The sequence below is a fragment of the Ammospiza caudacuta genome, chromosome 26, assembly GCF_027887145.1.
Source record: "Ammospiza caudacuta isolate bAmmCau1 chromosome 26, bAmmCau1.pri, whole genome shotgun sequence".
NCBI classification, from domain to species: Eukaryota; Metazoa; Chordata; class Aves; order Passeriformes; family Passerellidae; genus Ammospiza; species Ammospiza caudacuta.
In genome coordinates, this window is record NC_080618.1 from 7,150,774 (window position 1) to 7,214,860 (window position 64,087).

Below are 64,087 nucleotides of genomic sequence, written 5' to 3' on the forward strand. Positions count from 1 at the left end.
TTCTGGCTCAGGGAAAGGCCTGGCTCGGTGAAAGGGAGCGGGGCTGGGTCAGGATTGATATTCCAGCAGCATCTCCAGGGCTGGCAGGGATGGGAGGCCCTTTGTGGTGGGGAGAGGGGACAATGGGGCCGGCCCCAAACCCCAGGAATTGTCCCCAAACAGGGGGAGAGCTTCCCCTGGCCCTCAGCTCTGGGGGGGATGCAAAGAGAAAAACAGAAATGGAAACAGAAATATAGAAATGGAAATAGAAATGGAAATGGAAATGGAAATAGAGATGGAAACAGAGATGGAAATGGAAATAAGGGGTTTGGAGTGGGGACCTGTGCTGTGGAATTGGGGTTAAATCCTGATTTTTGCCATGTCCTGGAAGGAAGGAAGGAAGGAAGGAAGGAAGGAAGGAATCCCAGGAAGAACCCCAGGAATGGAGAGGGAATCCCAGGAAGGGGCAGGAATCAAAAGGAATGGGCAGGAAATCCCAGGAACAGGCAGAAAATCCGAAGAAAGGGAAGGCTCTGGGTTGGGTCTCGCCATCATCACCTGGATTCTGAAATTAATAATCCATTAATCAATTAATTAATCACCCATCAGGAAGAAATGGATCAATTAGGGAGGAATCCTTCCCTTCCAACCCGAACCCAGGATCCTGTAATTGCACAATTCACCACCAAAAGAACAACCACTGCATCTATGCCCGCGTTTATTTATACTGAACAGCTTTAAAAATACAGAATAAAATAGCTTTATCTACTATTATTCACAACATCTGGTCCAAATATTACATTTTTAAATATTTAATGTTTAATGAAGCAATGTTAGGAAAAAAAAAAAAAAAAAAAGGAATAATTAAAAAAAAAATCCGTAAAAGAATTACACATCTTGGAACGAGAACAACAAAAAATAATCGAACAAAAAACACCCCCCCCCCCCCCCCAAAAAAAAAAGTTTTACAGCCAAAGTCAGTCACGAAAAGTCATGGGAAAAATAAAAAAAAAAAAAAAGGAAATTTATCCCCACCGCCTAAGAACAGTCAATAGTTTGTTATGCCAGAGGTTGTTCTGAACAGACAGACACGGGAATTCTCGGGGCTGGCAGCACAGGGGGTTTCAGGAGGGCAGAGCCACCCTGGGGACGGCAGAGCCACCCCGGTGTCACCCAAATCCCAGCCAGGAGCACCCGGGGTGGCTCCAAACCCATCCCAAACCTCAGCCCCCGAAACCACAAACCGCGCCCAGCGGGCTCTGCTGCCGAAAATGAGTGACCAGCCCTGCTCGGAGCAGGAGAGAAAACGGGAGGAAAGGGAGAACAAAGCGGGTTTTGGTGGGAGAAGGCCGCGGGGAAGGAGGGGAAGCGGCGCTGGTCTCAGCCAGGCTGCTCGGCTGGGGGAGGCACCCAAGGCTCAGCCACACTCGGGCTCTGCCACCGCCAGTGCCCGCAGCGCTGCTCGTACCCAAAACGTCAGGATCTGCACAACTTTTGGGGTGTCAGTGACCCAGTAGTGAGGGGTTTTCTCCAATTCTGCCCCCGGAGGGCTCAGCGGGGAGGAAACAACAAAAGGCTCCAGTTTTGGGTAGGAACACAACGATGGGTAAATAAAGTATACACAACCACTATAGATTCGTCAATGAAGAAATTCTACCATCACATGACATTGTCATGACACTCATACCACTCCCTCCCAGGAAAACACCGCTGTTGTCCTGAGTGGAAATGTTATTTTCTTAATATATGGAAATAAAATACTGCAATATTCATGTACAAACCAAGTTGTCATATTTCAAGTCAGTATTAAAAGGCAATAAAAGCAAATTTGGGGTTGAAAAGGTTTGAGCTTTCTGAGCTAAGTCCCTCCAATATGACAACGCGAATCAGTCATAGCTGTCAGCTACGAAACCTAAATTTCTAGAGGCATAATTTGCAAGTATTTGCTTTAGAAAACGTGTTTCAACATGTCAGCAAGAACCCTTAATCGAACCTAAAAAAAATACAAGAGAATATCAATTACAAAAAATCCCAAGTTACTTTGTATACACTGATGCCACCTCTGATATGACAAAATGAGATTTCTACCATGAATATTTGCCCTTCCCTCTCCAAATCTGGTTGAAAATTCTCAATCACCTCTTCACTCACCTCTCAGCTGCCAACTCCCCTGGGTGCTTGGCGTTGGAAAAGGCAGGGAAGGACAGGGAGGAAAATCCAGCATTGGCAGTCAGGCTGCACCTGGACACACAATTTGCGTTTAGTTCTCCCCAAACCTGCAGCTTCATCCTCTCCAGCCCTGCCAGAGCTTGGTACAGGCACCTAAATCGTGGAATTTGGGATTTTGGTGCTCCCCAAACCTGCAGCTTCATCCTCTCCAGCCCTGCTCAGCATGGGCACCCAAATCCTGGAATTTGGGATTTTAATGCTCCCCAAACCTGCAGCTTCGTCCTCTTCCTCCACCCCTGCTGGGGGATCTGGAATCTGCCCACACCCAAACCCTGTGCAGGCAGGCAGGGGAACCCCAACGCCTCGCTCCCTGGGGAGGAAAACACTGAAAAATGAGCAAAAAATGACTTTTGTTTTTTTGTTTCACAGGCAAACCAACCTCATCTACCACACGACGACTTCCGAGCAGCTCTGGAGCCCGAGTGACACCAGGGCTGCAAACTAGTGAGAGTTCCCCGAGGGAAGCAGGAACAAAGGCATGCTTGGGCACGGGGAAAACGGGGGAAAACAGTTTCTGGCAACAGCCATGGCATGCTGAGAACGAGCTCCACGGAGCCATTCCCACTCTACACTACTCAGCTCCGTCCTCGCCCTCCCCACCCCAACCCGTCCATGCTTCAAAAACCCACAACAAATTCCCCTGGGAGCAGACTGAGAGAAAACAGAGCTCCTGTGCTCCTGTCCAGTAGTCACACGTGGATAAATAGATCAGGGGGTTACAGGACCTACTGGTATGGGTTTCCCAGGAATACAAAACGCAAGCACCGTAGAGCGTTACTGGCCTCGAAATTACATTACACGACATTTCCCTGATGATCTCCACAGCTGAAAATGCTTTTGGGGCCACACTGAAGTCTAAAACTAACTTGCAATAGTAAGAACATTAAACAGGAATAAAACTGGTAATCATGAATGCATGATGAGCGTGAACACCCACATAACAGCAGAGCTGAGACTACTCCAGGAAAAAGGAAAGGATTTCTGAGTGGTGCCCTGATTGGACCCAATACCCGTGAAGCCATGGGGGGGTGAGGCTGCAGGTGCAGTGTCTCTGCTCTCCCAAAGCCCTTCCAGCAGCCAGCAGCCTCTGGAGAAGCCCCACAAGAGAAGAGCCATCAGCAAAATAAAAAACCAAAACCCTGCTCAGAGCCCAGCGCGGCTTTCCCTGCAGGGAACAACTGTTAATTGCTTGGAGCTGCTCAGCTAATTAACATTTCTGGCCAGGGCACATCCTGCTGGTGACAGGAATCCTGTGTGAGCCCAGCTTTGCCATCCCTGTGTCCCCCAAGGAAACCCTGGTGGGGAAGGCAGAGGTGCAGAAATGAGAAATGCTGCCAGGGAAAGAAGGGGCTGCCGCAGACTGAGCCAGCCACGGCTTCCAGAGGCAGAGTTATTCCAGAAAGTTCCTGTCTGAGCTCTGCTGTGGCACTGAAAGCACAGAATGGAACTCTCCTGAGCTGCCAGCATCAGCTGAGCCGTTTCCAGGGCGCTGGGAATGTGCAGATCACTGAGCAGCATCCACGGCATCTGACGGGAGCTGAAGGAAATATTTCTCCTTTTCTCCCTTTTTCCCTCCCTCCTTCTCCAAGGTTCAGCTCTCCTGGTGTAACCAATGCTGAGAGCTCCAATAAAATCACAATAAAAACCAAATTTTGCAGCAGCACCTCCACAGCTCCACCTAAACCCATTAAAAACCAACAGAATAATTAGGTGCACAGCTCTCTCCAAGCTCCCAACAGAATCAGGGGCACAGCTCTCTCCAAGCTCCCCAAATCAGCAGGATTTGCCCCAGAGACACCAGACCTAGCTCCCAGCTCCCACAGCAGGAAAAGCTTTTTTTTTTTTTTCTTTTTTTTTTCTTTTTTTTTCTTTTCTTTAAATCCGTCTCAGCTCTGGTTCCAGAATTTAAATGCAGATATACAAAACATATATTTTAATGCTTCTTAATCAGCAAGAAACTGCAAATACATCTCTGACTACAACTAGATAATATAATTTCAGCTAAGGCTATACTGTAGCTTCTGAGTCTTCATCTGAACTCCTGCAGCTGCTGCTTTTCCTGAAGCCTTTCCACGTGTAGCCCACGAAGGTGGGGCTAATGGGCAGGAAGCTGAAACACCTGTACTTTTTAATGAAGTTCATGCCAAAAGGCAGATCGTAGGTTTCCATGCCATCCAGGGATTTGCTGCCTTTGCCAACCCCTTTCTTCCACTTCCGAATTCCCCTCTCCTCGGGGCTTCCTGGAAATCAGAATGAAAGGAGGAAAATGTGTTTATATTCATATGGATACCCTGACATGGACACAAAGCTCTGGGAAGATGTCCCAGGCTCCTCAAAAAGGGAAAAAAACCCACATTATCTGCTTTATTTTCTAACAGGAATTCAAGGCAAATTATTCCTCTGGAATGGAAGCAGGTTTGGATCTCCAGTTTTACTGTGTCTCCTGGAGACTGGTTTGGTTTTATCAGGGTTTTTGGGTGTTTTACATGGTGGGATTTTAACCTGAGGTGCTCTCAGGGAAGGGAGGGCAGGTAAGGACCCTGCTCCTGCTGTGGAAACAGCCACCCCAAAAGCAGGGATCTGCTGCTGGTGTTCTGCCCCAGGGAATGCTGCTTTTACCCAGGGAATTCTGCCTTTCTCCAAGGAATTCTGCTCTTACCCTGGGAATTCTACTCTTTTTCCAGGGAATTCTGCCTTTCTCCAGGGAACTCCTGTTTTTATCCAGGGAATTTTGCCATTTTCCAGGGAATTCTGCCTTTCTCCAGGGAACTCTTGTTTTTATCCAGGGAATTTTGCCACTTTCCAGGGATTTCTGCCTTTCTGCAAGGAATGCTGCCTTTTCTCAGGGAATTCTACCTTCCTCCCAGGGAATTCTAGTTTTTATCCAGGAAATTCTGCCTTTCCCCGGGGAATTCTGCTTTTCTCCGGGGAATTCTGCTTTTCTCTGGGGAATTCTATTTTTTTTTTTTTTCCAGGGAATGCTGCTTTTACCCAGGGATTTCTGCCTTCCTGCAGGGAATGCTGCCTTTACTCAGGGAATTCTGCCATTCTCCAGGGATTTCTGCCTTCCTGCAGGGAATGCTGCCTTTACTCAGGGAATTCTGCCATTTTCCAGGGATTTCTGCCTGTCTGCAGGGAATGCTGTTTACACCCAGGGATTCCTGCCATTCTCCAGGGATTTCTGCCTGTCTGCAGGGAATGCTGTTTACACCCAGGGATTCCTGCCATTTTCCAGGGATTTCTGCCTTCCTGCAGGGAATGCTGTTTACACCCAGGGATTCCTGCCATTCTCCAGGGATTTCTGCCTGTCTGCAGGGAATGCTGTTTACACCCAGGGATTCCTGCCATTCTCCAAGGCCTCCTGCCCCTCCCCAGGGATGCTGAGGGCTCCCTTGAGTCAGGCTCACCTGGGATGGTGTTGTCCAGCACGAAGGCCACGCAGCCCCCGACGAACATGGCCGTGGTGAGCAGCACGTTCAGCACCTGATCAATGCCTGCAATTCCTGCAGCCACAGGGGAAAACCTGCTGGGATTTCATCCCCCACACTCCCCGAGTCCCTTCCAGCTCCCATGCTGGGCTCAGCGAGGGTCTGCTCACAAAGGGAGGCACAGGGGGTTGATGCAGAACCTTCCCCGGGCCACCAGCACGGGACATTGTTCCCCCGAAAATGCAATTTTCAGGAAGTGTCAGCTGCTCACAGAAATGTCACAAAGCACCATTTCAGTTCCTACTGCAGGCACAGCTAAGCAGGAAACCGTGGAGTGCAAAAGGGAAGCGTTCAGACTGTAAAATTGTAATTTTTATATAATAATTACTTTATAAATCTTTTCTATAAATAACAATAATTACTTTAATAAATATTTTACGAACAATCCTTTTTACTTTTCAAAGGGGCAAGGATTCCCAGCCCCAGCTATGGAAGAACACTGCATTAACCACATAAAGCTTGAGGGATCTGCTTTTCTAACCACTTACAGCAGGACAGATATGCCCTTAAATCCTGGGCTGAAGGCATAGTGGAAAGAAAAGTCAGTTAATATTTGGTTTAAAAGCCCCCAGACAAGCCCAAAGCCGTGAAATATTTCCTTTGAGCCCATGTCTGGTGACACACACTGGCATGAGGGTCACATGAAAAAACAGAAAAGCTTCCCAGTGAACTCCTCAAAGCCACAATTCCCTTATCAGTCTGCAAGGGAATTCACTAAAATTAAAATTAACACCCAGAACACGTCTGAGGGACAGAAAGTTTCAAGCCCCAAACAATTCTCCACCTTCCAAACTCTGCCTTGGTGCTTCCCCTTTATCTTTTAGCGTCATTTTCAGCTCACATGCACCCTTTCAGTTTTTATTTCAGCCCAGCTGGTAACTGCACCAAGAGAAAGCAGGAAAGCTCCAGCTGTGTCCCACTGGAACATCCCCTGCAGGTCTCAGCCTCTGAAAGAATTCTCTCGTCTGCACCTACAGCCTTAACTGTGCATAATTTGGGGGGTTTTCCTCCATAATTTGGGTTTTCCCTCCACAATTTGGGGTTTTTCCCTCCACAATTTGGGGTCTTCCCTCCACAATTTGGGGTTTTCCTCCACAATTTGAGGGTTTTTCCTCCAAAATTTGGAGTTTTCCCACCACAATTTGGGGGTTTCTCCTCCACAATTTGGGGTTTTCCTCCACAATTTGGGGGTTTTCCTCCACAATTTGGGGGTTTTCATCCACAATTTGGGTTTTTCCTCCACAATTTGGGTTTTTCCTCCACAATTTAGGGTTTTTCCTCCACAATTTAGGTTTTCCCTCCACAATTTGGGGTTTTTCCTCCACAATTTGGGGTTTTTCCTCCACAATTTGGGGGTTTTTCCTCCACAATTTGGGGGTTTTTCCTCCACAATTTGGGGGTTTTTCCTCCACAATTTCGGGGGTTTTCCTCCACAATTTTGGGGTTTTTTCCTCCACAATTTTGGGGGTTTTTCCTCCACAATTTGGGGGTTTCCTGCACAATTTGGGGTTTTTTCCTCCACAATTTTGGGGTTTAACTCCACAATTTGGGGTTTTCCCCCCACAGTTTGGGTTTCTCTTCCCGCCCCCCTGTGCCTGATGGATTTTCCAGGAGAGCACGAGGCAGAAGGGCTGATGGAGGAGCAGGAACACGTACCTGTGACCAGGGGGTTCTGTTTCAGGTAGCTGGGGAGCACGAGCCCGAAGAAGATGGAAAATCCCAGCACGAAGAGGTTGCGAGAGGAATTGAGATCGATGAACTGCAGGTTGGACAGACCCACGGCCGTGATCATCCCTGAACACAGCAAAACAGCCCAAGAGCAGCTTTCGGGTAACTCCTTTTCTTCAAAAAAACCCCAAACCCAGCAAAATATCCCTGGAGATACGCCCCAGTACATTTGGGGTAATTTGTCAGAAAAGTGCATGGGGATTTCTTAACAGCACAGCAACTGCTTTTTTTTCTTTTTCCTTTTAATCTGTATTTTTAGAAATCAGCAAACCTGGGAATCAGTGCACCATGAAACCACACTGCAACCAGAAAGAGAGGATTTGGGTAGATTATTAGGAAAGGAAGATTTGGGTAGATTATTAGGAAAGCAATGTTACTCCTTCCTCTGAGGATTTCCTTCTGTTAAACAAGTCAGTAACATCGCTTTGTGTTTCATATATATTTTATGTTTGTGTTTTATATATATTTTTATATATATATAATTTTTGTGTTTCATATATATTTTTTATTTTTGTGATTTATATATATTTTTATACATATATATTTTATTATGTGTTTTATATATATTTATATATATAATTTTTGTAGTTTATATATGTTTTTTATTTTTGTGATTTATGTATATTTTTATACATATATATTATGTGTTTTATATATATTTATGTACATATAATTTTTGTGTTTTATATATATTTTATTTTTGTGATTTATATATATTTTTATACGAATACATTTTATGTTTGTGTTTTATATATATTTATGTATATATATAAAATTTTTGTGTTTTATGTATATATTTCATGTTAGTGTTTTATATATATTTTTATACATATATATTTTATGTTTGTGTTTTATAGATATTTATGTATATATAATTTTTGTGCTTGATATATTTTTATTTTTGTGATTTATATATATTTTTATACATATATTTTATGTTTGTGTTTTATATATATTTTTATATATATAAATTTTGTGATTTATATATATTTTTTTTATTTTTGTGATTTATATATTTATAAATATATATTTTACGTGTGTGTTTCATATATATTTATATATACATAATTTTTGTGGTTTTTATGTATTTCATGTTTGTGTTTTATATATTTTTTTATACACATATGTTTTATTATGTGTTTTTACACATATATTTGTATATTTTTATTTCTGTGGTTTGCGTATATTTATAAATTTTTTTGTGTTGTATATATATATGTATATCTTATGTTTTGTTTATATTTATATATATATATATTACATAAAAGGACCCATCCTTTCCATTCCAAACCACGCCTGCAGGAGCACAGAGGCTCCCACTATCAAACAGTCCCCAGGCCCTTACCAAAGAGGGTGCAGAAGAGAGCGCCCAGCACGGGGTCGGGCAGCGATGCGAAGAGCGCGCTGAACTTGCCCACCATGCCCAGCAGCAGCATGAAGGCAGCTCCGTACTGGATCACCCTGCGGCTGCCGACCTGCAGGGAACAGCACAGGACACGCGTCAGGGCTGCCCAGCCCGGCCTCACGCACCCGCTGCTGCCTTCTGCGCCGCAGGTTTCACCGCAGCTCACTCCCGGTGCCTGGGTCAGCGTACTCGCAGGTGTAAATACATATATTATATGTACTATAGTATATTTACTATCGTATATATTATATATACTATATATATTATACATATTGTACTATGCTATATATATATTATACACTCTACATATTATATATATATAGTATATATATATATAGTATATATATTATACTATATATACTATATATATTATACTATATATATGCTATATATATATGCTATATATATATTATACACTCTACATATTATATATATATACTATATATATTATACTATATATATTATACTATATATACTATATTTAAAAATACTATACTATTCTAAAGAATACAGAAAGGATACTTACAGAATGCTAAAAGAATAATAATGAAAACTCATAACTCTTTCCAAAGTCTAGACACAGCTTGGCTCTGTAGCCCAGGTCTCATTTCAGCTCATTCCTGGCTCCTGTGTTATTGTACTCACAGGTGTATATATACATTATATATACTATAGTAGATTTATTATCATATATATATATATACACACACACACTATATATATACTATATATATACACTATATACATATTATACTATACTATACATATTATACTATACTATATATATTACCCTGTATTATACTATATATTATACTATATTATGCTATACTATATATATTATATATACTATAATATATTTAAAAATACTATACTATTCTAAAGAATACAGAAAGGATACTTACAGAAAGAATGCTAAAAAGATAATAATGAAAACTCAAACTTGTGACTCTTTTCAGAGTCTCGACACAGCGTGGCCAATGAGACAAAACAACTCACAGCAGAAACAAATAAAACATTCACCTGTGGGTAAACAATCTCCAAACACAGGAGAAGCAAATGAGATAAAAATTGTTCTCCTTTTCTCTGAGGCTTCTCAGCCACCTAGGATAAAGGATTTTTCAGGGAATGTGAGTGCCACGCTGTGTGTGTTTTGTTTTGGTGCTGGAGGGCTCAGCTGAGGCACAGCTGCTCTGCAGCCAAGCTCAGCCTCCCCAGGCCAGCCCTAAAACCATCTGGAACTGCCTCAGTCACCAGGAAAGCTGGTGGAACCCAGCTAGGGGACAGAAAGCAAAATGGAAATGGAAATATATCAAATAAATCCTGTGTGCTGCTGCCCTGGGACACTGGAATAGATGAAACCGTTTGTGGGAAGGAGGAGCAGGATTTTTAGGCTTAGGTCAGCCCAAGCTCAGAGAGCAGGGCTGAATGCAAATCAGGGTCGTGCTAATACTGAAACCAAGGGCCTGCACTTCCTTCCCAGTTTTATTTTAAGCACCCAAGATTCAAGCAGGCTCTCTGTGGTGCAGGGGTAGTGGATAAACCTGAAGTTGGTACTTTAACATCTTCCACTGCCACAAAAGGTGCCCCAGGAACAACAGAAACTCCTTTACATTGAGGTGGTTTCTAGAAAAGCCCTTTGCAGGTCCCCTGGCGCAGAGCAGCAGGGTTCAAAAAGGAAATATTCATTTGTTCATCGTGTGTGACTGAGCTGAATGAGAGAAATGGGAAACTACAGATCCAGCAGGTCTGGGGAGGGGAAAAGCCTTCCTTGCTCCCATTCCTCACTGCTGAGCTCCAGGTGAGCTCCCTCCCCTGCAAACAGAGCTCTGCTGCACCGTAACTGGAATTACAACAGAATTTAGTTGGCACCTTTCTCTGCTCTTTATAGAAATATTCATTTCTGTTGAACCAATGAGATCCCGCCCTACAATTCTCTTCTTGCCAGAAACAGGCAAATCCTCTGAAAAGCTGCATGACAGTGACATTTATTTATGCAAACAAATTAAAGCTACTGAAAACATCCCAGGCAGCATTCAGCTCAGCTCTGTGTTTATTCCCAGCACACACACACTTATTTTGGAGTGATTATTTTGGAGTGCATGAAATGGTACCTGGAGCCTCCATTTCAGCATCATCCCCCTGGCAGGAGCTGCTTTAGCCCCAGCTAATCAGAGTTAATTATCTTGCTCTCATCAAGTAAAACACACAAAGCTCAAAGGCTCTGCAGCCCCTCCATCCAGCAGAATTTAAATTTAAGTGCAATTACACACCGATTTCAAGGCAGGGAAAAGCCCTGGTGATGCAGCACTGGAGGAGATCTCCTCTCCCAAATCAAGAGCAGAGCATCTCTGTGTCAAAATTCTGTGCCAAAATTCTACCTGGAGCTGAGGAACTGCCGGATTTTGGGGAATGAAAGCGCAGAGAGGGAACAAGAGCACAGCCTGGGCAGCTCCACTCCCTGCCACAGCTGCCACTTCAGCTTTCCACTGCCCCAGCACGAAATGCACGCTCGTTTCTGTGGGCTGCTCACAAAACAAAGTGCTGTTAATTCATCTCAACCCCCACGAAGCAACAATGGGAAGGGAGCAGAACAGAATAAACCTTTCTTTAAGGGTTTTTTGTGAGCACAACTTCTCTCCTAGGAGATTTCCATCAGCTGGGAGGTGGCTGGTACAGACAGCAGATGGTGCTGTAACTGCTGAACTGCACCCCAAGGCAGCAGAATCGCCCTTTGTGCAGCACAAGGCAGGGCTGAGGACAAATACATCATTTATACGTGATCAGATAATTTTCCATCCTTGCACGAAGGATTTATGGCTCCCACGTTCGACACCCAGCAAGGTGGAACTATGTACAACATAAATCACTCTTGGTGTTCCTTACCAAGGTTAAATTAACATTATCAGGCAGATTTCCGTGCAGCCAAGGCCTCCCAGCTCAGCCAGGCACAGACCCAGCCCCACACGAGAGCAGGGGAGCCCCTCAAGCACTCACACACTTTATTGAGCAGCATCACCAGAAATACATAAATCCCTGAGCCTTAAACCAAATACTGAGGGTCCTTTTAGCTCTGAAATGACCTTGGCCCAGTACAGACTCAGGTAAAGCCCAAGCACCTCCCGTTGCATTTTACTGTGTGTGAGGCATTAAAAAGTCTCTTCCTGCTGATGCATTCAGAGCAAGACACCCAAAAAGCAACAATTTCTGCACAGTTTACAGGGTTTATGCCTCAATTCAAACACCCCAGAGCCCGGGAATGCTGCCTGGGTTTTCCAAGAGAGTTTATGCAGCAGCATCTGCTTTATGGGGATTCTAACTGCATTTTAGTCTGGATAAAGGGATTTTTGAGGTCCTGATGTACAATAATGCATTTCCCTCGGACAAGAGCTGGTACAGACACTCAGAATGGTCTGGGAAGTTTGTGTGCACAGGGATGGAGCAGAATGGGCTCCTGGAAGAGGACTGTGAACACAAGGAACCCCTGAGGGCTCCCAGCAATGCACTTCTCACCTTTGTGATGCCCAGGACCCCAATGTTGGGGCTGGAGGAGGTGGATCCATTCCCTGTCCCAAACACTCCATCCAGAACACAGGAGAGCCCCTCGATGAAAATCCCCCTGGAAATCCCAAAGAGAACACAAGAGTTGGTACAGGCACCATTCACTGGGGTGCTCCTGAGGGCCACAGGGGCATCTGCCCCACGTGGAATCACTGAAATTCATGGTTCAGGCTCCAGCACACCTGGGAAACACTCGGGAGTTCTGCTTCCTGAGTCTTAGATCCCACATTCTTAAACTGAGGAAATTTGTATTAAAAATTCAGATAAAACTTCAGAGCTGCTCTGTTTCTAAACTGCATTCGCAGTGAGTCTTAGATCCCACATCCCTAAACTGAGGAAATTATATTAAAAATTCAGATAAAACTTCAGAGCTGCTGTTTCTAAACTGCATTCCAGCTGAGTCTTAGATCCCCACATTCTTAAACTGAGGAAATTTATATTAAAAACTCAGGTAAAACTTCAGAGCTGCTCTGTTTCTAAACCGCATTCGCGGTGAGTCTTAGATCCCACATCCCTAAACTGAGGAAATGATATTAAAAATTCAGATAAAACTCCAGAGCTGCTCTTTGTTTCTAAACTGCATTCTGGGTGATTTTGACAACCCCAATTCCAGAACCAGTTCAGAGCTCTTTCCCTGTGGAAATTGTGCTGGTAACTCCCACAGACTCCAGCAGGAATGGGACTGGGATTCAAACGTAACGAAACAACCCCAGGTGCCATTTCCACCCTGGATTTCAGATCCTTGGTCCTTGAGGACCAAAGTGACCAAAACGCAGCATGACCAAAACGCAACATTCCACCCCAGAGCACATCCCTGCTTATCCAGAAGGGGAAAAAAGCCAAAAAACCCCGACAGGCTGAGCCAGAGGAGGTGCTTGGGGCCGGGACAGACCTGTTGATGGCGTGGATGGGAGGAGGAGGAGCACAGGAGAGCCTGGCACAGGCGTAGTAGTCGCCGATGGACTCGATGATGCTGGCCACCACGGCGCTGAGCATGCCGATCACTCCCGCCGCTGAGATGGTGGGCAGCCCCCACTGGACTGTGGAGAGAGCAAAACTGAAACATTCCTGCCCCAGAAATGGGATTCAGGACACCCTCTGGCTGCCCTGTGTGGTGGTGATCGCAGGGGTCAGGATGAGGGAAGAGATGGGAATGCTGACTCCATGTTCTGAAGGCTGATTTATTATTTTATGATATATATTATATTAAAAGTATACTAAAAGAATAGAAGAAAGGATTTTACCAGAAGGCTAGCTAAGAGAACAGAAGAGCTCTGACTCCTTCTTTGAGCACCAGGCTGGGAAAAGAGACTTTCTAACACATCTTGGGGTCACTGGGAGCAGCTAAAGCCCTGAGACCCCAGCACACAGCCTGGCTACCAAACACACACAAACCTGGGGGAACTGTGCAGTGCTTTGGGCTGGGAAGGGCTTTTGGGATCCCCCAGCACTGCCCAGGTCACTGCTGGCCATGTCCCCAAGTGCCACATCCACACTGCTGCTCGATCCCCCCAGGGATGGGCTCCAGCACTGCAACAGGGCTGGGCAAGAAATATTCCCCAAAATCCACCCTGAGCACGGCCTGGGGCTGTTCCCTCTCCTCCCGTCCCTTAACCCTATTTGGGATAAGATCCAAAATTCCCCCTGGCTCTCCCCTCCTGTCAGGGAGTTGTGCAGAGCCAGAAGTTCCCCTGATCCCATTTTCTGCCCCTGATCCCATTTTCTGCCCCTGAGCCCCTTCCCAGCTCCATTCCCTGCCCTGGACAGGCTCCAGCCCCTCCATGTCCTTGTCCTGAGGGCCCAGAGGTGACCCTGGGATTGAGGGGGGCCCTCCCCAGTGCCCAGCACTGTTTATTTATCTTTGAAGGGAACAACAAACCCCCCTCACTCTAACACAGCCTTGGCAAGTTCAAGGAGATGAAAGGAGCAAAGGAACAATTGCCAAACCAACTGCTTTGATCACACTTGGAAAAATCCCAAGGAATCATAAAACCTCACTGAAAAAAAAAAAAAAAAAAAAAAAATTCCCCCTGTTCAGGAATCAGGAATCTGAGCTACAGCTTGTGAGAAAACAATCCTGGCCAGTGAGGCAAATGCCACGGAATTATTATGGCTCCAAAAAGTCCCTTTGGTCACAAGTTTAGTCGATCAGAGAGTGGCAACAACCAGCTCTGATCACTGCACAAACACCCCCCGGCTCCAAATTTTTGTAGTAGAGAAAATAAGATTAATTTAAGCCTGCAGAAAAGCCTGGCAGGTTTTCCACAGCAATTGCCTCGATGCTTTTATCTCTTTGAAAGAGATGAGCCTCCTGCAACAAAGGGATCTTCAGTCACACAGGAGTGAATGAACCTCACAAATACAAATGGGCTGATCAGGGTGGAGGAGTTTTCCTCCTCTTCTCTCCCAAAAGCCTCCATTCTTCATCTGCTGCTTTAGAAGTGGTTTCTTTTAAGAACCAAAGCATATGGGAAACCACAACGGAGCTGCCTCATCACAATATGGTGGCACATCTGATAAATCCTGTATTTCTATTCTAAAATAATATTATTCCCTAAATTACCCTGTTAATTTCTGAACGGTGAGCCAGTTGTGCAATCCCACACCATAAACCCAGCCTTTAACAGCTTTAAACTCAGAGCTGGCCAACATAAAATTACCTCCAAAACACTGCGTGAAGTGTTTGGTGCTCTCCTGTAAATGATGTCACTGCCCTCTGATAAGCAGGGCCTGGCACTCCCTGACTTGCCCGTGCCAGCAGTGCCTTGGCATGTCAGGGCATTGTCCTGCCCTGTGCTCACCCTGAATGGGTGTGTTTGGGGCAGGGAACGCAGCAGGCTGGCAGAAACTCCCCACAGGAGTGATTCTTCACACACTGAGAGCCAGGGAGGGCAGCAGAGCTGTGCAAACCTGTCCCTGGCACTGTGCAGCCTTATCTGCACTGCCAAGGGCTGATAAATCAGCCAGCCCTGATCTCCACGGTAGAGGGGCAGTCACTTTTATCAGGAGAGGCACCCAGACCAACCCTGCAAAGTGCAGCTCCAGAGCCTCAGCCCTCCTTGGGTGAGACCCCAAGGAATCAGCTGAAAACAAGGAAAACCCAAAAAATATACACCAGCAGGCAAGAGAGTGGTGTGTGCTGGAACTGTGGAGTGGTTTGGACTGGGAGGGACCCTCAGAGCCATCAGCAGGACTGCTCTGAGCCCTGTCCAGCCTGGGGCACTGCCAGGGATGGGTCATCCACCACCCAAAGGGTATGGATGGATCATCCACCACCCAAAGGTTATGGAATAAACCCCAGACAGAGAAAAGAGAACCCTGGAGCAGCAGCACTGGCCCTGCTGGGTTCTGGGGAGCCAGGGCTATGGAATAAAGCCCAGACAGAGCCAGCAGGACCCCGGACCAGCAACAATGACCCTGCTGACCCCAGGAGCAGCTCACTTACAGGGGTAGGGCACCCCAAACCAGCTCACTTACAGGGGTAGGGCACCTTGAACAGCACACTTACAGGGGTAGGGCACCCCAAACAGCACACTTACAGGGGTAGGGCACCCCAAACCAGCTCACTTACAGGGGTAGGGCACCTTGAACAGCACACTTACAGGGGTAGGGCACCCCAAACCAGCACACTTACAGGGGTAGGGCACCCCAAACCAGCACACTTACAGGGGTAGGGCACCCCAAACCAGCTCACTTACAGGGGTAGGGCACCCCAAACAGCACACTTACAGGGGTAGGACACCCCAAACCAGCTCACTTACAGGGGTAGGGCACCCCAAACCAGCTCACTTACAGGGGTAGGGCACCCCAAACCAGCACACTTACAGGGGTAGGGCACCCCAAACCAGCACACTTACAGGGGTAGGGCACCCCAAACCAGCTCACTTACAGGGGTAGGGCACCCCAAACAGCACACTTACAGGGGTAGGACACCCCAAACCAGCTCACTTACAGGGGTAGGGCACCCCAAACCAGCTCACTTACAGGGGTAGGGCACCCCAAACCAGCTCACTTACAGGGGTAGGGCACCTTGAACAGCTCACTTACAGGGGTAGGACACCTTGAACAGCTCACTTACAGGGGTAGGGCACCTTGAACAGCACACTTACAGGGGTAGGGCACCCCAAACCAGCTCACTTACAGGGGTAGGGCACCCCAAACCAGCTCACTTACAGGGGTAGGGCACCCCAAACCAGCTCACTTACAGGGGTAGGGCACCCCAAACCAGCTCACTTACAGGGGTAGGGCACCTTGAACCACGGCGCCACCAGCAGCACGCCGCGCCGCGCGTCCGTGCGCGCGTAGAAGCCGTACTTGGAGCTGTCCGGGGGGAACACGTCGGTCACCGTGAAGATGAAGCACAGCAGCCACGACACCAGGATGGCCAGGATGATCTGGGGACAGCACCACAGCGGGCAGTGAGACCACGGCTGCCTCTCAGGGGCGGCTGAACAGCCCAGAGCTGGGGGAGACGGATCTGTGGGGAGCTTTGGGGGCTGGATGGGAGGTTTGTATGGCAGAGATTTGTACAGAAATTACATCCTATATATAGATATTGTATGGATTTGTATGGAAAAGACACGCTATACAGGGATATGGTATGGATTTGTATGTAAAATACATATTATATATAGATATCGTATGTAAAATACATACTATATATAGACACTGTATGTATTCATATGTAAAATACATACTATATACAGATACTGTATGTATTCATATGTAAAATACATACTATATACAGATACTGTATGTATTCATATGTAAAATACATACTATATACAGATACTGTATGTATTCATATGTAAAATACATACTATATACAGATACTGTATGTATTCATATGTAAAATACATACTATATACAGATACTGTATGTATTCATATGTAAAATACATACTATATACAGATACTGTATGTATTCATATGTAAAATACATATTATATACAGATACTGTATGTATTCATATGTAAAATACATATTATATATAGATACTGTATGTATTCATATGTAAAATACATATTATATACAGATACTGTATGTATTCATATGTAAAATACATATTATATATAGATACTGTATGTATTCATATGTAAAATACATACTATATATAGATATTGTATATAAATAATATGTAAAAGACATTATATATATATACTACATGTAAATAGTATGTAAAATACATACCATATACAGGTATATATACTGTATGCAAATAGTATGTAAAATACTATATACAGATTATGTATTTGTGTGTAAAATACCTATTATGTATAGAGACTGCATGTATATATTATATAAAATACACACCATATATACTGTATGTAAATAGTGTGTAAAATGCATACTATATATTATACATACTATATATACTTTGAGATAAATGTTGATTTAGAAATGTTATGGAACAGGATAGCTGTTGTTGAGAAATGGAGTTGGAACGAAGTTTTAAAGCATGGGTTTGTAAATAATATTAGATATTTTTGAGAAATAGAATTATGAAAGATGTATTGCAGTAGGATTTATGAGGGGTAGTTTCAGATGATTGGTTTTGAGGTATTTATAGTGTAGTGTGGTAAAAAGTTGATAGGTTAAGAAATGTTTATAGTGTTTTGTCTAGTTTGTTGGACAATAACCTTTTCCTAACCCAAAAATAAAACAACTAAAAGGCATTTCCCCTGTGTGCACAAACATCCCTTCCCCTCCCCATCACTCCCACAGCTCCTCAGCACAGGCCACAAAATCTGAACATTTCCTGTGGCCAACAATCCATTACATTTCCAATAAATCCATTTAAGATTTATCTCACCCTTTGTGAGTATTCTATCTTGAAGAAAAATCAAAACCAACAACAACCTCCCCCCCAAAAAACCCCAGAAATTATTTATTTTTGCCTAAGGAAGAACAAGTTCAACGACTTACAGGGAACATCTTGAAAAGCTGCAGCCTGTATGCTGTCCATCCTTTCTTGGATTTATAAATGGGCAAGGGAAATTTGACATTTCTGGCATACTGGGAGAACAACAACACTAGGAAAATAGTCCTGAGGAAAAAAGGAGGATGAGGAGGGTGGGACAAGAGAGGAATGTCATTAGCACCAACATATCATGAATTCTTTTCAGCACAAACCTCTTCAGACCCTTTGCATGCAGAACTTCAATTTCAGCAGAATACAAGGCAGCAAAAGGATTAAAATTATTATTCCTCAAATGCCAGATTTGAATTCTGAAGTGCTGCAAAACTCGGCAGCTGCAAGGAGATAAATGGATCAGGGACAGGCCCAGACTGAAGGGGGATTTTCAGTTAAAATTCCTGTGCTGCCCCTTCTGTCCTCCCAAACTCCACCTGTGGTCCAGGGCTGTCTGTAAAACACAGAACTTAACTTGCTGCCAGCACCTGGCAGGAAACAGGGAAACTGGAGGGCTGTGGGCAGGAATTTTTACATTTCAAAATTTGCCATCAAACTCCAAAGCACTTGGGAAAATTTCTGTCAGGGAAATGTTTTCTTTTATTCAGATTTTTTTTTTTTAATGAATCTTTCACTAAATAGCTGCAAATGAAGCAGAATGGAGCCCAAGCCCCAAGATTTGCTGCCAGAGCAGTCCATCAGTATTAGATATCTCAATTATTATTCATTTCCCCCATCAATGAAACTGCCAAGCTCCTCTAGACATTAAAAATTATTTTTACAGATAATAAATCAGAATTCAGGGCACGCTGCTCAATCCTGAATGAGCAATTCTCAATTCTCCACCCAGCTCTGCTCTGCAAGGGCGTCCCAAAGGCTGGAGCTGTCTGAAGGAGCAAAGCTCTGCTGAAATCTGAGATTATGTTTTTATCAGCTGACTTGAAAAATAAAGAGAGGATTTTCAGCCTCTCCTCTGCCCCGGATCAGACACAAACCAGTTCTCCTCTCCCTCAGCCTCCAGGAAAAGGAGGGGCATTCACAGCCCTCAGCAGGGCAGGAGAAAAGCAGAATATCCATCTTTTCCATGCAGGAAACCCCAGAATCTCCCCAAAACCCACCATGGGCTCCCCTCCCTCCCACACCAGCCCTGAGGACAGGGAGCTTTGGATTTGATTTAGCACAGAGCTGTAAAAAAATACAATATTCAATTATTGCAATGAATTTTCCATTGGCTGCACGGGAGAGGGGCTGTGAAACAGCACCAAAGCCTTGAATGCCTCAGGAAAATCTGGATAAACAGGCAAATCAGGAATAATTATTTTTATAAATGTCAACGCAAATGTCTGATAAAGGGAATAAAGCAGCCATGGAACAAGCCAGGTCAGGAAATGGGGAAATTTGGAATCCTGCAGCTCCCAGAGGGCCCCCAGGTGATTCTTCAGGGCCAGGGACAAATTCAGGACCTTGATATCCCCAGAAAATCCACGATAATTCCAGGAGCCACATTCCCACAGAGCTGGAGTCACTCCTGAGTGGCTCCCACAGCTGTGGAGCTGATTTCATCAATCCCCTGCACATTTCTGCAGAAGCCAGAAATACTTTATTGACTGGCTAACATTTAAATCCTGCTCCTGAATTGATTTTTTTTTTTTTCAATCTGCAAAAATGTCAACTTTAATTACACATTTCCATGTCCAATTCAAAGATGTGCTTGATTCATTTTGTGTTAGCCCCAACTTGCAGAGAAATTTGTTTTACAGACAAATCAAACGTTCCTTTGGATCAGCTGCTTAATACAACAAAATCACAAAAATACTCCTGATGCCAACATGCAAGACAAAACAGAATTCAAGAGCCCTTTAAATCATAAGCTGCACTTACAGAATACTTTACATGTTCAAAGCACTGTGCAAACAGATTAGTGAGATCACAATCTGATCTCACCAAGGCATTCATTCCTCTGCTCCCAGAGCCAGCACAGCCGGGCGTGGAGCTTCAGGTCTGCTCCCCCAAAAATGGGGTTTCAATGGGACTGTTTCAGCCCCTTTTCTCCCTAAAATGGGGTTGCAATAGAGCTGTTTCTCTGCTCTCCCTAAAATGGGGTTTCAATGGAGCTGTTTCTCTTTTCTCCCCAAAATGGGGTTTCAATGGGATTGTTTCAGCCCCTTTTCTCCCTAAAATGGGGTTGCAATAGAGCTGTTTCTCTGTTCTCCCCAAAATGGGGTTTCACATGGAGCTGTTTCAGCCTCTGTTCTCCCCAAAATGGGGTTTCAATGGAGCTGTTTCTCTTTTCTCCCCAAAATGGGGTTTCAATAGAACTGTAGCAGAGGAATCAGCAATGCCAGCCCAGAAATACAAACTGCTCACTGCATTTCATCCCTCTGGGTGTTCTGTTAAATCACCTTTCCTACAGCACTGAACTCCACCCAGACAGTGGCTCCTCCTTTATAAAGTTCTGCTCTCCACACCTAATTTTTGGCCACTGTCCTCTCCTCTCTGCTCAAACCCGCATTACCATGGAATGGTTTGGGTTGGAAGAACCTTAAAGCCCACCCAGGCCCATGAAGGAGCCATGGGCAGGGACACTTTTCACTGCCCCAGGGTGCTCCAAGCCCTGCCCAGCCTGGCCTTGGGCACATCCAGGGGCAGCCACAGCTGCTCTGGGGCCTCCCCACCCTCCCAGGGAAGGATTTCCTTACAGGGAAGAGTTCCAGGCAACTGCCCTGAGCTGCTCTGTCCTGATTCCCACATTTCTGGATGAGCTGACCTCATTCAGGCTTCGGGTGTTTCTCATGGTGTTTGTTTCTTACGGTGTGTGTTTCTCATGGTGTTTGTGTCTCGTGGTGGGTGTTTCTCAGGGTGTTTGGGTCTCGTGGTGTTTGATTCTCATGGTGTTTGCTGCTCACGGTGTTTGTTTCTTATAGTGTGTATTTGTCATGGTGTTTGTGTCTCAGGGTGTGTGTTTCTCATGGTGTTTGTTTCTTGTGGTGTTTCTCATGTGTTTCTCCTCATGTGCGCTTCTCATGATGTTTGGTTCTCATGCTGTTTGGGTCTCGTGGTGTTTGTTTCTCATGATGTTTGTTTTTCATCGTGTTTCTCATGGTGTTTGGTTCCCATGGTGTTTGTTTCTCATGGTATTTCTTGTGGTGTTTTGTTCTCATGTGTTTCTCCTCATAGTGTACTTGGTTCTCATGGTGTTTGGTTCTCCTCATGGAGTTTCTCCTCATGGTGTTTGGCTCTCCTCATGCCGTTTGTTTCTCATGGTGTTTGTTATGTGTATTTCTCCTCATGGTGTTTGGTTCTCATGGTGTTTCTCAAGTTTCTCCTCATAGTGTATTTGGTTCCCATGGTGTTTTTGTTTCCCATAGTGTTTGTTTCTCATGGTGTTTGGTTCTCCTCCTGGTGTTTCTCATGTGTGCTTCTCATGGTATTTGGTTCTCATGGTGTTTCTCCTCATGGTGTTTGTTTCTCATGGTGTTTCTCACAGTGTGTGTTTCTCATGGTGTTTGGTTCCCATGGTGTTTCTCACGGTGTGTGTTTCTCATGGTGTTTGCTCATGGTGTTTCTCACAGTGTGTGTTTCTCATGGTGTTTCTCACAGTGTGTGTTTCTCATGGTGTTTCTCACAGTGTGTGTTTCTCATGGTGTTTCTCATGGTGTTTGGTTCTCCTCATGGCGTTCCTCATCATGGTGTTTGGCTCTCATGGTGTTTGTTATGTGTGTTTCTCCTCACAGTGTGTGTTTCTCATGGTGTTTGTTTCTCATGGTGTTTCTCACAGTGTGTGTTTCTCATGGTGTTTCTCACAGTGTGTGTTTCTCATGGTGTTTCTCATGGTGTTTGGTTCTCCTCACGGTGTTTCTCCACGCCTTCACAGCCCAGCCGCCCCCAGCTCTCCCCCAGCAGCCCAAACCCCGCGTGCCCAGCAGGCACCCCCGGGGGTATACTCACAGCATGGCGATGCCCCAGTGCTTGCCAGCTCTCTCCCCTGCAGCCTGGAAGCCCGAGAGGCCGATGAGGGCCACGGTGGGGGTGATGGTCAGCGGCCCGATGTAGCGCAGCAGGGCCCCGGGCAGCCCCAGCAGCCCGATCACCACCTCGATCAGCGAGGACATGATGATGGCACCTTGGATCTGAACACACAACAGGGCAGAGAGCCAGCTCAGTGCCATCTGACAGCCACAGCCAAACGCCTTTTGTTTTTCTGCTCTGGATTACAAACTGCAGTTAAAAGAATTCAGTGACACAGAAGAACTCAGCAATTTCTTTTTTTTTTTTTCCCGTCATAAAACAGCTCATTATGTTTAAGTGACTTATCGCTTTAAGCATAACACTTATGGTTTTCTCCACAAAACTATTACACAACAGACCAGTGGGCCAGTCTGGAAGCTGTGTGGAAAGCACATCACACTGTCAGACAGGAGACCTGGGGTCCAGGCTAACCTTTAAGCTCTCAGATCGAACGGCAAGGGTTGGTGCGCCACGAGGTGATGCTCCTAGCTCCTAGGGGCAGAGTGTGTGCTGCATTGGTCACAAGTGCTCCTTAGAAGCTGGATTAGAGCAGCGTTGTGGTCTCAGGAGACTGTCAGCCCTCTTGGCTGCAGGGCTCTTGGCAGGATGTAGCTATGGTTTGAACATGGGGAAGAGAGAGGGGTTGTTTTTAATTAAGAAAAAGTCGGCAGCCCAAAGCAACGGGATGGGAGATCAATTCCATGACACACGCCTTCATTTGGACTACTCTACCTGCCACCCTGGCGTGGCACAGCCCTCAGCCTGCCCTGCAGGGCACCACGACTTCACACTGCAGTGCTGAGGGTGGAGAAGGAGCTGCAGGTATCTCACAAGTCTTTGGGGGAGAATCGACCTCTTTTCACAAGAGTCTCCAACTTAAACACTTGGGAAGGAACCAGATTTCCTAAGTGCAGATTCAGCAGCCCCAGTGCACAGGGACAGCAGCAAGGGGCCTGGCAGCAGCTGAACTGCTGCACAAATCAAGGCTACAAGAAGAGTTTTCGTCTCTCTCGAGCATTTCACTGCACGGCTTTTGGGATGTGGTAACTAACTCCTGGTATTTGCTGTCCAGCAATGAACAGGTGGAAAAGATGAAGACTTCCATGAAATGAGCAAAGGGATATATTCACATGGAGATCGCAGTGAAACAAGAAATCACCAACTTAAAGACAAGAACACACAGATGATAAAGTGAGGAACTTAACTGGAGCTGGAGAGAGTGACAGCAAAAGGCAAGTCCCACATTACCTCTCGTATCCGGGGGTACCAGATGTGCTCCGTGTGCAGCAGCTCTGCTGTTCCGTTTGCAACTGTTACATCTTCCAAAGAGACAAAAAAAACAGGGGCTTCTTTTATTGCCCAGCCACTCTGCCCCGTCCCACACAAACCAAACCCCTCCCCAGGCTGCGGCTGATAAAGGAGCCCCAAATTCACGGAGAGAGCAAGTTCTGCTCAAATGAAGGCAAACAGCCAACCCCTCACTTCTCCCTGTGCTCCAAAATTCCCAGCAACCAGGGTTCCAACAGGAAAATGCCCTGATTTCCAGACAGGAAGGTCAGACAGGAGTTCCCTCCCCACTCCAGTGGGGAATTACTCAGCTGCACCCCAGCAATCCCAAACTCCTGCTGCTCCCCAGTGCAGGTCACTCACTGAAGGAGCTGAGCCCTGGGGACAGCCCCACTGGCAGCTCTGGGAGGGGAAAGGTTCAGGAGGAAGATGAGCAAAGCTCTTTGTGAGAATTTGGGGGGGGAAGGTTCAGGAGGAAGATGAGCAAAGCTCTTTGTGAGAATTTGGGGGGGGAAAGGGCTCAGGATGAAGATGAGCAAAGCTCTTTGTGAGAATTTGGGGGGGGAAGGTTCAGGAGGAAGATGAGCAAAGCTCTTTGTGAGAATTTGGGAGGGGAAAGGGCTCAGGAGGAAGATGAGCAAAGCTCTTTGTGAGAATCTGCAGTCCTGGGGAAATGGCTTTGCCACCCAGGGATGTCAGAGTTTATTTCACCAAGCTGGGTGTTAATCACATTTTGAATATGCGATAACAGAGATGTATAAACACCCAAATAATAGAAATTAAATTATCAGAGTCCAAAGGAGCCCTGGTAAGGGCTCCAGTCAGGAGTGAGCAGCCTGATTATTGCCTGTGCTGCTGCTTCCCACTGCCCACAGCCTTGGTACTGAATAACCACCCCTCACTGAACACACAAAACTGCCAGAATCATTCCCAGTCCAAGCTGAAGCCAAAGCTCCCATCCCAACCAGAATCTCTTCCCTCTGAAGCTCAAACCTCCCAGGATGACAACAGCAGCAGAGAAGAGAGTGAAAAAGAACATCCCAATCTTGTCAAAACCTGTCAGGTATGACTCCAGCAGGGGAAAACCCTGGTCTGGAGGTGATGCTGCTCATTGCTCAAACTCCCTCCCACTCACCACTTCAAAGGGCTCGCTTGGACTCGCTGCTTCCCAACATTTGGAACATTCCGGGAAGGAACATTTGCAGAATGCAAATGGAGCACAAGAACTACTTCATGCCACAGTTACAGCTCCTTTGTCAACGTTTTTATATTAAAAAATTCCCAGAAACTGAACTCCACAAGGACAATTTCAGGAATCTTCTGTGGCAGATATTTGAACACTGTAAAAAGAGAGGCTTTCCATATTCCCTGCTCTTCACTCCCAGTTTTTACATCAGAGGCTCTGGCAGCTGCACTCCAGGTGAGCTGGGCCATTTGTCACCTAAACAACACCTAAACATAAAGGATAAACAACAATTACCTGTGTTATTGCACTTCCACTTCTCCAGGGAGAGAATTGCTCTGGCAGGTGCTAAGAACGCAAAAGCGCTGGCTTGGAACAGGGGTAACCTGGGGAGGAGAGGAGAGATGGTGACGTCCTGTGGGGTGGCCACTCAAACAACCCTGTGCTGAGCTATTAAACTGGGAAATCACAGGATTTCTCACCAAAAACAACCAGACAGAGAAACACAAAGACTTCGCAAGGCAAAGAGCTGACAGCACCTGCCTGGAGTGACTCCAGGGGCCAGGCAGGTGTGACAGCAGCACAGGGACACAGGGGGACACTGAGGTAAAGGTGCAGCTTTCACCCTCCCAGCTCTCTGGAGCTGCAGTTTTTCCCTCCCAGCTCTCTGGAGATGCAGTTTTCACCCTCTCAGCTCTCTGGAGCTGCAGTTTTTCCCTCCCAGCTCTCTGGAGATGCAGTTTTCACCCTCCCAGCTCTCTGGAGATGCAGTTTTCACCCTCCCAGCTCTCTGGAGATGCAGTTCTTCCCCTCCCAGCTCTCTGGAGCTGCAGTTCTTCCCCTCCCAGCTCTCTGGAGCTGCAGCCTGCAGGCTCCATCCCTCCCCTGTGCATGACTCTGAGCTCACTCATTTTGGAGTGCATGTCTCAATAACTGCTGGGCTGATGGGAGCAGATTAGATGTTCCCAGTGCCTGCCACCAATAAATACAAACACCACAAGAATTTCAAGATGACATTCTTAGCATTGATGTTTATACTTCCCGAAAGATTTGAGAGATCTGAAGAGGATCTACCTGCACCACGTATGAATTTGCTGACCTCACTGCACCTTGTGTAACAAATATCCCAAGGTTACTAAACTGCAGATGCACTCTGAACTATTCCACAGATACTGACAGGAATGCATTGCCAGGAGATCCCCTTAACGGGAAATCCCGAGGTGTGACACAGGGAATGAGGGCAGGAAAAAGAACTGTTCAGGTGAAGATCAGAAAATGCTCACAGGAGGAGAGGCGTGGGGGGAAATGGGGAACAGAGAGCACAGGAAAGATCAAACCAGTTATTAATGGAGTTGGGAAGTTCGCAGGAGCAGTCTGGGCAACTTCAAAGCCACCAAATGTTGAAAGCTGCATTATAAACTCAAACTTCATGAACTCCATGAGGCATCCAAGCATGGCTGGCTGGACAGAACTCCCCTGGGAGCTCCCCATGCAGAAATGCCAGCTCCAGGAAGCCAGGGCTGGTGGCTCAGGATGATTCAGCCCATCAGGCAGAGCTGGTGCCCGTGGCAGGGCTGCAATACCTGGAACAAGCTGCTACTGCTCCATCCCACCTACACAGCCCCCTCAAAGGTTTGGTAAGCACACGCTGCAAACACATTCTCCAGGGCTGAGCTCACTGCTGCCAGCCTGGGCTGTTGTGCATCCCATGGAACACCAGCCCAGGGATGGGAAACCACACCCCAGCACCTGGCCCTGCTCCACTGTTATGTGACACAGCTAACTCCCAAAACAGTGGGGATTCTCCCCCTAAGCCGGGCAAAAAAAGAGTAATTTAAGTTTTCTCAAACAAATTGTTCAAAATCAGTCAAGCAAGCTCCGTCCCCTCCTCAGGTGACAGCTGCAGCCTGGGAGTGACTTACAGATTTTAAGGCAGCCACTCAGTGCCAGCCAGCTGAAGCACCAAAGCTCCTGAGTGGGGTTTTCATTTCAACTCCATGTCTAAGCCATCCAGCTGCTCCGTTCTGGCACGGATTGAGTGAAGAGAGGAGTTTCTCTGCAGGCAAAGGCACCTGGAAATGTCTCACTGGGCCCCCATGTCCCACAGATGTGAGAAAGCTGAGCCAGAGCAGGGCACAGCAGCAGAGCTGCCACCCTGGCGGGGATTAAAGGTGCGCTGAATTACCTCAGCGCCGCTAATTACCCACTAATGAACCCCTGCCAGAGCTGGGGCTCACTGCACAAGCCAGGGAATAGCTGGAATTCCTAGAACTGGTCTGGGTACCCAACCTACCCCAACTCCACCCCGTAATCGAGCTAAATCCATCTTTAAGAACCCTTAAACCATGGAATTTGACCTTTTGAAACCTTTATTTGCTGAAATACTTTGCAGTTGACAGACTTGCCAATGAATACTTGCAAATCTCATTGAGAGGCCTGAGCTGCTGTATCCCATTCCCAGCCTTACATAAACCCCCCATCACATGGGCAAGAGTTATAAAACATCCCAGCGTGGAAATTTCCTCCCCAAACACAAGTTATTTTAAGACCCAAACACAATTTGGCCTTCAGGGATATGAAAATGTAAGTACAATGCAAGTTGGGAGCCACTGAAAAGGGAAAAATCCCAGCAGGGCGGAGGGCAGGGCTGGGATTACACAGAAAGAACAGAGAATTTCAAAATTCTGTAATTTTGGCTCTGTGATTTTGGGCACCCTTCTCTCTGAATGAGCCCCAAATCCCCCTCTAGTAAGTGATAAAAAAACGCAAGATTATTAAGGGAGGAAAAAAACCCAAATATGACAAACTTCCAGACAAGGTACATGAGGATTTATGGTTACAGCACAAAGAGCCAGCCAGACTGGAAATAAGATTATTGACTTGGGGAGTCTTTACTTAAAGAAAATACATTGGGGAAAGAAAGTTTGCTTTTGCAACAGCTTCCACTCTGTTGTTTTGCCATCAGAGTGAACTTTTCGAGACAGAGGAGTGAACTCCTAAGTCCAGTAAGACAAAAGAAATAGAGGGAAGGGTTTTTTTTTCCCCCAAAGGAAAAAGTGAAGCAAAGGTAACTCAACCACCTAAAGATTCTGGCTCTTAACTAAATCCTTAAAAATGTGGAATTTTCTAGTGGCAAGCAGGATTTCTGCCTGTGCCCAGGCCTACCTGCAGTCCAAGGTGGTCTGCAGCAGAAATTAATAAAACCACCACAGTCAGCCCCTCTTTATCAAGGTGTGTGAATGAATTTTTGCTCTCCCAGGAACACTTCCACCTTGTTTCCTCTCCCTGCTGGATTTTCTCACTCCTGGGATGCCTTGTGTTATTTCAGATCCACATTTTTTTGGGAAGCAGCTTTCTAAAAGCTCACCCTAACTGCTGCTCTGCTGCTGTTGGTTTTGTGTTTCTGGAAACCAACAAATTTCTGTGCCCAGGCCCTCACCTGCAGCCCAAGGTGGTCTGGAGCAGAAATTAATAAAACCACCCCAGTCAGCCCCTCTTTACCAAGGCAGCCCCTCTTTACCAAGGTGTGTGAATGAATTGTTCCTCTCCCAGAACACTCCTGCCTTCTCTGTTCTGGGAACCCCCGAATTTTTGTCCTAAGGCTCACCTGCAGCCGAAGGTGGTCTGGAGCAGAAATTAAATTAAAACCACCAGAGTCAGCCCCTCTTTTCCAAGGTGTGCGAATGAACTGCTCCTCTCCCAGAACACTCCTGCCTTCTCTGTTCTGGGAACCCCCGAATTTTTGTCCTAAGGCTCACCTGCAGCCGAAGGTGGTCTGGAGCAGAAATTAAATTAAAACCACCAGAGTCAGCCCCTCTTTTCCAAGGTGTGCGAATGAACTGCTCCTCTCCCAGAACACTCCTGCCTTCTCTGTCCTGGGAACCCCCAAATTTTTGTCCTAAGGCTCACCTGCAGCCGAAGGTGGTCTGCAGCAGGGTGGTGATGCCCACGCAGAAGAAGATGGTCCCGATGAGCTGGCTGGTGGCCCACTGGTCGAAGCCCACGCACATGGCATCGGCCAGCAGGAAGGGCACGGCGATGGTCCCGCTGAAACACGTCAGGTAGTGCTGGGGGCACAGGGTTAGTGCTGCAAACCGTCCTTCCAGCCCGTCCCCAGCATCAGACACGCACTTAGAGGAGTTTAGGGATCTTAGGGGAGCTGAGGTTTTAGTCGGAGATAAGCTTTGTGGGAGTTAATCAAAATAAATGGGTAGGTCTTGATGAAGTTATGCTGTAATAGTTAACTAATAATTGACTGCTTGTCAACATAATGTATGGCTAGCTGGGTTGATAATACAGAATTATAAGAATATATTCTTATAGAAGAATATAGGAATTGATAAATAGCTTTTAGGAACATAAGGCAATTGCTTTTAGGAACATAAGGCAATTGTTTTTAGGAACATAGGACAATTGGAGGCCTCCTCTCTTCTGAAACCAGCTGAAAACAGGGGAGTTCTACCAAGCGTTCATTTGTCATATTTGCATTGAAAAGGCAGAAAGGTCAGAAGGAGGAAGGTTTCATTTACTTCCTCATTTTGGGACCCCTCACCATCAAAGGGACCCATTTCAAGGGACAAACTACTCATGCTTAATGGCTTTTGAACTAATTACGATATGGAGCAGGGGATGGGATGTACCAAAGTTATGAATATGCATTTGTATTTTGGATAGTCAATACTTGTATGGATAAAAGGGCTCTGTAATCACCTGTAAATTGGGTGTGTATTTGGGAGCTATCCCACAATAAACAAACACTTCCTAACTCTAAATTGTTAGAGAGTTTTTGGATATTGGTACCCGATCAATATCCTTATTGGGAATGGGATGTACCAAAGCCATGAATATGTATTTCTACTTTGGGTACTCAATATTTGTATAGATAAAAGCGCTCTGTAATCACCTGTAAATTGGGTGTGTGTTTGGGAGCTATCCCACAACAAACACACACTTTCTAACTCTAAACTGTCAGAGTTCTTGTCCATCACAGCTGGGTATCAGTACTAGATCAATATCCACATTTTTAATAAATCAAGCAGCTTCTGTTCCTGCCTCTGAACCCCCAGCAGAGCTCCCCTTCCCAGAGCTTTGCTTTCAGTGCTTCTCATGATCCCCACGTGGAGATTTCTGATTTTCTCGTTTCTGATTTTTGCGATTTCTGGGGGATCCCGGGCCCCTGGAACACCCCGCTCTCCTGAGGAGGCACCCAGGTAGCAGTGCTGAGAGCAGCCTCCAGCCCAGAAATAATTCCACTCACACTGGCTCACATCCCCTGCTCACACACAGAGGACTCCTCGACTCTTCCTCCACCCGGGTACACCAAAAGCAAAACAAACCCAACAAATTTTCACCAAACTCCACACAAAAGTGAAAACAGAATTCCTACAGAACTGCCTGTCCTTGAGGAAAAGGCAGCAAGGAAAAGGATGCTTTGGAATGTGTTTGGAGGTCTCAAGGTCCTTCACAGAGGTTACCAGATTCTCAGCATTCCTGCGGGCCAGATGTTATTGCCACTGCAGAGGGAAGGGAGGAGGTGGGACTGGAGCAGTGGCTGAGCTGCAGGAAGCACCTGCTCGTGCTCCAAGGGCAAGCCAGGTGCAGGGTGATGCTCTCAGCACTGAAATAACTGCAGCAGCAGCTTTAATATTCACTATTTCAGGTCTAAACCCTTGTATCTCCCCATTTTTATCTCCAGCGGTGCCCAATGTCCCTTGTGAGGGTCTCCACTGAGCCTCTGCTCACTTCATTTACCAACAGCAGCTTTTAACTCAATAAATATTGGAGTGACTCTCACAAATGCATGAGCTGAAAACTGAAATCATTCTCGGAGCAGTGATCTGAGTCTGATCAACCTGAGAAAAAACCTAACATCTCCTTCAAAATCATTCCTAAGGCAGTGATCTGAGTGTGATCAGCTTCAGAAGAAACCTCCTAACACCTTCAAAATCATTCTCAGAGCAGCGATCTGAGTGTGAACAATCTCAGAAAAAAACCTCCCAACATCTCCTTCAAAATCATTCCCGGAGCAATGATCTGAGTGTGATCAGCCTCAGAAGAAACCTCCCAACACCTTCCTCAAACAGGTGAGAGTGGAGAAGGATAAACCTCACAAACACAATGACCTGCACAGAAAATCCTCAATAAATTTGGAAGCCACAGAAGCAAAAGCTGCCTCTGCTTGGGGACGTACCTGCAAGCCCAGGAAGATGCAGAGGTACCAGGGAGGAACATCCTCAATGGTGTAAATCATGTCAGTCCTCTGGGCATCCAAGCTGCCACTGCTGTCCAGGGTCTCTGCCAGGGAGCTCTGCAGGAACAAGGGGCACAGCAGGTTAGTGCTGCACAGAATAAAGGGAATTTCAGCCCCCAGGCTGCTTCAGCAGCTCTGGTTTGTGACAATTTCAAAGCCTTTCCCATCCAGCTCCTGAATTTGTAGCCAGCACGTTCCCTTCTGAACACTCCCTGCTTATTTATTTATAATTGCTGATTTCTGACAGAACTGATCTGGCAGCCAAAAGGTGCCCAAAAATGGATTCAGCATGACAAGGCTGTTAAAAAACCCCACCAAACCCCAAAACCACAAAAACAAACAGAAAAAGAAGACAGGGAAGAATTGGAACTAAGGAGAAGAGCTCTGCCCTTGCACCAGAGACCAAAATCGCTGGCTAAAATAAATCCTCATTATGATAATTGCTTCCCTGCTTTGCTCTTACCCAGTTTCATCTTGGTTAACCGCTTTTAGCCAAAGAATTCATCATTTCCCTTCTTCCCCCTCATTTATGCAGTCAGGAAAAATGCTGATTATTTATTACACCCAAATTAATCCCCAACCAATTTCCACCAGCCAGGCAGAATTCCCCCAGGAATTTCAATTCCCACAGGAATCCACTGCCAGTGCCAATGGAGAAGTGAGCACAGCCATTCACACATCAACACCCCAGTGAAACAAGGGCCAGCTCTGCCATTTCTCTGTCACAAATAAGTGGAATCTGGCTTGGGAATTCCTGAGAACAAACCCACAACGCTCCAAATGCCCAGCACAACAACAGAAGCAGGAGGAAGTATCAGATGTTGTAATTTCAGAGCAAGCAGCTCAAAAATTACCTTACACAACAGCTGCTGTGCCCTAATCCAGCCCGGGACGCTGTGAGCCCACGTGGAGCTGCCTCACACAGAGCCTGGGAGCTCTGCCACACTCGTGACTGCCCCAAATGGGCTCCACTTCTCCAAAAATGCCCACCACAGCCAGGGCTGGGCTGGGCTGGGCTGCACTCGGTGCCACCTGCCAGGCCAGCAGCCAAAGTGAGCCTGGCACTGCCCTCCCACCCCAGCCTGCTGCTGGGAGGACAAATCCACTGGGGAAATTCACATTTGGGGGGTGAAAGCGGGCACAGCGCTGAGGGTGCTGCAGCAGAAATGCAGAATACAGGAATTCATTTGAGAGAACTCCTGACAGCACTTGGGGCAATGCTCTCCCCTCCTGCAGCACCAGTGACAGCCTTCCACGGGCTGAAAAAGGAACAAACTCTCTCCTGACCCAGTTCTCTAAAAAAAACCATGTGAATAAAATCAGGGATCTGAGCCACGGAATGGCTGAGGGTGGAAAAGCCCTCTCAGATGCCCAGCTCCGACCAGCAGCACCACCGTGGGCATCACCAACCCCATCTCCAACTTTAACACCTCTGGGGATGGGGACTCCACCACTGCCCCTTCCCACCCCTGACCACCCTTTCCAGAGGAAAATTCCTCCCAAATAAATTAAAAAATGTCCAGCCTGGCCCTGCCCTGGCTGGGCTGCAAGGACCTCAGGGCCCAGTGCCACTCCACACGTTCCTTTCATGTGCTGAACAGTTCCCATACATTCAGGAACTGTATCTTTCATTTTCTGTCCTATGGGGTAGGTTTGGATTTATTATTAAACAATATCCTACAAATTTAAAATAGCAAAAGAAGCCAGAACTGGTTTGTTGCCATGAGGGAAGGAACGGGGTGATGGTTTAGCTGACTGAGGGGTTTATTTTGGATTAGGCTGTGGGTTGAGGGCTTTTTTTGAGATTTCTGGAGAAAACAACAATGAAAACAACAATTCCACTGTCTCAGGGTGCTCCAAGCCCCTTCCAGGCTGGCATTGGGCACCTCCAGGGGCAGCCAGAGCTGCTCTGGGCACCTGTGCCAAGGCTGCCCACCCTGTTACTGCACTGGGAGCCACAGCAAAGCTTTAACTCCAGGGGAAATGCTTCCTCTACAGCTCCAGGTCTCTCTAAGGTGAATTATTCTCCATCACCCCCAGTTCTGATGCCAGCTGGGAGGGAGGGAAGCACAGCTTGGGCAAAGCAGGAACACTGAGGTGTCTGGAGATGGCTTATCTCATTGCACAATTCACCCCAACACCTCTGGCTCGAGGCTTTTATCAGATTGTGCCTCTCCACTCCAGCCCCAGCATGCTCCAAACACCAGCCCTCAAACCTCTGAGAGGTAACAAAAAGCTGCCCATGAAATGTGAGTGTGGGGATGGGAGTGGGGCACCTGGGCAGGCTGAGCTGGGAGGCTCCAGGCCCTGACAGACCTCTGGCTGCTCAGGGGATGGTTTAAATCTGAAATTCAGGAGAGAAAACATGAACCGCATCCCCTGGTGTCATCCCTGCCCCAGCAGAAACCACAGCCTTGAAGGAAGGAGCATCATGGTGTCCCTGCTTGGAGCCAGGAGTTTTGTTCCTGTTTCCATCAGGGCATTTGAGAAACTTGGGTCATGCTGAGGCTTTTCAGAGACAAAAACAACCCAAAGAAACCATGGATTGAAGGAAGGAGCATCATGGTGTCCCTGCTTGGAGTCAGGAGTTTTGTTCCTGTTTCAATTCAGGACATTTGAAACACTTGGGTCAGGCTGAGGCTTTTTCAGAGACAAAAACAACCAGTTGGACTAAACATTTTGGAAGTTCAGTTTAGCATAATCCTCATCCTTTTTTTAAACAAAGCTCAGACTCACACCATCTCAGCTTGCAGGATCATCCCTGAACAGACCCAGGGAACGAAAGAATGGAGAAAAAAAGCTGGAAAAATCCCACCCAAGGGCATGAACTGCTCCCACCACTTCCTGAGTCATGGCCCCAGTGCTGCACCCACAGTGTGTGACCACGAGTCACGAGGGCAGAAGTGCCTGGGGAGATGTGGATGTGCAAGTCAGCAGCTCTGGGACAGGAAAGCACCAAAAATGAGCTCCCAACAGCAGGAGAGCCCCAGGCAGCCTGTTTCACATGAATTCAGCCCCAGTACCTTCTCTGCTATGCCATTTTCTGTGGTGTAGATGGCCATCAGCTCTGTGTCCTCTGTGTCCTGGTCACCGCTGGACGTGGCTCCACCGTTTATCACCACCTTAAAAAGCAGCAAAAACAGAAATAGGTGAAGTTAAAATCAACATTTCCTCTGCCATCACACCTCATATATCATTTTCTCTGTGGGTGCTTGAGATGTGCCTCTGACATTTAGTCAGAGAACATGAGGAGCATGGCAAGGCATCGCTTCTGTAACAGCAGGGACAGAGAGCACAGAGAGCTGGCTGTGCTACACACAAATATTCACAGTTTTGTCACTGACTGCCCATGGAAATCAAGGGTTTGTACACCTGGGGCATTACTGGAGCATTATTTGGACTCATCCTCAATTTGCTCTGACCATGGGGAGCTCCATGTCCTGGGAATGAGCACACACAGCAGGGCTGGCTGTGCTACACACAAATATTCACAGTTTTGTCACTGACTGCTCATGGAAATCAAGGGTTTGTACACCTGGGGCATTACTGGAGCATTATTTGGACTCATCCTCAATTTGCTCTGACCATGGGGAGCTCCATGTCCTGGGAATGAGCACACACAGCAGGGCTGGCTGTGCTACACACAAATATTCAGAGTTTTGTCACTGACTGCCCATGGAAACCAAGGGTTTGTACGCCTGGAGCATCATTCCCTGCCCAGGGCTCACTCACAGGCAGGGTGAAGAAGGTGGGGTGCTTGGACTCATCCTCGTATTTGCCCTCCGTGGAGCCCCCTCCTGCCTCCACTGACTTGGCCGTGGTGTTCTTGCCAATCCCCATGGTGTCCAGCACGTCCAGGACTTGCATGCAGCACCCAGGAGGTGCCTCTGGGACAGGCCAAGAACAAAGGACAGCTCCTTTTCCCAGCAGCAGCAGCAGCAGCTCCAGGAGTCACTGAGGAGCTCAGTAATCCAGCCGGGACATCAGCGTGTCCTTCCCATCAACAGCTCCTAGGAGGGAAGGGAGAAATCGGAGTTTTTAGGAGGGAAATAAGTCAGGCTCGTCATCTGAAGGTTTTTTTAGGAGGAAAACGAGTCAGGTTCATCATCTGAGGGTCCTGAGTTTGTTCCTCACCATATGTTGGTTCTTGGCCTCTTTACTTCTGTTAAAGGCACTTGAGATGATAGTTCACATTCAGATTTAAATATTTATTATTTCTCATCTCCATTACAAGTCCTGAGTTCTACAGCATTCTACTAACAAGCCACAGAATGGTGAACTCTCTTTCTATTCAATTAAGAAATGGCACTCAAATTATTTTTACTTTTAACCCAATAACTGATCACTCCAAGTCTGCAATGTGGACTTTTTTATCCAATTACACAATACCACCCAAACTTATGAAGAAGAGGGACACACAGAAAATCCAAGTTTTGCAGCCTGTGCTTACTGAGCTTTAAACACAGAATGCAGCTGCCAGCACCTGCAGGTGAAATCAGGTTAGGTACAGGTGAAAGTACAGGACAGAACCTGCAAAAATAGCTCCTGAAAGGCACAAAAAGTGGAATTTTCTGCACCCATCCAGGCAACAGAACCCACTCACACTGGTGTGAATTCAAAAGCAAGTTAATGATGGGTTCAGCTGAACCCTAAGGTGGAATACAGCTCATGGACACTCAAATACAGGTCTGGATTGGAAAAAAAGAGGCAGAATTTGGGTTTTTCCTGAAGTCTCCCCTTCCAGATGGTGCTCAGGAAATGCCAGCAGCTCCTGTCTACTGTAATTGCAATAATAACTGAACTTGAGAAAGACTCTTCTGCTGAGGGCAATTCAGGACTGTACTAATATATGAATACTAATATTTTAGAACCCCTTAATAGCTGTTAATTGCCCATTTGCTGGAAAACTCTGGCTCCTTGAAGTGAAAGAAACATTAAAACTTTCACAGCAATGGAGGTATCTCCCGAAAAGTTCCATAAAAACGACAATTTGGGCACTGGGATCCCTGGAAGCATTAATTAAATCAACATGGAATGGAAGGCAGTGCCTGCAAATCAGAGTTACGATTTGTTTATGAGTGTAAATATTAAGGCACGTAATTAATTAGTTCTCACTTGAAGACTGAAGGAGAAGGCTGGTTTGAACACTCAATGTCTTGCTCTGGAAAAAAACTGTAATGTCCATTTTCACAGAGCAGCTCAGGGCGGAGGAGACAGGTACTGCTTAAAGGCTAAAGGTTTGGGGGCACCGGGCTGGGATTTCTGGAGGGTTTTTCTGTTTGCTTTCACAGAACAATGAGGATTTATTTTTTTCCCTAGCACACAAGAACAAGGAGAGGAGAATCTGCCTTTCTCTGCCGGCGCAGACGCGTTGCATCCTCCAAGGAAATCAGAGGTGGAGACGGGCGAGGCTGGGTCCGGCAGTTCCTCACACCGGGGAGGGAAAGGGCAGCAGGACACCTCCCTCAGCCAGGACCAATACACCAAAGCGAGCCAGGGGAGCTGCCAGGACCTGCTCTGAGGTGCCCTGGCACTCAGCAGCCCCTGGGAACCGCACCAGGACAGCAAAGCCTGCCTTGGGTCCAGGGGTGGCCCAGAGCTGAAATAACAATTCCCCGACAGACGAGTGCCAGCCGGCAGGCAGAACCCCTGGGACCTGCACCAGGACAGCAAAGCCTGCCTTGAGTCCAGGGATGGCCCAGAGCTGAAATAATTCCCCGACAGACAAGTGCCAGCCGGCAGGCAGAACCCCTGGGACCTGCACCAGGACAGCAAAGCCTGCCTTGGGTCCAGGGGTGGCCCAGAGCTGAAATAATTCCCCGACAGACAAGTGCCAGCCGGCAGGCAGAACCCCTGGGACCTGCACCAGGACAGCAAAGCCTGCCTTGAGTCCAGGGATGGCCCAGAGCTGAAATAATTCCCCGACAGACAAGTGCCAGCCGGCAGGCAGAACCCCTGGGACCTGCACCAGGACAGCAAAGCCTGCCTTGGGTCCAGGGGTGGCCCAGAGCTGAAATAATTCCCCGACAGACAAGTGCCAGCCGGCAGGCAGAACCCTCAGCGCTGCCTTCCCAAGGACAGCGAGGGCTCGTGTCACCAGGGGCTGCTCCAGGACAAACCAGGAGGAATCTCCCGGCTCTTCCTGCTGCTCCCCAGCAATTAAAACTGCACTGAATGGCGCAGAGGACCGTCAGAGGGCTCTGGAATGCTCTCATTCTGCAATCAGGAGTGTCAGAGAGGAGAAGATAAACCATGCCGCGGCCCGAAGCTCTCTCAGAGATCACTCCTTATCAGCTCCCACCACATGAGTCAGTTTTTACAGCCCTCCAGAGCAAACCCAGCTGCTGGGGAGCTGAAAAGTCCTGGAGAAAGAGATAAAACAAAAGAGGTAACACAAAGGAGATAACACAAAAGAGATAAAGCCCACTGAGCACGGGCAGGTACACTCAGCACAAGCCATCACCTGCAGGCTGGGGTCCAATGGGAAGCTGGAAGTGGAATTTCTGCAAGGACTCCCTTCCCACATGGATCACCCCAGAGCAGAGCACACCTGTGCTCAACACAGAAGGCCAGGAGAGGCCAGGCCTTTACAGAGCTGCAGATAAGATTAGGGCTTACACAAAGGTGCAAGTTCAGGAGGAAAAGCCTTCTGGCCAGGGAGAGGCCACCCTGCACCTCCAACATCAGCACAAAGCTCCTCCAGCCCCAGAGCCACCAGGAGGGGACAGGAGAGGTGGCAGGGTCTGGTGTGACACAACATCCCCTCCTCATGCTCCCAGGACCACCCTCCACGCCTTCCCTTTGCCAAGGTTGCTGCTATTGCATTTTAAACAAACCAAGATGTGTTTCAAAGCTCGTGGAAAAAGGATAAAACCCATCAGAGATCTGGAGATCTATAATTTGTTTAAATGCTCTTTTTTATCCCTGCAAGTTTCTGCCCTGGAACCACCACCACAAATAAAAACATGCACTGCAGCACAAAGGTTTTCCTACAGGAAAATCTGCCCCAGAAAAGCTCCCACTTCCCCAGGTACCAACTGCCTGTGAGTCAGTAAAAATCCTTTTTTATCATCTTTTCAGCAGCCCCAAGGGTTAACTGGGCAGGACAGAAGGTGCAGACAGACATGAAGAGTTTACTGGCAGGAAAAGTGGCCATGAACCCCACAGGAGTGGGACACTGACACCTGCCCTGCACGCACTGTTTCCTTTCAAAGCACTGCACGCAGCTTTGGGCTGAAGCACACCCAAAATATTCCCTGGATCAGATTTATGCTGTGGCAGCTCCTCCCTGCCCTGCTCAAGGCTTTCAACATCAATATTTGAATCCAGAGCCTGGCAAAAACAAAGGCCACCTGACCTCCAGGCAGTTGGGAAGTTTTGGCGTTCTTCTCTCATTTTGGGTTGATTTGGGGTTTTTTAACTCTCTTAGAAGGGTCAACGCTTTGCCAGGTGCTGTTGGCCTGGCAGCAGCAGGACTGGCCATGGCCATGCCCAGGACATGGCAGCGCTGCTGTAAAGCTCATTTGCAATGAGCAGACCTGGAGTTTAACCCTCTGGAGGAAGCTCAGGCTCCCCCATGACTGCCAGCCCTGAAAACTACAGTTTTTCCAAAGTGAAACCAGCCCTGCGTGTTCCCTTATTTGCCAAACTCAAACCAAAACCCTTCTAAAACCACAAAGGCTGAATTCCAGCTGGATCCTAAATTCCCACACCCATGACAACCAAAATAATTCAGACTTTCCCTGTCCCTTCAGACAATCCCTGGCCTGGATTTGGTGGCCCTTCCCTGCTGCACACGGGAAATATTCCCAAAGGAAGCACAAGGAATGTGGTGACAAATGTCACCATGTCACAGCTCCTGAGGTGGCACAGCCAAGCAGGACCTTCCTGGCTGTCACAGACGGCTGAGGAGCCAAAAATCCTGCGGCTGCTGCACCCACGAAGGAGATTAGAATCAAATTAAGGTCGCTGCTTAATTACCATCATCAATTTATTATTTTAATGAGCTGTCAGGCTGGTGTGAACAGACCAACTTTCTCCTGCAAGCAGAGATGATGCTCAGCCAGCATCTGTCCCTCCTGAGGCGCCTCTGGAATTTCAGCACCTCCCTGGCACCTCCAGGTGTTTGGCACCTCTGGGACTCACAGGATGTGTTTGAACGCAGCCGAGGTGTGAGATTGTGTTTTTGGCAGCAGACATGCAAAGGGACACGGACTGCCTTTAAAAGAGAACTTTGCTGCTCACAGGCGCCCAAAGGTGCTGCGTGTTTTCCTAGGAAAAAAGGCTCTCCCCAGTCAAAAACATTCCACAAACCTCTCATCGCCCAGGTGAAAAAAGCTCAACAAATACTCAAAGGATGCAATCCAAGTCCTGTCTGCAGAGCCACAGCCACAAATCCAACTGCTCCATCCCAGACCTGTGCCTGGATGGGGCACCTGAGAGCTCCCACCCGCTGTCCACACGTGCAGGGAGTGCCTCAAAGGTGTTTTTTCTGCCTTCCAGGGCATTTTCCACCATCTCACACATGTGAAGAAGGTGCCCAGAACCCACACATTTCATTTTCTCTTGGCGTAAAAGCCACCCCTCCTGCTTCAGTCTTGGAGGGAGTTTTTATCTCAGGGAGTTTGGAGCAGCCTCTTCTCTTTGGTCCCAGGAAATTCCTGATTTGTCTTTAGCAGGGACCTCTCTCCTAATTTATCTTTAGCAGGGACTTCTCCAGCTCCTTCCCACCTACTGAAGCTGCACTGAAATGCCACCACCACATCCTAACTGCTCCTAGATTTCCCCTTGCACTGAACCACATCCACAACAAGGAAAGCAGACTCCAAATTTCACCCAACACCACAAAGTTCATTTTGCCTGCTGCAGAGACAATAAAATGCTGCCACATACCCAAACTTCCTAACATCAGACTCCTAAAAAACTCAATTTAGGTTTTAAAAAGTACTGATGGGCACCTAACACCACACAGTTCATCTTTACCTGCTGCAGAGACAAACGAAACGCTGCCACATACCCAAACTTCCCAACATCAGACTCCTAAAAAACTCAATTTAGGCTTTAAAAAGAGTTGATGGGCACTTTAAGAAGCTTCTCGCTTCAGCTCTTCAAAGCACAAACAAATTCTTTCTTTGGAGGCACTAATGAATTTTTAAGTAGATGGTATTTTGACTGCCATCCAGAGCGGCGCTTTAATAACTGACCAACGTTATTAGGGCAAGTCTACACAAAGCTAAGCAGCAAAGTTATGCCGAGCTCAAACCTTCCACGTATTTAAAGCACATTAGCTAAATCTCATTAACTCCATGTGTGAATGAGCTTGTTGAGAAGGGGACTCAAATCCAGCTGAATGAGGTGCCTACCAAAGGATCTCACAGCTTCCAAAAACTGAGGTTTGGTTAGTCAAGTTATTAACTGAGAGCATGGCTAGGCTGGGATTCTAAACCAGAATAGGTGGAAATTCTAAACCAAACTAGGTGAAAATTCTAAATGAGAATAGGTGATTCTAAACCAGAATAGCTGATTCTAAATCAGAATAGGTGATTCTAAACCAGAATAGGTGAAAATTCCAAACCAGAATAGCTGAAAATGCTAAACCATAACAGGTGAAAATTCTAAACCAGAACAGGTGATTCTAAACCAAACTGGCTGTTTGCAGCATCAGTCACCCTGTTTGATCAGAACACTGCTGGCCAAGCAGCTCCCACTCATCTTTCACCCCATTATTCCCATTTTGTTGGCCCAAAAGCAGCAGTTTTGCCCAAATTCTGTGCACTGCATTTGCCACCCTCCCGGAGAGCCCTCCAGTGGGCAGGGATGATGAAATTCCAAAGAACACGGTAAATAAAATTTAAATTCGGTCTCACTGCCCTGGAGCTCAGCACACCTCAGTGTATGGCACACAGTAATTTGATTATTTATAATGCTATGGAGTCCTTATGGTGTCCCTGGGGAGAATTAATAATTTGGGCATTCCAATACCTCGCTGTTATTACCAATATTAATGCACAGCTTGTTAAGCTCCTTCATGGCCCTCAAAGCAACCTGAGCTCACACTGGCTCCTTTCTCAGCCTGCTTTGTACTTGGACTTGGCACTTTGATGAAAGCACGCTTCTTTCCAAGACTTTAATCACGTTAAAACAAAGGTGGAGTTAGAGACTCATCCAGGGAAAATTCCATTTATTAAGTAAATCGAGGTAATGTGCCAATTTTTCAGCTCTGGATGTGAAGCTCCTTCCCAAGGGCTGAGGCATCCCTGTGGCTCCTTTGGAAAGGGAACAGCTTGAGCCCAGTAATCAACACAAACCCAGCCACTGATGCCAGATTTGAGGAGTTTTACACTGAGTTATCAGTGAGACTTGTTTGAAATAAACACTTCCATTTAGCATCACTCATTAGGATTTGGAATAAATAAACTTTCAGAAACTAACCTTTTGTGCTCAAGCTTCCTTAAAATCTCTTTTGCTACATAACTATCATATAAATTTTTCCCGTTTTAAAGATTAAAAGGAAAGCAAAGTTTACAGATAGACAGAAAAAAAGCAAATACTTTGGAAATGGTAAATATCTCTTTTTACAGTGATAGCAATTTTAAAATGAGAAATTAAGCCCTCAAAACTTCAAGACACACAAAGTTAGTTATTAACACCTGCAAACAGACATTTTATAAGTTTCCTATTTCATAATGCTGACACCAAACCAATTGGATTTTGGCAACCATCCCCAGCAAGGCAAACCTGCAGCGAGCTCTCGGAGGCGCTCCCGCAGCAGCAGCAGCGGCCTGGAGGATGCAGACATTCATCCCCCAGGAGCACTTTTATACTCTTTCTGTACTTGCCCGTTGTGTAACTGCTCCCAGCCCACGCTTACACAAGGGCAGGGCGGGAGGCAGCACCTGGTTACTCCTCGGTTACTCCCCCGTTACTCCACGCCTCCGCCGGGTTTACGCAAAGCGGCCCGGCCACAAAATCCCGGGGAGGACACCCGGGCAGAGCCCCCAGAGCGGCACAAGAATTTCCAGCAGCGGCTGCGGTCAGGACAGGGATTTGACTTTCTCTGAATGTTCCTCCACGAGCCTCCCTGATCAATGATTTAGCAGCAAACTGGACAAACCCTCAGGAGGCTCCTGACCCTGAGCCAAGGGTCAGTGACCCACAACCTCACGGGGAACCGAAACACAGCAGGACTCTGCTGGGCTCCTCCACTTCCCCAGCGGAAAACGCTGAGTAACGGTGGTGGGCACGGGGCACAGCGAGATGGAACAGAAGTGAAAGCCTTGGAGCAACAACAAAACCAGCAAGAAATAAAACCTGGGTTGCCAAGCACTAGGACAGGTTGCCCAGGGAAGTGGGTGAGTCCCTGTGCCTGGAGGTGAATAAAAGCCGTGGAGATGTGGCATTCAGGGCATGGTTCAGTGCTGTCTTGGTGGCTGGGCTTGATCTCAAAGGTCTTCTCCAACCTAAACAATTCTAGGATTCTGAAATTGCTTCCCAATGATCTCCTTGCCCCATTTCTCTTCTGTGGGAGCTCAGCCCTGCCTCAGGCTGTCCTTACGCTCCTGAACATCACTTGGTCATTTCACTCATCCCCATTTCCCTTTCCAAAGGATTAACGAGACACCAACACCCTACAACTGATCCTGAAGCCATAACCAGAACAGGCCACCACCTCTCCTCTCCTTTCCCTTCCCTCCTTCAGAGACTTCCAAATGTTTTCACAAACACAGATATCTCAATTTCAACATACAGAAACCTTAGAGACCTTAACACAAACATCACCAAACTTTAAGACCACGAAACACCAACTGCTGTACCCAGACTGGCTGAAGAGCACTGATCTGTAACACTTTAGGGAAAAAAGGGCTGGAAATTGTTTTAGATTCAAGGTATTTGATGTGCCCACAGGGAGCTAAAGAAGTGAGTGATCAACAGCAAGAGGAAAGCTTTAGGTTTTGAAAGAAGTAATAATCAATTTGCTTTTTTACTCAAACGTTCAACTGCTGTTTAATCCAACTAGTTTTTTTAATAGCTGGATTAAACAATGCCAGGGACTCAAACACTTCTTGCCCTGAACATGACAGCTCCAAGTATACCTGAGTTCAATGCAATTAAAATTCTTCAGTATGCAATCAAAGACTCGTCTATTTACCTTGCAATTAAAACTAATCGCTCCAAAATTCATCATCAGCGAGCGGAGAATTTCAACATTCAAACAATTAATTTCTTATTACTCTGCATTTACACTCAATCCAAAGCAACCGCTTGCTAATCTGGGTGCCTCCACTCCAACCCCAGCTGCCAGGGCTGATGTCAGGACAGATGTGAGTGTGGGGTGTACAATTCCCTGCAGTGAGCAGGGGCACTGCAGGCAACGCTGATCCAAAATGCGCTGGAACATTGCACAGTGCAGCTTCCAAGGGCTGTGGAACCAGGTGGGGACGAACAGCCCAGAGCTGTGGGGGCTGCACTTTACTGGGGAGGGGAAGCACAGGATTTATCTCACCCCGCTCCAGCCCGGATGGTCCCACACAGCCGCCCATCGTTTTTATTTCCTGCTCAATACCTGAAATGCTAACTGGTGGAAGCATTTCTACTGCTTGGAAATGTTACTCCTAGGAGGAGTTCACTTTGATTATTATGAGAAAATGCAATTTTCTGCCTTCTTCTCAGACACTCAAGTGCTCATTCTGAGGATGAACCAACACTTCAGCCGAGTTCTGTTCGCTCTTGGACACACACTGGTAAACTACTGAAAATGCTAAACCAGAATAGCTGAAAATTCTAAACCAGAATAGCTGAAAATTCTGGTTTTCCAACTCAGTGTTCTGAGTTGGAATAGTTATTCTGAGGATTTCTTCTCTGCAGTTCTGCAGCATTTGGGCAGACAAAATCCCTCTCTGAAGTCCCCTGCTCCCCCTGCACAGGGGTGGCACCAAAATGACCACAGTGCAACCCAGGCACTGCCAACAGCTGCTAACCAAATCCCTCCTTTGATCCTTCAGAAAGAACAAGAAAAACCCCCAAAAGGGGGAGAGGTGCAGCCAGCAGTGCTCAGGGAGAGGCACAGCTTCCCTGCAGGAACATCCTGTTACATCCTGAGATGGAGGAGGGCTCCTTTCTGACACCTCAATGAGCCCCCTCACTACATTCCTGCAGCCGTCTCCCGGCTTAAGGATCCTTCCTCCCAAAGCCACGGCAAATTCGTGATCTTTTACATCAGCTTATTTAATCAGCAGCCTCCCCTGAACATCCCCCAGAACACACTGAACATAATACAGCAAAGCCAGAAAATAGCATCACACACGAGACAATAAATAGATCCACTTCCACCCACAACTGGGAACAGCAGAAAGACTCTGCTATTGAGTTTGAATTTCCAGTGGTGTTCATAAATTACTGAATTATGAATTGAAAAAGCACTTACCAGAAGATGTGCTGTAACATGAAAACATCACTGTTCTTCCCTAGTGCTGACTCAAATCTACACCAGAATTACTGGAACTGCTCTGAAAGCCCCCAGGTAATTCAGGGAGCGATGCCCAGCCCTGGCTCCTCCTCAGGGTGCCCCCCTGAACCCACAAATCCCCCTCCCCAGAGAAAGGACACCTTGGGGCAACCCATGGCCAAGGAATTCCACATTTCCAGCTGGACAATGCAGCTTCTGCTCCTAAATCCTCAATTCATCTACAGCCTGTATTGTTAAGGTGTTTGTTAGGACTTTTCCTGCCACAGTACACTTTTAAATACTTGTAGAAGAACCCAGGATCTGAGATGTACATCAAAGCACACACAGAGTTCTGTGTAAAAAAGGTAATTACAATAGGGAAGTGCCTTTAAGAATACCTGTGGCTGATTTCTGGGCAAGAAATAAAGAATCATTGTCCAGAAAGAACAACAGAAGAATAGTGAAGCCAAAGCCCTGCACTCCACAGGCACAGATCAAAGCACTTCCAAAATTACTGGAGAGAATTGTGATTTTTGGGACCTGTTATTGTATCCACCCTGTGCATAAACTAAGCCAGACTCCTTTCCTGGAGCTCCAGGTATTCCTGTAATTACAGGCAAAAGCTCAAATCGAAGCAAAGACAGGAGCAAAGCCCGAGCAGCAGGCAGGGCGAGGGTAGTGAACCTTAGCTCATTACCGTGTGTGCTCCCAGATTAGCCTGAACACATCATTACCCTGTGTATTCCCGGAATCCCCACCCCTGGCAGTGCCCAAGGGCAGCTTGGAGCACCCTGGCACAGCGGGAGATGTTCTGCCCACGCCCGGGCTGGGTCTGGATGGGCTCTGAGCTCCCTCCCGTTCCAAATTCCGCACACAGTTACTTTAGATTTTACCTTTCTGCCCCTAGTTTTGTTTCAGAAGGGCGGGCTGAACTGTACAGAAAAATGCAGCAGGCTGTGCAAAGACCACGGGACGTGCCACCCTTCAGCAGAGGCTGCTGCTGGTTTAATTTTCCAAAGGCAAAACACTTCTGAGCACAATCATTTGTTTGCTTTTTCATTCAAGACGTCATTTGCTCGGATGCCTAAAAATCACCCTGCATCACCCAGGCTGAAAGCCCCAGCTGCAAGACTAAATGCTGTAAAAAGAGGGGGGGAAAGAGCAGATATCCATCGTTTTTGGGCAGTGAACCTGGCATTCACAGCTCAGTAACTCCCAGCCCAACTCCTCCTCCTCCCAGCAATCCCAACCTCCTGCATGCGAAATGAAAAAAAGCCCTTTTAATCTTCAAAGCATGGCCACAAGTCAACCTCAACTTAGCACACTTTTTAATTTTCGTTTTAATTATCCAGTCGGGAGAGTTGTGCCCTTCTTGCTCAGTGACCTTTCGCTCCTTCGGGATTTACTTCACAGTCTTTCCTGGGAATAATCAGGGAACTCACAGCACTTCCAGAGGAAACGTTCCAGGGCTCCTGGGGCCGAGGGCAGGGCCAGGGTGACTCTCAAGAGTCCCTGCTCTGCCTGCAATCCAGCCTTTCAAACACCTAAAATTGAAGGGTTTCTGTATACCATTTAAAAATAAAAACCTAATGCTCATTCAGAGAGCAGCCCAACATGTGAAGAAAAAAAATTAACAAAATTTCATGGGCAGTGCCAAAGTTACGAAATTAAATTTCCATATGGCAAACATCATCACTATGTCACGTTTCATCTTTTTCTGCTGATTTCTGGATGCTGTGCCCCAGGGCTGCAATCCCTGCATGGCTGCCCTGGGTTTTGTTCTCACCTGGAGCCAAACCCAAAGCAGCAGCAGAAGCTGGAGCTGGCACGAGGCAGGGCACGGGCAGAGCATCTCTGGGGTCACACAGCAGGAACAGATGCCATTATTCACTGCATTAGCAATAATAAACGCTGATATTCCCACCAGTAACTGGCGCCCAGCTGTTTGCCCCAGGAGCTCTGGCCACCAAGCCCAGCTCGGTTTCCCACAGCCACTGGGGAAAAATTAAATCATTACTGCCACTAATTATATTTAAGCCAAAGCAGCACTCCTTACTCCCCTGCCCACACAGCAAACAACCGTAAGCAGCCCTGGGTTTGATTCCCACACGTTCAGCCAAGCAATTGCTAATTTATTAATTTCACAACAAGCCTGGCAGTGGCTCTGGGCTCAGCCAGACCTGCTGGGTCACTCCCCTTTGGGGCAGGCTCAGGTGAGAGCAGCTCCTGCACCAACCCCCTCAGAAATGTGCATTTATTGCAGCCCTGAATCCATGGGGCAGCAGGAGGGGACAGGACCCAGGTGCCACCTGGTCACCAGGCAGACGTGGGGATGTCCCTCAGTGCATGGCTTTGAAGATTTCCCTGTGTGAGAGGGTAATTAAGAACGCATTAAATAGATATTAATGCATTAAACGGATATTAATGCATTAAATGTCCCTGTGAGCATCAGAACTGGTAAAGGAGGTTAAGTGGCTTCTCCAAGCGAAGGGACAGAAATGGAACAGGCAGTTTAACACCCAGCTGGCTGCTCAGGAAAAGCACAAAGAATTGTAAGATTTTCGGAGCTCACACTGCTTACAATAATATTTATAACAGATATAGGTTATTGAAGGAAAATTTCTTGGGTTTGGGAAGACTTTTTTAAAAAAAGCTCTTTGGCAAAATTTATTAAAATAAACCTCTAGTTTACCTTTGTGATCTCTGCCAGTAAACCAATCCTTTTTTAACCAATATACTGTGGGTTTAATGCCGTGCCTTAATGGCTGCCTCATCTTCAGGGCTCTCTGGCAGATGTGTTTCAGCACTGCTTTTAACAAAATCATCTCAATTATTCTTACTTAATTGGCATCAGATAAATGCAAGACTTCTTAGCTGCTGCTCTCTGAAGGAACAGCACTCGAGCACACATTTTGCCCTTTGAATAATTAGGAAAAAAGACCAATGCAGATGGAGTGCACCTAAGCGAGCTCCAAACCCGGGCTAGCACCGATCACAAAATCTTTACCAAAGCCCCACGGCCAAGGAGGGGAGCTCAGACAGCTCTGTGCCTTCGGGCTCGTTTATAGCCAGCAATTTAATAGGAGCTTTAATTGACAGCTTCGCTGGGCTCTGTTGTGCCTGATTAGGCATGTCCACGAACAGCATTAGCAGCGTTTGATGCCCTCCAAAGCAGAGCAGCTCATTAGCAGGGATGTTTACAGGAGCCCTTCCCCTGCTGCAGGGGGGGATTGCAGACCGTGTTTGCCCCAGGAGGATCTCGGCTCCAAAGGAGCTCAGCCCTCCACCCTCGGCCTTCCCTATTTGCCAACAGGACAGATGGACAAGGAAAACATCTGACAGGACTACAACAAACCCCCAACACTTGGGTACTGAAAAACCCAAATCCTCTCCCTCATTCCCCCCCTTTTTCTCTTTATTTTTTTTTTTTTAAGCTTTAAAAGCATCTCTCAGCGAGCTGAAATAATTACAAATAACAAGTGTCCAACAGGCTGAATAAACCAGACCAGAGCCCTGTGAAATTGTAGTGGTAATAATGACCCTGCTCCAGCACAACCTCCCAAAATCCCACACACACCAAATTAAACGGCACCCATGCAAACACATCCAATATCAGCAAATGACTGCTAATTGTTATTGCTCCCAGAGATGAAAGGACACAGAGCAGTGTGAGAACACAGCAATTATTCCCTGCACTCCGAGCCTATGAACAGGGACCTGCAGCTCCAATTTCTTTCTTGCCAGTCTCAATCCAAATGACTCCTTAGGTTTGGTCTCAACACAACAAAATGCTCGTCAGGAAGCCATGATCTGTCAGCTTTTATCAAAAACCCAACCTGCTAAAATATGACCAAACAAATGCTGCTTGCATCAAGAAGACTTAAGTTACTTTTCGGAAAAAATTCATTCTGCACAAAAAATGAAGAAAAAGCTGCTGTGAAGAGCTGGTGCTTTAGAGCCTGCAAAAACAAGGATGTGTTTCCTTTGCCTGGGTATGGTGAGGCCTGGACACAGGATTCTCCACAAAAAGGACAAGTAATAAACAGAGCAAAATTTGTTTTTTCCTGTCACAGGAACTCCAAAACTCCACAAAAATCCAAACCTTCCCAGAGCAGAGTCCACCAAGTGCCATTAGCTCAGAGACAGCTCGGTTTCACCCAGCGGACAAAAGGAAAGGCTGCTAACTTTGCAGGGCAGGGTTTTACTTCCCTGCCAAGCCCCTAAATAAAAAGTGAAAGTCACGACATGGGAATCACGTGTGCCCTTTCCATGAGATCCCATCGGTGACCTTGGGTGCTGCTGAGAACATTCACTCACAATTCCCTGAAAAAGCACAGTTACACACAACTCCCTGAAAAAGCACAGTTACACACAACTCCACAGTTACACACAATTCCCTATAAAAGCACAGTTACACACAATCCCTCTAAAAGCACAGTTACACACAATAAAAGCACAGTTACACACAATTCCCTAGAAAAGCACAGTTACACACAACTCCACAGTTACACACAATTCCCTGTAAAAGCACAGTTACACACAATAAAAGCAGTTACACACAATTCCCTGTAAAAGCACAGTTACACACAATAAAAGCACAGTTACACACAACTCCACAGTTACACACAACTCCCTATAAAAGCACAGTTACACACAACTCCACAGTTACACACAATTCCCTATAAAAGCACAGTTACACACAATCCCTCTAAAAGCACAGTTACACACAATCCCTCTAAAAGCACAGTTACACACAATAAAAGCACAGTTACACACAATTCCCTAGAAAAGCACAGTTACACACAACTCCACAGTTACACACAATTCCCTGTAAAAGCACAGTTACACACAATAAAAGCAGTTACACACAATTCCCTGTAAAAGCACAGTTACACACAATAAAAGCACAGTTACACACAACTCCACAGTTACACACAACTCCCTATAAAAGCACAGTTACACACAATAAAAGCACAGTTACACACAACTCCACAGTTACACACAATTCCCTGTAAAAGCACAGTTACACACAATAAAAGCACAGTTACACACAATAAAAGCACAGTTACACACAATAAAAGCACAGTTACACACAATAAAAGCACAGTTACACACAACTCCCTGTAAAAGCACAGTTACACACAATAAAAGCACAGTTACACACAACTCCCTATAAAAGCACAGTTACACACAACTCCCTATAAAAGCACAGTTACACACAACTCCCTATAAAAGCACAGTTACACACAATAAAAGCACAGTTACACACAATAAAAGCACAGTTACACACAATAAAAGCACAGTTACACACAACTCCCTGTTAAAGCACAGTTACACACAATAAAAGCACAGTTACACACAATAAAAGCACAGTTACACACAACTCCCTGTTAAAGCACAGTTACACACAACTCCACAGTTACACACAACTCCCTATAAAAGCACAGTTACACACAATAAAAGCACAGTTACACACAATAAAAGCACAGTTACACACAACTCCCTGTAAAAGCACAACACAGCAGCACCTGAGCTCAGCTTGAGGCCGGAATCCAAACCACTCCAGGTAAGTGGAAACAGGTCACAAAAAAAGGAAACCCTTCAGATGGTGGGTTCTGGGCTAGAAAACAGGGCAATCAGCAAATTGGCCTTGGTGGGCAAAGCTTCCAGCATTTCCTTGCCATTGCAGATCCATGGATTTCCACAGGGAGCCTGGGGTAATTCCCATGAACCGCCCCAGCACATAAACACTGCCAAGTGCATTGGTGTTTAAGGTGCCTTCCTATTAAAGCTGCGCTTTGTTCTGTTAACTTTTACAATCTCACAAGTGGGTAACAGCCAGCAAAGCACTAAAATGGACATTATTGCCCTGGGCTGCCGTTTCACGGCCATGCAAAACAGGAGTAAAGCCAATTAAAATGTGTCGCTCCACTGAGAGCGCAAAGTGCTTGGTTCACACCCGGGGTTAATGCCCAGGAATGTCAGAGCACCTCAGAGCCCCCCTGAAATCGATTTTCACTTTCTTTCCCAATACCCTGCATTCCCAAAATCATTCAACCAAGGAGCCCTGCAACAGCTTGATTTAAATATAAATTCAGACAAGAACTGAAGGACATGGAGCCATTCAAAATCAAATTCCGAATCAGTTCGGTGACTCACATTTCCCAGCAAATAATGAGTCAATCCCCCTGCATCATCCATCAGTGCTCATCTGAGGCCATTCTTCCAGCAGCTTTACTCTACAGTGAGCATGGAGTGGGTGACAAATGCAAACAGTCCCTTTGATCAGGAAGGGCACACGCTGTTTAACCCAAACACACAGAAAGCGGGTCAGATGTTGTTATCAGAGCTTGGGAAACTCAGATACTCCCAGGTACTGTGGGACAGCTCAGCTCCTTCACCGCAACAACTGCACTCCTCTGCCCCTAAAAACACAACTATCAGACAAAGCTTGTTTGCTGACACAAGTCCAACACCAAAACATTCCTGGTTCTAAGGACAGAGATGTATCAGTCTCCAAAATCCATCCCCCCAAGGCGCCTGGGACACTCTTAGAAACACACATTGATTTATTACTTCTTTGTAATGTATGTTTTGGGGGAATAATTAAATATACTGGTTGCCCAAATGTGTTGAGAAGGAGCTCTGGAAATTCCCTTTCAGGAAAACGGGATAAAGTTTATTCTCGCTTGCAGTTGGCTATTTAAAAATAATATTAAAATGAAGTAAGTAAGGGCAGACACTTGGATGTTAAGTGCATTCCCTGTCCCTTCCTTAACCAGCACTTGCATCTTCTGGCCTGAGAACTGAGACACGGGGAGAATCAGATCATTGAATTTCTAATTATAAACCCATTAAAATACTAGTTTTACAGTTACCTCGAGCCCAGCCATTCCCCAGCAATCAAACTATGGGAACACAGAGCATTTCATGGCAGGAGGGAGACACCCAACCCCGGAGCTTTGGGAGTCCCTGGGCACAGCTTGGGGGCCATTCCATGCTTCCCAAAGAGCCTGGGACAAATTCTATCCTTCCCAAAGCCAGCCTGGGGCCAACCCATCCTTCCCAAAGAGCCTGGGACAAATTCTATCCTTCCCAAAGGCAGCCTGGGCCAATCCATCCTTCCCAAAGAGCCTGGGCTCAATCCATCCTTCCCAAAGCCAGCCTGGGCTCAATCCATCCTTCCCAAAGAGCCTGGGCTCAATCCATCCTTCCCAAAGAGCCTGGGGCCAATCCATCCTTCCCAAAGAGCCTGGGGCCAATCCATCCTTCCCAAAGCCAGCCTGGGCTCAATCCACCCTTCCCAAAGAGCCTGGACTCAATCCACCCTTCCCAAAGAGCCTGGGCTCAATCCATCCTTCCCAAAGCCAGCCTGGGCTCAATCCATCCTTCCCAAAGAGCCTGGGGCAATCCATCCTTCCCAAAGAGCCTGGGCCAATCCACCCTTCCCAAAGCCACCCTGGAGCTCTCAAAGCCCAGCCCTGCCCCGGGGCCAAGGGAAGAGTCACAGCCCCCAGGGTGACTCACTGGGGACAACAGTGGGGACACAAAACCCAAACTCTGCTCCGGGTCCCTCTGGAGAAACCCCAGAGCCGCGGGAATTCCCGACGATCCCAAATCACAATCCCTGAGCCGAACACAAGTGGAAGGGATGAAATTACAACAGGAGCCCTCCAAGCCCAGCTCTCCCTCCTCCTCCCTTTCCCCAGCGAGTGCCAGCGATGTCTCAACACCCCAAGTGCCTTTCCAAGGAAGTAGCTCTGCTCCTTTCCGGGCCAAATCACCATGGCAAGAAATCCCCGTGTAGATTCATCTCCAGCAGAAAAACATCCAGGCAGCAAACATTTCCTTCCCACAACCTGAAAACAGCCAAATATCATCGGATTTCTTTCCCGCCGTCAAAGAAACCCTGTCCTGAGACAGCTCATAACAAGTAAAACATTTGCCCATAAAGCGAATGCGCTCCCAGGCAGTGACAGAAAAATTTCCTGCACCCCACGAAGCTGAACACGCTTCACCCCCGGGAAGGCTGCAGAACACAGCAGGAACTTTCATTTGTAATGATTTATTTTGCTCCTGCCTTCCCTGCATCAGGATGCTCGTCTCTTACTCATCCTGTCTGTCAATATTGTCTTCCTGCAGCTTTCAAGTAAAATAACCCCCATGGTAACTGTTGTCAGGCCATGTCATGACCACTGAGGCTTCATAAATAACACTTGATATAAATAGATTTTCCAGCAACATATAAACCATCAGCTCCAATGGAAGTAGAAGGGTCGTGTGCAGCCATCTGCATTTTCTCCTGTAAGGATAAACACATAAAGAAGTGTTTGAAAGCAAAATAAACCTATTGAAGAAATGGTCCAAACAGAAACTTCTGGAGCATGAGATTTCTTAGGAGGCTCACACGGAGACATTGACAGGAGCAGCTACAGCAGAACAAGAACACACGGGCAGAATCGAAGATTAAAAATTTGATTTAACTTTTAAAAAGCATTTGGAATAGGAACTGCATACAAATGCAGTGTTTTTTACAGAGTGGGGGAAATTCCCAATCAAAGTTTTCTGTCCACAAAGAAATACTCCTCCAACATTGCCATTATCTCAAGCCTCCCCTGAAGAAGTCTCCCACCAAGTAATACCAACAAAGAAATTATTTCTACTTCTCCACCGGAACTCAGCTCCCTGCTAGACGACCTCGAGACAGAAATTCTCATACTAGCAAGGTTTAAATCCACCCACGCAGCACCCAGTACGGACTTGGGGAGGTGCACCCAGGTCTGCCTGGGCTCAGGGAGGGAAAAGAGCACGAAAATTCCCTGAACAGACCTGGCTGGTATAGGAACACAAGGCTTTTGTGGGCACCCAGGGGACACTGCCAGGGGCTGAGGGATGGGAGCTGTCACCCAGGGAAACACCCAAATCCTGCCACTGACTGAGCAGCTGCTTCTCCTCCAAATCCTTTCATTTATTTCCGTGCTGAAAATGCTGAAGAAGCAACAGGCCCGTGCTCTGAGAAGCTGATCCCATCCTGCTCCTTCCATCTGCTGAGAGCTGTGTGATGCTTCCAGAGAGTTCAGCTAAGCTAAGCCTGGCTCAGGGCAGGGCTCACAGCCCTGGGATGGATTTTAAACCATTTGATTGCGGCCTGTTAAGCCTCAGCAGGAGCACAGCCACCCCTGAGTGATCTCCTCCTGGCCCCGGGGCTCTGACACGACATTTTCAGGTCCTCTCTGCATCTTGACTAAACCGAAGGCTTGTTTAAATCCATGATAAAAGTCTCAGGGCTTGTTTAACCTCCTTGCTAGCCCAAGGTTGAATTTGTTTCAGTGCATCCCCGTGTTAACACTGCTCTAATTTCAAGGTATCTGGATCACGACTGGGAGCTAGGAGTAGGGGTGCAGGAGCTCCTCAATTAATCCAATTGTTCCACACATCTCAAGATTATTTTCCAGCTTGCCAACCTGAGCTCCTTGGTGCAATAATCCTTTATCTACACTGAAATCACCTGGCAGAGGAGGTGTGCAATTAAGCCTGGCTCTGGCACCGTGCACCCCATCAGCTGCTCATCACTCCAGCATTTGTTCTGCTTCTCCACTTGGTTTCAGAGCCTGCATCAAACTCCACCTGCCAGGAAAAACACCACCCAAACCAGCCCTTTTTTCAAGCCTAAACTGGTAATTTAAAGCCTGCTCAAGCTTGGCAGTGCTACACTGCAGTGAGGACACACAGACATATTATGTTCCCTATGAAAACAGAGCATTTGGTGTTTTCATTGAAAATTAAAGCTCATCAGCAGAACAGAGAGCCTGGCGTTCACCTGGCACTGAACTCACACCAAGAGTCAGCTGCGTGTGGGAAACGACAAGGCGGAAAAAACGAACAGGCCAGGTCTTTACCTTGTCTGAAACACCTCGGGGGATTTCCTGCCCAGCCAGAATCTTCCACCGGCTCTGTGCTGCCTTTGGGGTCAGCCCAGCCCGCACTCACCTGGCCAGGAGAGCCCCAGAGTGCCTCAGGGGCTGCTCTTCCCTGCACACAAAATGAGAACCACGGCTCCAAAATGAAGGGATGGGAGTAGAACTGGAAAGCCTCTGCCTCATTCCCAGCTTTTATGGAAAAAAAGAAAAAGCCACCAATAACAGGAATTTATGATAGTGGTTAGTCCTTATTCTAGCAACCCTAAACGGCTTGCAACAAGCTTTGTTCAGGCATTTTCCTGCACTACCTACATCACTTCTTCCTACCCAAAATGTACCTTAAAACAAAAGAAAACCACACACGGTATCGAACGGGGCTTGCAAGTTAAAACCATAAAATTTAAATATTTCCTGCCTCGACGTGCACTGAAAAATAAAAAGGCAAATAAATATTTTTTTTTTTAAAGAGAGAAAAAAAAGGTTTAAAGCACATCACGAGAACAGGATCAAGGAAGAGCGAGGCCACCCCTTCAGGACCAGGGGAGAATTAACCTGCATTTCTCCATCCCATCCGCAAGCTTACGGCTCTGCCACCCATTTTGTCTCCGATTAAAGGGAAAAAAAAAAAAAATTAAAAAAATATAATGACCTCAGCGGCACAGAGAGAAGACCCCAGCCCGGGATGGATGCCCAGCGGTGCTGCCGGCCGGGCAGGTGACCCCGCCGCAGGTGCCACCCCGAGCATCCCCCGCGCCCCTTCCCCATCCCCTGGAGACGCCGCCGAGCCGGCACACGGCGGCGCGGAGCGCGGGGGAAGGTTTATTTATTTATCTACTTAACCCGCAAACGCGAAATGAAAGGGAGAGGAGGAGCGCAGAGGTGCGGACGGCGCGGCGGGCCAAGGTGAAGCGCGGCCGGCGAACGTGGTGGGGGCTGCGGGGAGCCGCGACCCTCCGGCCCGCGGCAGCGAGGGACGAGCAGCGGGGACGGCACGGAGCTGACAGCGGAAAGCGCAGAGGGGAGAGCGCTGAAGGGAAAACCATGACGGGAGAACGCGGCGGGGAGAGCGCGGCGGCGAGGCGCTCCCTCGGGGCTGCTCGCCCCGGGCGGCAGCGGGAGGACGGGCTCACCTGCCATGGCGGGCTGAGGGCGGCAATGGCGCTGGGGGCTGCGGCTCCGCTCCGCTCGGTCTCCGCGGCGAGTGCGGCGAGGCCGGGCGGCCCCGGCAGGCAGAGCACGGGGCGGGACGGGCTCTTCCTCCGCCCCCGACAAGATGGCGCGGCCCCGGCCCCGCTGCCTCAGGGCTCGGCCGCCATAGCGGCCCCGGTGCTCGGCAGGGGGAAACAGCCGCGTGTTCCCTGAGGGTGAGGAGGCTCCGGCTGCAGGCGTGTGTGAAGGGTTTATACGTGAAGGACACGAATTGCAGAGTCACGGGATGGGGCGGGTTTAAAGGGACTGCAGTGGGGTGTCGGGTCCGGCCTCCCTGCTCAGGAAGGGGCATCCCAGAGCGCATGGCGCAGGGTTGTGTCCGGACGGGTTTGGAATGTCACTGGTGAGGGACATTCCACAGCCTGTCTGGGCAGTGGGGCACCGAACAGGCTCCCCTGGGAATGGTCATGGCCTCAGGGATGGCAGAGCTCCAGGAGGCATGGGAAAAGGCTCTCAGGATCACGGTGGAATTGCTGGGATGTGCTGTGCAAGGCTGAAGGTTGGATCAGTGGGTCCCTTCCAAATCAGCGATTGTGTAACTCTGTTATTCTAGTTCTGGCAATCAGAGCTTGGGCACCCGCACAGCCAAGTTCTTCCTTGTGTCCAGGTAAAACATTTCGTGCCTCAGTTTCTGCCCATTGCCTCTTGTCCCACTGCTGGGCCCCAGGGAGCACAGCCTCCTCCATCTCCGACACCTCCCTGCAGATATTGATGGACATTGATGGATATTGATGTATATGATGGATATTGACCAGATCCCCAAACAAAGCCCCTTGATGGATATTGACAGATATTGACCAGATCCCCAAACAAAGCCCCTTGATGGATATTGACGGATACTGACCAGATCCCCAAACAAAGCCCCTTGATGGATATTGACGGATATTGACCAGATCCCCAAACAAAGCCTCTTGATGGATATTGACGGATATTGACCAGATCTCCAAACAAAGCCTCTTGATGGATATTGACAGATATTGACCAGATCCCCAAACAAAGCCCCTTGATGGATATTGACGGATATTGACCAGATCTCCAAACAAAGCCCCTTGATGGATATTGACGGATATTGACCAGATCCCCAAACAAAGCCCCTTGGGCCCCTCATCTGGGGCTCCCTCTCCAGCCCCTAGGAAAATATGCTCACCTGGTGCCCCCAGCCCTGGCCCTCTTGGGGTTTTGCTTTGTGGTTTCTTTTTGGATTTTAATTTTTTTATTATTATTATTTTTTAGGAAAAATCCAACTTTTACAATAGGAGAATGAGTTTAGGGAGGAACAAAAGAGTTCACAGAATCATTTAGGTGGGGAAGTGGGAAAAGACCTCTGAGGTCAAGCTCAGCCTGTGCCCAATCATCACCATCCCAACCAGACCTGAGCACTGAGTGCCACATCCAGTCATCCCTTAAACACCTCCAGGGTCAGGCCATTCCAGTGTCTGATCACCCTTTCTGTGAAGAAATTCCTCCCGATGGCCAACCTAAACCTCCCCTGTTGTACTAGAGGAGGCTAAGCTGAGTCCCCTAAAAGATGAGGGACCTCCGCCACATCTGCAAGCACCATTTTTCTGAGATTTCCAGTTTTCTGGTGGGGGCCAGGACCAGCGTGGCACCAATGTGGCACAAATATGACACAAACGTGACACATCCCCCTCCCAGCCCACAGAGCTGGGTGTCCTCAGGCTCTGCAGCTCCGGTACCCAGCTCCGGGCTCTGCCTCTCTCACGTCCCTCTCGGCAACATCTGACATCCCCAATGGCCTCTGACCACGTTAACTCGCTCTAATGTGTGTCCTGCCCTTCCCAGAACGTGCAGCTCTCAGGCACAGCAGCCCGTGGCTCCTTCCCTTGCTCAGGGCTGTTGTGGGCAGCCAGGGCCGAGCCCCTGAGCTGATTCCTGCCCTTCCTCCTTGCACTGGCTGTCCTTGAGGAGATATTGCTATTGCTGGGCTCTCCCCCAGCCCTGCTGCTGTTTGATCAAGGTGCAGCGCGGGGGCGATGGCAAAGTGCTCCCCACCGGGCCCTGTTCCACCCAGACCTGCAGTTCTCCGTTGATCTTTTGGGTCCTCGCTGTCTGTGCAGCGTTTGGCCGCAGGAATGCTGGGGGTGTTTGCTCACCAGCTGTCCCACCCTCCCACCAAGAGCGTTTCATCTGATCCCATTAAAACCCAGAGCTTACTTTAAGAGCAGAGACCCTACAAGGCCTCTGGAGCATTTGTGCTTATCCTCCCATTATTTTTTTTTCCACGTTCACTGCAACACTCTCCTGGTTAAGCTTCTGAAAGGTTTTTTCCAGTGAGACATATGGGGAACTATAGAGGGCAGGGCTGAGGCACAGTGCTTGGTTATGGATATTGATCCCGGGCATTATTCAATACCTGGCCTTATCCCAAATGTAGGCACAGGCTTCAGTGCAGCTTTTCAACCTTAAAAGCCTTTGTTTGTCAGGGTGGGGAGGTGACAGGAGGGACATTTCGGTGATGTCACGTTGATGGAGGCTGCGGAGTTCGGCTGTTGACTGGAGTTTGTGCGTGCTCAGTGTCCCCCTGTGCTCAGATCAGGGACAGACACACAGCTCTGTTTGTTTAATTTTGGAGTGTTACAGTTTTCCAACCTGCCCTCCCCGGGTGAAAGGTGGCAGAGGGAAGTACAGCCAGAGAAAACACATCAGTCAGATGGAAATGCAACAGATAAAGACCTCAGGGTCCTGATAATCCCAAGGACAAGCCTGGGAAGGAGGATGAAGCTGGATTTAGTGCTCCAAGAATTGAATTTGACACAGCTAGACCCCCCAGAACCATGGGCTCAAACCCTGTACAGCCTTTTCCAGTCCTTTTTCCTCTTAAATTTCCTCTTGCATTAGATTAATGACATTTGTGTGAATCCCACAGATGGAGTCCAGCGATTAAGAAGAACCTGTATATGGATAACAGGAATATCTTCCACTGGATTACACAAAACAAAAATGAAACCCCTGCTATTTCAACAGGGGCCTAGGAGGTGAGTGGACACTCCCCCAGATAATCCCCAAAAAATGAACGACTCACCAACACTGGTTTTTTAGCTTCTCCCTGTGGAATATGGAATGGCAACTGAGGGGAGCAGCTGGGCAGAGCCTGGGTTTCACTTTGTGAGGTGAGGAAAGCAAATGTGAGCAGCCCTTGGTTGAAATGCCACCTCCACCAGCTGCTGGGGAACTCCTCACCCACAGGAATGTTTCATTATCTCGGGGACACCCGTGACTTGCTGTTCCCCCCAATGCCAGGTGGAAATCGAGGCAGAAACAACGTGTTTCTTTCTCAGAAAAAAAGTGTTTATTTCTCAGAACCCAGATGGGCTCTGCCAGCCGCGCCCAACCCCCGGTTCGTCACCTGCAAAACGGAGAGGAATTTTTAAGAAGTTTAATTAGTGCAAAGTGCTCTCGGTAGCAAAAGGAGCTTTCGGTCCGAGCATCTCGGGCCAAGTTCTCAAATTACGGCGGCTCCAGCCAGCGACCCAGGCGGCTGAGCCCTGCAGGGAGCATCAGCAGCGCCTGAATCCGTGTGGTGAATAAATCAGGAGCTGAGCAGGGCTGCCGGGCCCTCTCACGGTGCTTTCGGAGAGAGGGGACCTTCCTTCAGCTTTGGGTTTGCAAAATGGGTTGGAAAAGGAGAGGAGGTTGTGGGAGCCAGGAGATGCAGACAACCAGGAGATACAAACGAGGAGATACAAACAACCAAGAGATGCAAACAACCAGGAGATGCAAACAGCCAAGAGATGCAAACAACCAGGAGATACAGACAACCAGGAGACTACAAACAACCAGGACATTACAAACAACCAGGAGAGTACAAATAACCAGGAGATACAAACAACCAGGAGATACAGACAACCAGGAGAGTACAAATAACCAGGAGAGTACAAACAGCCCATCCCAGGTCCCTCTGCTTCTCCCTGGGCCATTCATCCCAGGCTGTCAGGAATCCAGGGCAGGCAGAGTGCTCCAGAGTGCTCTCCCAGTGATGCTAACTCAGCTGGACAGCCTGTGCTCTGCAGGAGAAGGCAATTTTCTTGCTGCTGCTGTGTCTGGTAGCTCAGGGCTGTACCAAAGAAATGAGATTTCACTTGCTGAGTCAGGGCAGTGCCCGTGTTTGACAGGAGGAGGAGGAGGAGGAGGAGGAGGAGATGGGCTGAGTCACCTCTGGAGTTCATGCCCAGGTTGCTTCCCAAAAGCACAGCTCCTGAGATGAGCCCTTCCATCCTGGGAGGAGAGGGAGCAGGAGGGGCCAGGGGAGCAGCCTGTGTTTGTCCTGCCTGCCCTGCTCTCCTTGCCCAGATGTTGAGTCTCTGGAGCCACATCTGGCTCAGAGGTGATGTGGCAGCAGCAGAGCACAGCAGGAGCCAGGGGCTGATGGCTCCCCGTGGTTTTGCTCTCCTGGGCACGCTCACCCTGCAGTTCTGTTCCATTGGATCTCCTCCCCATCAGATCAGCCCTGAGGGATCTGCAGGGATGGTCTCCAAGCTGGGATTTGTCCCCTTGTGTCTCATTCACGTGGGGCTGCTCAAAGCTCTGGGAATAAAGAGCAGCTGCTGTGGGCAGATCTGGATGGGCAGGACCAGAGCAGCTCATTCCCACTTAAACTACTTCCAAAATCAGCTGGACATGGTGCACTAAATCGTCTTGAAGTCCATTAGAGGAATTTTATAGCACAGAATAAAAGAGGTCCTGTGCACAGCACAGGCAGCAGCGCCTGGTGGCTGCTTACTCATCCCTCAGCAGAGAAGTGAGAGCAGACACAGTCCCTGCTTTCACCCCCTGCAAATCATCCCTCAGAGAGCAGGGATGGAGGAAAAAGGGTCACTTTTACCCTGTGACTCATTTAATCCCTCGTGTGAGCACATAGCAACAGCGCTCGGTGACATCAGGAGTGACACAGACACAGCACAAGGCAAGATAAACAGATGGTGCTGGGGCATGGATGGGACCAGCAGCCCTCTGGAAAGCAGCTGCTGAAACTGGGCTGCCCAAACCCCACTGGGCAGACACCAGGAGTGGTCACACACGCACACAGGAAAAGCAGAACTGGAGGCAGAGGGAGAGCTGAGCCCACAGCAGAGCTCCAGGCAGGGCCAGCAGCTCTGGGACTGGCTCTGGAGCTCCCTGCAGTCCCTGCTTGCCCTGGCAGCTCTGGGACTGGCTCTGGAGCTCCCTGCAGTCCCTGCTTGGCCTGGCAGCTGGAGCAAGGCTCACCACGGCCGTGCAGAGTGGCAATTATAGCAGCAGGGATGCCACAGGCTCTCTATTTATAGCTGCCCCAGCACAGCTCTGCTGTGTGCTCCTGCTCACAGGTGAGGGCACAGGCCGTGCCCTGAGAGCCCCACAGGAACAGCACAGAGGAAGGACTAAACCCCTTTGATGGGAACCAAGAATCGGAGATGAAAGGACAGAAATCCACAGAGAGCCTGGAGCAATGAACTCAGACTTCTTCCCCAAAACTGCCCTGGAGCTGGTTAACCCCTTCCCTGTCCAAAGTGCCACCTCTGCTCCTCCTAATTGGTGCCAAGCATTGTCACTGAAGTGTTCTGCAAGCTCTGGCCCCTCGAATTGTTAACAGTAAAGGTGGCAGAGGGGCTGTGGGCCCTGCCTGTCCCTGTGCACCCCCAGCCCATGGGCAGGGTGGGGGGCAGCAGCCCAGAGAGCACCCCAGACCTGTCCCTGTCCTTGCCCCTGTCCCTGTCCCTGTCCCATCCCTGTCCCTGCTCCTGTCCCTGTCCCATCCCTGTCCCTGTCCCTGTCCCTGTCCCTGTCCCTGTCCCATCCCTGTCCCATCCCTGTCCCTATCCCTGCCCCTGTCCCTGTCCCTGTCCCTGTCCCTGTCCCTGTCCCATCCCTGTCCCTATCCCTGCCCCTGTCCCTGTCCCTGTCCCATCCCTGACCCTGTCCCATCCCTGACCCTGTCCCTGTCCCTGTCCCATCCCTGTCCCTGTCCCATCCCTGACCCTGTCCCATCCCTGACCCTGTCCCTGTCCCTGTCCCATCCCTGTCCCTGTCCCATCCCTGTCCCATCCCTGTCCCTGTCCCATCCCTGTCCCCTGTCCCTGTCCCTGTCCCTGTTCTTGTCCCATCCCTGTCCCTGTCCCTGTCCCTGTCCCATCCCTGACCCTGTCCCATCCCTGTCCCATCCCTGTCCCATCCCTGTCCCTGTCCCATCCCTGCCCCTGTCCCATCCCTGTCCCATCCCTGTCCCTGTCCCATCCCTGCCCCTGCCCCTGTCCCCTGTCCCTGTCCCCGTCCCTGTTCTTGTCCCATCCCTGTCCCTGTCCCTGCCCCAGGGGTGATCCATGCACAGGGAGCTCCAGGGGCTCAGGGTGGAGCTGAGCAGGATCCAGTCAGAGTTGCCTTTGTTTCACGGGGAGGATTAAACCATCACGAGCTGCTTGTGAGCTGCAGTGTCTCCTCAGCGATCTGAAACTCGATCGCCCAGCAAAGAGAGACCTCCACAAATACTCTTTTTGTGTTTGAAGCTGGAGACCATCCACCGGTTTATTTTTAGGCACACATTTGCACTGGCCCTGTTACAATCCTTCCTCTGTTCTTGTGCAATAAAAGGCAGAGAGGATTCTCTTGACCTTCAGTATCAAATACAGAGAAAATAAGGCATTTGTCTGAAAAGAACCACCCAAAATAGCAGGGAAGAGGTCATGCTGTGCTGTGGGCTGTTGGTGTTGAAAGACAAGGAAAATGAGGATTATAGGAGCTGGCACACTAATGAAAACTGCTAGAAAACTGTATGGTGATGCTAATTAGTATTTGTATGTTAAAGGACCTGAGATCTTTCCCTTTTACACTGAACACTTGCCTGAGAGTAAGGAATGATCCCTGCTGAGGTGAGTTCTCAGTTTTCTCTGAGGATTTGTTCTAGATGCAGAGCATTTCCTTGAGCTCAGGAGCTGATGCTCCTGCCTCACCCAGCTGATGTTGCCCACACTCCTCACAGCCTTTCCAACACCCTGTGATGCACACAGTCATCACCACATGCATTTTCTGTCCTGCCTTTCCTCCAAGAAGCTGAGCAAAGGGCCCAGAGGAGCTGCCTGGATGTTTAATTTCTGTCACATCAGCAGGGCCATCTGCAGCAGGCATCTCCCACTGACAAGAGAGGGAAGGTTAAAACCCCTCATGACAGGTTAACAGCATGATTTGCAGCTTAAATAAATGGTTGCAGGCAGGAGAGAGTAGCAGGCAGCTAATCCTTTAAAGACTTAAGAGCAGCTACTACTTCAGCCCGAGTAAATATTTCAAAACAAAATTAATTAGTGGTGACTAGTGGATTTGCTGCCCTTTGATTTAACATCCCAGGATGAAACGGCGATTCCCGCACGGAATTTTTGCTTCGGTGCCAAACCTGCTGTTCCCCGGGAGCTGGAAGTCCTCTCAAAGAAGATCGATCCCAGTTTTGTTCCTCCCTGGAGCTGGAAAGGCCCTGCAGGGATCCCATGGCTCTGCTGTGGGAGGGAGGTCCCTTGGTGCTGCCCCAGGGATGGGGACACAGCATCCTGCCCCAGTGCCCTGGGGAGGAAGGAAATGTCACTTCCTGATTCTTGGCAGGAGGAAGCCGCAGAGCAGCTCCCTGTAATCGCCTCGCTGCCAATCAAAAGCAGTTCCTCACACCTTCCCCGGCACAGGAAAGCAGGGAAGGAAAGGCCTCAGTCAGGGTAACAAATCCTGACCCAGCACAAGCCCAGAGCAGCAAAGCAGGCAGGTCAGTAATTGCAAACAATAATTTCTAATCAACAGTCGAGCTTTCCCCTCCCCATGACCCTTGGCTCCACCACAGAACAAAGCCAGCTCTCTTGGGAGGCTCTGTCGTGGCCTTGCTGCACTGTCTGGACTATTTTTAGTCAAATCCAGCATTCCTAAAAATCCTCAGGCTGCTTTTGTGCTTGGGAAGGGGAGAGGAGCTGCTGAGCACGTGCACACCCACATTCCACACAGGACACAGGAGTGGGAGCGCAGCTGGGTCAGCACAGAGCCCTGGGAAAAGGGAAAAAATTCTTTATTTTCATCAGGTTGAGAAGGCAGGACTGCTCTGAGCTGGGAGGGGAAACCAAAGGTGTCTGCAGTGGTTGGGAGGCCAGGGAGGTCCTAGGGCTCAGTGATGTCCCCTCCATGCTGAAGGGACATCCTCGGGCTGGGTGATGTCCTCTCCCTCCAGAAAGAAGATCCAAGGGCTGCTGGAAGTCGGAAGGAACCCACAAGGATCATCCAGATCCAGTTCCTTCTCCTGTCCCCTTTATTTATCCCACTTAGGTGACCCCCCCCATCCCAAATTGCTTCATCTCCTCCCTCCCTCTCTGCTTTTTCCATCCAAACTTCCCTTCCACTCCCCAGACCCAAACAAACGCAGGTTCTTGTGCCCCAGGAGAGGCTGATTCACGCCTTGACGTCAGCAGGAGCTCTCCTGCCAGAGCTGCTGTATTTGACACATTCCAGCTGCTGCCAGCAGCTCCTGT

The 64,087-nt window shown here is 48.0% G+C and overlaps 1 protein-coding gene across 2 annotated transcripts; it reads right to left on the reverse strand.

The window, feature by feature from the left end:
* Positions 1–955: 955 nt before the first annotated feature.
* SLC23A2 (solute carrier family 23 member 2) lies at positions 956–55,700 on the reverse strand. Of its 2 annotated transcripts, none has more exons than XM_058820200.1 (16): positions 55,520–55,700; positions 34,758–35,035; positions 34,049–34,147; positions 30,966–31,082; positions 28,685–28,842; positions 25,073–25,161; positions 23,554–23,624; positions 22,246–22,427; positions 18,312–18,432; positions 16,625–16,781; positions 13,280–13,427; positions 12,340–12,445; positions 8,770–8,899; positions 7,353–7,490; positions 5,616–5,711; positions 956–4,448 (listed from the first exon to the last, which is right to left on the reverse strand). In XM_058820200.1, exons 2-16 carry the CDS (start codon positions 34,890–34,892, stop codon positions 4,216–4,218), a joined length of 1,980 nt encoding a protein of 659 aa, XP_058676183.1. In that variant the 5' UTR covers positions 34,893–35,035; positions 55,520–55,700; the 3' UTR covers positions 956–4,215. The 2 variants fall into 2 exon arrangements, with proteins under 2 accessions (XP_058676183.1, XP_058676184.1); XM_058820201.1 differs by lacking the exon at positions 55,520–55,700 and adding an exon at positions 41,763–41,779.
* Between the last annotated feature and the right edge of the window lie 8,387 nt (positions 55,701–64,087).

What these genes read in the sequence shown, in the direction of transcription:
- SLC23A2 (XM_058820200.1), bottom strand. Translation starts at nt 34,892, where the DNA reads ATGCAAGTCCTGGACGTGCTGGACACCATGGGGATTGGCAAGAACACC. An exon ending in GGTACCCCCGGATACGAGAG is followed by an intron (nt 22,428 to 23,553) that starts GTAATGTGGGAC and finishes TTGTGTGTTCAG; the next exon opens with ATCCAAGGTGCCATCATCAT. An exon ending in GCTGGACAACACCATCCCAG is followed by an intron (nt 4,449 to 5,615) that starts GTGAGCCTGACT and finishes TCTGATTTCCAG; the next exon opens with GAAGCCCCGAGGAGAGGGGA.